This window comes from Copadichromis virginalis, linkage group LG20, assembly GCF_057382275.1.
Source record: "Copadichromis virginalis isolate Kocher_CV1m ecotype Utaka linkage group LG20, C_Virginalis_male_GT1.1, whole genome shotgun sequence".
Lineage (NCBI taxonomy): Eukaryota > Metazoa > Chordata > Actinopteri > Cichliformes > Cichlidae > Copadichromis > Copadichromis virginalis.
In genome coordinates this window covers 5,544,585-5,598,493 of record NC_140637.1, presented here as the reverse complement: position 1 = coordinate 5,598,493, position 53,909 = coordinate 5,544,585, and the positions used below count along the sequence as shown (strand labels likewise).

At 40.4% G+C, this 53,909-nt stretch overlaps 2 protein-coding genes across 2 annotated transcripts in view; one reads left to right on the top strand and one right to left on the bottom strand.

Moving 5' to 3' along the window:
• dffa (DNA fragmentation factor, alpha polypeptide) overlaps nt 1–6,163 on the bottom strand; it is a 7,747-nt gene extending 1,584 nt beyond the window's left edge. The window contains exons 1-6 of the mRNA XM_085444449.1: nt 5,963–6,163; nt 4,553–4,711; nt 4,291–4,445; nt 3,983–4,187; nt 748–875; nt 1–225 (exon numbers count right to left, since the gene is read on the bottom strand). The exon at nt 1–225 is cut by the window's left edge and continues 1,584 nt beyond it. Of these exons, the coding sequence (XP_085300575.1) occupies nt 1–225; nt 748–875; nt 3,983–4,187; nt 4,291–4,445; nt 4,553–4,711; nt 5,963–6,053 (963 nt within the window). The 5' untranslated portion in view covers nt 6,054–6,163. The remainder of the gene's footprint in view (nt 226–747; nt 876–3,982; nt 4,188–4,290; nt 4,446–4,552; nt 4,712–5,962) is intronic.
• Nucleotides 6,164–7,989: 1,826 nt separating this feature from the next.
• On the top strand, nt 7,990–53,309 carry pex14 (peroxisomal biogenesis factor 14). The gene is made up of 9 exons (XM_085443342.1): nt 7,990–8,087; nt 10,028–10,078; nt 26,777–26,861; nt 33,261–33,383; nt 36,234–36,319; nt 38,086–38,188; nt 41,903–42,000; nt 47,401–47,492; nt 51,165–53,309. Exons 1-9 carry the CDS (start codon nt 8,052–8,054, stop codon nt 51,661–51,663), a joined length of 1,173 nt encoding a protein of 390 aa, XP_085299468.1. The 5' UTR covers nt 7,990–8,051; the 3' UTR covers nt 51,664–53,309.
• Nucleotides 53,310–53,909: the final 600 nt, after the last annotated feature.

Sequence of the window (53,909 nt, the reverse complement as noted above, 5' to 3'; positions counted from 1 at the left end):
CTAGTTGCCGCCTTGGGCTTGCTTTTCGACGCCCTCCTCCTTCCTCTTCTCGCTGGACTGCTGGCTGCCGCGCAGCTGTGTGTTGCTCCTGATGGACTGCACTGCCTGAATCTGCCGGAGACGTGAGGTCAGCTCAGCTTCGCAGGCCTGCAGCAGCGTGGACGTCCTCACTCTGTCCCAGCCCAGCACCTGCTCCATAGCTTCCATCCCTCTGGCCACTACCATCTAAAGACACACAGACGGGAGCTCCATATAGTGGATATGGGAACATATGAGGCGATACACTGGCTTGCCCTACTAACATAAGTTTATGAATGCAAATGGAGATGGCTGACAAAGTCTTGTGCTTACACTGTACCTAAAGTAAATGGGATTATATCAGAACTGATGACGCAGGGGTGTGTTTTAAGTGTGTCAGGATGGGCAGTTTCACATGCTTGCTTTGATCATTTTGCAGCAGACTCACTGGGGTGTGTTACGACAAAAGCCTTACAGCAGAAGGAGTGACGTGGGAATATGATGACGTAGGATCATTGAAGGGAGTTGCCCCACATTGCTGCGATATGTAAATGCACCTCATTTGCTGGTGCCTGTCTAAATTTGCAGTTTGAACTTCTTGGTAGTTCTCAGAAAGAGTGGATTCTCTGCGACATTTACAATACAACAGATGTAAAAGTACACATTTGGGGTGTTTTTATTTGCTGATGCTTTGAGGCAGACTTAATCAGAGTTGTGTGAATAGGCTACCTGCAGATCCTCAGTGGAAAGCCTGGTCTCTGGCGATGTTTTGCCTTTCAGGACCATCAAAGTCCTGGACATAAATCCAGAAGCAGAATCCACCTCCATTCCATCTGGCACATCCACATCCCCGGCACCTGAGATATTGAAACAGGTTTCGATACATTTCAAAACATTTTAAACATAGTAAATGATTATTTCAGGTGGGGTTATTAAACAACAACAACAGGTCCACCTAGTGACCAAAAGATAGAAGTGCAGCTCTTCCCTCATGAGAAATTAAGAGAATGAACCGATAACAAATTCAGAAAGAAAAATAATACATGTTAACTAATAACATCTGCAGTTGTTTGAACCTCCTTCACTTAGAAATAAAAATACATATTTTAAGATAGAAGGGCAGCAAAATAAATAAACTGTGTGTTAATGTTCGATTGAAACAGGCATCGAAATAAAAAAGCTGCTTGTATGAATGGGTGAATGAGGCATGTTGTATAAAGCGCTTTGAGTGCTTAGGTTGAGTACAAAAGTGCTACATAAGAACCAGTCCATTTATGTCTCTTGTTCTTAAATATAGAGAAAGTTTATGTATGATTTTCACATTTATTGTTTTCTCAAATTTTCTGATTTGACCACCCCTCCTCGCTGGCTAAAGTTATGTCAGTGATGTCCCCGACTCTCATCTAAAGAACTACATCTGGGGCCATTACCTATCTTGAGGGCTTCATAGTCACGGGACTATATTGATTATTTTGCTGGGTGTATTCATGCATATTGATCACATCTATTGATTACATGTTTGTTACGCAGAGGGAACTGTATAAGCACCCTTTTCAAATTAATGGTTTTTTGTTTGTTAAGCCACATAACACTGACCTATGAATCATTCAGTCATAAAAAGGTACCTCACTCAAGGGATGAATCTTGAGTTACACGTGTTGTGTCTACACATAACAGACATCTTAGATGAGCATCAATTTTAAATTGTATCTTTGGACACTTTGTTACCACAGCCTGTCTCAAAAACACTGCATTTCTGTTTATGCTTGCACATTTCAATAAATTGCTGTTCCTTTTTCCATGTTCATAGTGAAATATGAAGAATTGACTTTGACCACCTTTGCTCTTCAACACAACCTGAGCTCTGTTAGGCAGGGATCACTGTCATGCTGAAAAATGAATACAATCAGATCAAGGATTGATTGTGGACTTTAAGAGGACCAGGAAAACCTTGTCCCCTGTTTCAATCCAGGGGGTCAATGTGGACATTGTGGAGGACTATAAATACCTCGAGTATACATGGACAATAAACTGAACAAAACATTGTTGCACTCTACAGGAAGGGCCAGAGTCATCTCTATTTTCTGAGGCGGCTGAGGTCTTTCAACATCTGTTGGATAATGGTCAGGATTTTCTATGAGTCTGTTATGGCCAGTGCCATCCTCTATGCTATTGCTATTGGGGCAGCAGGTTGAGGGTCACAGATGCTAACAGACTCAATAAAGTGATCCGCAAGGCCATTAATGTTGTGGGGATGGAGCTGGACTCCCTTAGGGTGGTGTCTGAGAGGAGGATGTTGTCTAAGATAAGGACAATGCTGGATAATAATTCCCACCCACTCCCTGACTAGCCACAGAAGCATGTTCAGTGAGAAACTGAGATTACCAAAAAGCACCACTGAACGACACAGGAAATCATTCCTGCCCATGGCCATCTCCCATCTCCCTCAACTCCTCCGCCTAATACACTGTAAACACTGCAATAGTTACACACAACAGTTAAATGTCAATCATATATACTTCACCTGTGTAATATTCTTGATATTTGTAATTGAATGATTTGTATTTGTTAGTACTATTTCTTAAGTTTGTAAACTTTGTAACATATTGTATTATTTAATTAGTTTAGTCCGTTACTGTTACTGTCTTCGAGCAACTGTAACCCACATAATTTTTAAAGTACTCTGATTCTGATTCTTTCCAGACAGTATTACATGGTGGATCAAAAACTAACTTTTGTGTGTTCATAATTCTATCATTTTTGACACGATCCCCAACACCACGGGCTAAAATGCAGCACCAAACCACGACAGAGCCTCCAGTGTGTTTTATAGACACTCGGTTTTGGACCCCTCTCCTGATGCCCTCTGTGGACACTGATGACAATATGAACCAAAAATCTCAAATTCAGATTCACTCCATAGGATCTGCTGCCTGTTGATTTTCAGTCCAGTTCTTGAATAATTTGGAATATCTCACCCATTTCTCCCCTTTCCCTTCCATAAGAATGGCTTCTTGACTGCCACCCTTCCACTGAGACCATGTCTGATGAGGCTTCTGTGAACAGTAGATGGAACAACTGATGCACCACAGAAGCATCTCTTACACCCTGTGTCAGCTCTCTGATTTGTTCTTCTATTTCTTCATGACATGACTTACATAGACTGTTCATCTGCTGTAGATACTTTGCCACTTTTTTTGTCCGCCAACTGTCCAGTTTACTCAAATGTTTTAAGGACATACTGCACACCATGCTAAGAAAAGCCAAAGCTTTGGCAAGTTTTTGGCAGTCACCATGTTGGCACATTTTTACCTTTGGCATTTTCATTGATTCAACTAAAAAAATTGAAACAAATGATGTGTTTTTGCCTCACACTGCTAGTAACAAAGCGCCCAAAGATTCAATTTAACATTGGTACTTTGCTATGGTGTCTGTTATGTGTAGACAAAACGCTGGTTCATCCCTCGAGTTAGGCACCTTTTAAAGCTTGTCTCATAGGTCAGCTTTAAGTGGCTTAACAAACCTCTCAGAGGAAAACCTTCCCTAAAAAAGGTCAGGTACAAGGACTGAAAATGAGTAAAAACAAAAGCAGCCAATGCACAAAGAAAAATGTCAAAAAAGCTTCAGAAAAGCTGAAGCTCAAGGCTTCAGCGTTGGAAAAGCTGTTGCTCAAGGCAACCTAGAAGAATTATAAAAAAGTCAGGCTCATTGGAAGCAAAATATAAAGAAATAAAAGGTGGCTCCAGACTTTTGCACAGTACTGCAGTTCACGGAGTTTCTGTATCCCAGTTTGAATAATGACACAGAAACAGCTTTCTATGCAAGACTTAACTTGTTACAGAGTTTATATTGTGTATCCGTGTCACACTACAATAATCAGGAAATCTGATTTTCATATCTTTATCTCAACAAACTATTTCCACACGGTAAACATGGCAACCACCTCAAAATGACACAGCCGTACCTCCCTGAGAAGGCGGACTTGTTTCTTCCTGTTGTCTGTTCTCCAGCTCCACAGTTTTCAGGTAAAGCTGGAGCAATTCCTTGGATTGCCGCTCCTGCTCTCTTCGATCCAAAACCCTCTGCAGCGTCTCCTGGAGCTCTTGGGCCTTTTTCTCTTGGAAGCCCAAAGCAGAGGCTAGTTCAGGGCATGGGGCATCCACTAAGGTCTGAAAAAGCAAAGCAAAACAATAAAATACAATTTGCGGCTCCTATTTTTAGATTGATTAACACACTTATCGCTTTCTTATACTTGACATATAATGTTGGTACCTGTAGGTCCGCCTCAGACATGAGAATAATGGTAGTCAGGTCCTGCTTCAGCTGCTGAGCCAGTTCATACCAAGGTGCTACAGTACTGGAGCTGTCCACAGTATCAGTCTCCAGCATCACAGAATCCCTAGCCATCCAAGCTGTGCCACCATCAACTAAAAAGTAAATATCAAATCAACACAAGGTGGTGCATTCCCGGGATATTAATGATTGATGATAAAAAGGATGCAGAAAAATGTCAGATAAAAGTAAACCTGCTTACTCCTGCAAGGTGGAGACCACCTCTCTTTGTCATTCAATAGCATGAATTTTGTGTTTGAGGGTAAACACAAAAAGTAAGCCTGATCTTCTACTACTGTCCCATCATTCTCTAGGACCACTGTGACTGAGTCACTGGAGTTGAACCCAAGACACTGTCGACCTGTTAAAAGAACAGAGAAACTACAAATATTATAGAGTGTCCCAGATTATTTTTATACTTCAAAGTGTTTAGCCATATGGTTGTATCCATCCAGCCGATTCAATATCCCAGCTGACTGTTGTGGAAAGAGGTGGCCGCAAGTCCAGTTTAGCATAACAAATTAACCTCACATGCGTGTCTGTGGACTGTGGGGGGGAACCAGCAAATCCAACACAGATCCTTCTCTCTGTGAGGCGACAGTGCCGCCCATATTTCAGAGGAAAACAATCAGTATTAGTGTATCCCATAAGCCAAATATTCAAAGCAGTAATACCTCAGACACCACCTGTTCATCAGGTGATTCAGCATACTTCCACATGTCAAACAAGTCAGTCCATTTAAAGAGTCACCAGCCCTTTCATCAAAGCTGCTCCTATTTGCAATACAAAACATGTCTTACTTCCACTCGCTTTTAAAATTGTACAGCTATAAATCAGCACCTCTAGTTTAATAGTGCCCCAGCTCAATATTTCATATACAAGTATTTATTTATGTATATTGAATAGGAATAAAGGCAATTTATAACTTTAAGCTAGCTTTAAAACCAAGAGGGGGGTTTTCAGATAGCATCCTAGTTTTGTCACTGGCAGTTACAGGAGACTTTATCAGAATCAGAAATACACTTCTAGTATCTTCATGTAGGTGGCTTCAAAATCAAGGACCCAGCCTGACCTCCTCCAAACTCTGCTGACACATAACAATCAAAGACGTAGAAACACTTTTATTAAAAACCTTTTTTTTTAATTAAAAAGAGAAAAATGGAGAAAAAAAAAGTCTGGGGGTAACGCCTGGTGACTAGCCTTCTAGGAATGAGCAGGAAGAGCAATGACTTTTCATGTTTAGCTTCTGCAAGTTTAAACACGATGGATAAAAATGGTGATGCTGCTTCTGCTGCCACACACGACTAGATAAGTAAGCTTGTCGACAGCAATAGCAATAATCACCTCAGTTGTAATGTTAGTGCCTCCCAACACTCTCACAAATCACTGAACATATGAAGTTCTTTCACTTTCGCAATATGAGACCCCGCTTTTAGCGCTCAGCACCAGTGCAAACTAAACATTTAAATACTGCACCCACAACGTTTGACTGCGTGAGACGGTACTTCACGTAACTGTCACACACCCGTTCAACATTAATGAATACATCGCTTTTATTAAAAAGAAACTCTAGCATGATAAAGTTCAGGAATGTAAAGTCATGACAACTTACCTTTTTTCTTAAGCTCATCTATGGAAAGAGCTACTAGCCCATGCGTTTGTTGTCGTGTGAAATTGCACACCTTACACGGTTTATCCGTCATTGTAGTCTGCGTTTAGAGAAGCAGATTTTGTGCTTTCTTATACCTTAATACTGACAGTTATCGTCAGCAGCTATCAACTGCTACCACTATCCCCGAATACGGAACTGCCGCCGTGCCGCTATGGCATCTGGGATATGTAGTTTAGCACATACATAGAAAGAACTGCCTTTGTGTTTACAGTTTGAATATAACGCTATAACCTCTATAGCGGTAATTTGAGTGTATTTTAAAAACATCTTTTATTAACTATTTTCAAGCTCTAGACATAAGAAATATGAGAATAATAACATGTCCTTCCGAGTAGCTCCTGTTAAAAAGCTCAAAGGTGGACTACCGCAAATGACCGCTAGATGGCGACCAAAGAAAGTCTGGCCTGACAGTGGAGTTCAGTTCTTTTTTTTTTGTTTTTCTTTCTTAAAGACATTTGGTTGGTTAATTGCGTGGTGAGAATAAATAGCTAGGGAGTAGGTGGAAGAGAGCCTGGAGAGGTGGAGGTATGGTCTGGAGAGAAGGGGAATGAAAGTCAGTAGAATCAAAGAATGCGTATTTGTGTAACAGTGAAACCAGGAGTACAGATACTGAAAAGTGGGTGGGTTTAAATAGTTTAAATACCTAGGTTCAGCCATCCAAAGCAGACAGTACAGGCTGAGTGGAGCGGGTGGAGATGATTATCAGGGGTGATTTGTGACAGATGGATAGCAACAGTGGTGAAAGTAATGGTTTATAAGATGGTACTGAGACCTGTATGGTTTGGAGACTGTGGCACTGACACACACACACACACACACACACACACACACACACACACACACACACACACAAAGGAGGCTGAGCTGAAGGTAGCAAAATGTTGATGAAGATGAAGATGTTAAAATTTTCATTACGATTGACCAGAAATTAAAAATCAGAAACTAGAAGTTAGAAATGAGTAGATCATAGGGACAGCTCAAGTTGAGCAGTTTGAAGACAAAGTTAGAGAGGCAAGGCTGAGATGGTTTGGACATGTGCAGAGGAGGGGAAGTGGATATACTGGACAAAGGATGCTGAATATGGAGCTGCCAGGCAAGAGGAAAAGAAGAGAATCAGAGAGGAGGTTCTTGGATGTAGTGAAAGAGGACATGCAGAGGGTTGTGTGACAGAAGTGATGCTAAGGATGGGATGAAATGGAGGCAGATGATCCGCTGTGGCAACCCCTAAAGAGAGTATTTGAGAGAGAAAAGAAGACTGCTTTATATGGTTCAAAAATGCACCACTTACATCACAATGTCACCTGAAACAATCATTTTAATACTGTAAGTCTAGCATTTAGGGGTCTAACCTTTAGGGGGTTGCTGTAGCAAATGACTTTATAGTTTTATTTATTTATTTTTATTATTTATGAACTACTGTAAATAAATAGTATCTTCTTGCTGTGAATCCATTAAGTATTATGGTTTCTGAAGGGGCCCTGGGCAAAGACATATTAAGCTATTATCTGGTGGCTGAATGCAAATCTGTTTCAACAAGTAGGGACTTACCACACCTCGTGACTAAGCTGTTGGCTTTGTTGTATAGATTTTTTTCTTGTTCTTTAGGCACAAGGGTGTGTTCAGCTGAGGAAATGATGAAGCTGACATTAAGTCTAAAAGTAGAACAGGCTCTAATATGACAAAAACAAAACAAACAGACAAATAAAAACAATTTACAAAAGAGAAGTTTTCTTGGCAATGAAAGAAAGACAGTCATCAACATTGACCATGGAGAGGTCTCAGTATAAGATCTACTGAAGGTGTGTGAGCATGAGAATGTGCTATGGGGAAGCTAAAACCTAACTTGGTGTGCTTTTAAATTGTAGCGTTTTAATAACAGACAGTAAGAATAGTGAGTGATACTTTGGAGTTAGACTTATCCTGCAGTGTCCCTTACTCACCTGCAGGAGGCAGTAGTGCATCCTAAAACATGTTGCGTGGTAGAAATATACCAGAATAAGAAGAGTGGCAGAAGGAACAGAAGAAGAAGATGGCATCCAACGACCAAGCTGAGGCAATAACACAGGTCTCTATATGCATTAAAAGCGGTTTCTTTTTAATGTCCATTTGCGGTAGTGAACTGTTTTAGATATTTCGGGGCCTTAGATGTCTTAACGTTGGCATCACGTGCCTGGAAATGCTCATCAAGTTAGAGATTAGCATGCCTGCTAGTTAGCATGCTAGCTAGGTTTCGAGGCAAAAGTTGTCACTGAGACATGAGTGTGTTTACAAGTGGGCAGGAAGGGGCGTCATTTAGAGTTGCCATATTGTGTCGAAAATAATATGGCATAGTTACTATATTTGCCATTGTCATCAAACGGTACAGCTGTACAATTGCATCTGAGCGTGTAGCCTCGTCTTACTGTGTGCAGATAACTGTAGGTGCAACTCAAAGGTCAGTGTAGGCAAATAAACCTGATGGTCTCTGTTGGGTTGCAGTCACAGTGTTATCTTTGAACTCACCAGCCCCCCAAAACAAATGTCATCGAACGTTTTTATTCATGTATGTCACCAGTGACACCTTTACTTTTTGCATATACGTTTATATATGCTGTAGAGAAATGCAAAATATTTTTATGTACATATGTGAGAGATGCTTAGTTACACCTTAAACACCTTAAATACATTTTTATTGTTTTTAAAATTCTCTAAACAGTAACTGTAGCTCAGGAGGTAGAGAGGGTCATCTACTAATTGTAGGCATACAGACTGTTGCTCAATTGTGCTTGCCCAAGTATCCTTAAGCAATTTCCTAACCCAAGTTGCTTTCTAATGTGTTCATCAGAATGTGTGTGAATGTTCCATAGAAAGTGCTAAGGCCTAGAAAAAAAAAGTGTTTGTATGAATGGGCAAATGAAGTGCTTTGAGTGCTCACATAGAAAATGGTAAATGGCCTGTATTTGTATAGCGCTTTACTTAGTCCCTAAGGACCCCAAAGTGCTTTACACTACATTCAGTCATCCAGCCATTCACAAACACATTCACACACTGGTGATGGCAAGCTACAAAAGCACTAAATAAGAACCAGTCCATTTATGTCATTAATGTTTTCTTACCCAATCTTGTGGAAATGAAAAATAGCCTTTTTTAAATTTATTTATTTTCCTGCCGATAGAACAAAATCTGTCCACATTCTACCACAAGCACTGCTCCATAAACATCACAGTGAAATGGATACCCTTCAGTTTCCACAATCAATTTATTTGTGTTGTGAATTTTCCCTTGTTCACAATTTCTACAGTTTCCCATCTGTTACTGTACATAGGGAAATGTTTATGGAGTACAGCATGAAGCTAAACTCTTCACCATGATGAGAACAGGTTAAAAAAACTTCTGAGTTATGACAGTAGTTAACTTTTGACAAAAGCTAACAAGAAGTTAGGTAGGTAGGTAGTTGCTTGCAGCTGTTTCTAGAACTCTTTCTTCTCTGTTTATTACATACCTGCAGAATCATACAGCAGCACAATTCATCCAAAAGCTTTTCAAATGCACGAGAGTTGCTCACATTTATGTACCTGACACCACAGAAGTAACTTCAGTCACAGTAAATTATCCCCAAAATTCAGGCAGTTTTGATCAGGATCTAGCAGCAGATAACACTGTGTTCTGTACTTCACACAGGCTCTGACAGGGTTCAGTCTCTAGCTAATGGGGATCCTAATAAACTGAGCAATTTTTAAGTGTAAGAGTTGCCTGATCAGTTTGCAGAAATGTGCCAAGCGTGAAAGAGTGCTCAAGCACTTTGTATAAATGTTGTTGATATGCCTGAATGAAGCCTTGAGGCCTAGTATTGTAAAAGTGTCCCATACCTGAATAACCGAATACTGTCACTTCAACAGATAAAGCCAGCAATGTTACATACCCTGTGCTTGTAAAGGGCGACCATAGTTACCAAGCTTCAAAGCGACATTACTTCTGTTTTCCACTAGATGGCACTCTAATACAAATGTTTGTTTATGTTCTCAGCCTGGCCTTCTGCCTGGAAAAGAGGGAGCACGTAGCCCCAGAGAAGAACTGGTAAGAATTTATTCCTTAATCTCAATTACATGAATTATTGGTAAGGAAACATTGACTGTAACCACAAAAACATTAAATGAAGCTAATGTAAGTGAGAGCTGGAAAGAAATAGCATCTTGGATCAAACGATGCAAATATTAAATTACATTTCCTGTAAAGAAAACAAAAAGCAATGAATAAGGTATCATAATGGCTGGAAATAATATTTCAGATATTCTCACATGGCACACGCTGTGATTCTTAATACTAGTGCTCAGAAGTGTGGATTTTTCAAAAACTCAAGTATTCGTGGGATTTTGAAAGAATGAAAATCTTCTAATTTCTTGGCTTGATCTGGTGATGCATAGTTGAGGAAGATTATGATGGTTTTTCTCTTCCCCCCACCTTAAGATCTGATAATTTAAAGACTTTTATTTGGCTGTATTACACATTCCCCAGGGAGATCCAGTATTAAAGGCTTCCAATTAGCAGACAGTCACTTTATACATCACAATGATGTCCCCAAGCTGTAATGAGAGTATACTTTATGTTCTTGGTCTTTAGAGAGGAAAATGGTCTATTTTAACAGCAGCAATGGGTTCCACAGTTTCTTTAATCGTGCATAGCATAAAACTTTGACTGCACATCTTTGTTGTTCTTTGTTTATCCTTTTAGTCTGTGTCAGAAATGGTTCGAGAAAGTTGCTCATTTGGAGTTTCTTCACCATGTAGACTCCTATGCAAACACAAAGGGCACTTGAAGGTGTTGTTCCCTCAAAAGGGTGTTATAAGGTGGTGTTTAACAAGAATAAATGTCAGTTTTTCTCTTCAGTAATGTGCAGAGTGTTTATAAGGCATGCTTGGCCCAAGCGATGACTATAACCAGGAATGTTTGGTAATTGCTAAGTGGGATGGAATCCATCCCAGGTACACTCACTGTCCTTGTATAGGCACAGCATGCAGGTTATAGACGTGCTGTATTGTTCAGCCTACATGTCTCAATGTCATTCACCACCATTCACTCTTCATCTTCCCCCCATCATCCCTTCATGCCAAGGCTAATTTAATCCTGGGGTTATTGATTGTGGGAGCATTCTCCCAGGCTTTCTTTCAATTTACTTCAATTTCATCATCCCAGTGCGCTTCAAGACTGTCTCCTCAAAAAAGGGAAGAAATTCTTGTTATGAGGAATTTGAGACCAGTTGACAAGTCCCACCACCACCCTCACTTCCAACCCCTTTTCTCCTTTCTCTTTTTGATGAGCTGCTCTTTCCCAGTTAAGTGGATTATTACAGTAGGGATAATTCTTGTCACATGGCATTATTTGGATGAGGTGAATAATTGAAATTTGTGTCTGAAAGGATTTTATCTGGATGAGAGGAAAGGGAGTGCTGGCAGGGTTGGAAGGGCAGGAAAGAAGAAAAAGCAGTCTCTCTCTCTCTCACTCACACACACACACACACACACACACATTTGCATAACATCTATGTGCACATGTGCATGTCAGACTGGGGACACCAGTCATGTTAACAGGTTCTGACTCACCTCGCCCAGATCAGCCGGCCCTGGCACACTGCACGGCATGGACCCTCCTCAGTGGCAGGAGGGTCCAGCTCAGGGGTCGGTGCCACAGCCTCTGCCACTATACCAGGCCAGACAGGGATATCTGGACCTGCAGGTTAGAGCGAGAAGAAGGGGTGGGAGAGCCCGCGTGAGTGTGTGTTTCATGGTTGACTGGTATACCAGTCGCTGCCAGCCGCTGCTATTGCCTCTGGCACTGCTGTTTGCTCACTCTTACCCCGACTACCTCCATCTCAAATCCCCACCCCCTCCCACTCATCCCTGCCATGACCATTACCCCAGCCAGTCTATTACTAGTCTTTCCCCAGTCTCTGTGCTCTCTCTCCCTGTAGTGACACCCTGCGCTTACCACACATGACGATGCTATTAATGAGCAAAGATTCCACTGACCAAATGAAAATACAGGAAGGAATTGGCAAATATATTGACTTAATATAGATATTTTGACAGGTTAACCAGATCTATTGGAATAAAATTAAAAGTCACTTCACCAAAATAAGCTGCATTATAGTTTTTATGCATTTATATTTTAAAATGTTTACATTTCTTTTCTCCTGTTAGAAACTATATGATATGAAAGAACAGTTAGGATGAATTTGGCTTTGTACTTGTGTACTTTAAAGGTACATTTCTTTTTTTAAGTTTTTAATTATTGTCCTGAATAATAAAGTTAAAGTTGTATATTTCTTATTAGAACTCCTGCTCCTTAATTTCCTTTGAGCCGATTAACTCGGAACTCTTTGGAAATACTCTCACTACCTCGGATCACAAACTAAAGGGTCATGTGTCATCGCTAAATGCAATTCTTACAGATTTAGGTTACCGTTTACCCCGTTCTTTACTCTTTGCACTGAAAAAAAAAATCCAACCTCAGTTTAAGAAGTGCATATTTGTTTGTGGGTATGAAAGCGTGTGGTTTTTTGTTTGCAGTAGGTGCTTCTGTACCCTTTGCACATGTAGACACAGATAGTGTGAACTGGGCGTGTTTTATGTGTTTAGGTTTGGGGATTTTAGTACAGCAGAGGGAGGGGGAAAAGAACGGTAAGAAGAACATCCCCGGTCTCACAGCAACTTCAAAAGCTCTCCTTCCCCAGGATATTAAGCGACTGTGATGAAAAATTTAGCAAGCGTTAAATAAGCCGCTTTGAAGTGATCTGTTTTGGCTCAGCAGTCTCCAAATTTCCGTAGCCCCTCTGCAATAGCCATCTCGCTACAGAGAGGGAATAAAAGGAACAGTGTGTTAAGTGCAGAAGTTGTGGGGGACCTGGCTGGCTGGCAGAGGACCTGCCAACAGTAATTGGTGTGGCCAAAGACATGAAGGAACCACTGCTGTCGCTGTCCCCTTTTGTTGTTCTCTGGATCGTTCTCTCCTCATTTCACCTCTCCCTTCCCTGATGGGTCTTTTGCTGAGTCCCGTGAGTTGCAGGCAGACAGATGTTGCTCATATGTTTGAGGGTTTTTTTTCCTCGCATGTGCGTGGGTGTAGCACAAATGTAACACAGTGGTGATACCAGGAAGTCAGAGGTTACTCTCGGGTCTTGACTCAGTTATTTTTTGCCCTCAATGACTTTTCCCATGGAACATGTGTTTAAAGGAGATGTCTCCTTTTAATATCAGTTTACCCTAAATATGCATGTATGTGAGTGAGTGTAGAAATCTTTTGAAGATTTCTACAAATTAACCTAAAACTGTACATACAGTAGATTTTTTTTTTTTTTTTTTTTTTTACACTTCAGCCACCATAAAGCAAAGAATAACAAGAAGAGAATCTCTAATTTGACAATCATATTTCAATTCATTTCACATCCATCACTCTTAAAGCTATTATTTAAATTTTTTTTCCACAACTCCAGGTTTCAACATGCTCCAAATTAATTATTGGGGCAGAATAAGAAATGGGAGCCAGTAATGAGCCTGCTATAGTAACTCCATTCTGTCAAGGAACTAGGCTACCATTTAGTTAGTCAAGGGATCCTTCTTTGAGATTTTCCTTTTTTCCTCTTTGCTCATTACTTTAATTGTAATTGTAATCCTTTATTGGAGCTGTCTGCAGTAAAGGAGAGTTATGGTCCGAGTGGGGGCGCGAGCCATAGAGATATTTCATGATTATTGGGGAAGACGGTCACTAGGTGGCAGCCACTAGTTCGGCCTTGGTGTAATTACTGAGTGGGAAGTGATGGCAAGATATTCTGTGGGTGTGTGTGTGTGGATTTGTGTGGATTTGTGCGCCAAAGGTGGGGGAAAAGAGATTTCTTAAAAAAGTAGTGCACTCCTTGAAAGAGAAAGGTCCGATCAACCCGATCAACTGCTATCTCATAGTCAATAGTCTCTGTATCCTGTCATGCTTACTGTAAACATGCGACACACTCTGCAAAAAGCACAGATCAAAGAGGTGTCGAAAGCGCCCGCCTTCGTGTTTTTGTGGTGATTCTAAATAAGTTCGTTTAAGATGTAATCTGCAAGCTGTATTCACACTGCAAGGTAGTGCAAGGTGATGTAATATAATGCGTAGTGGGGGTGGGGATTAAGTGGTACGGCACTGTGTCTGTGTCTGTCTCTGTGCCCGCACTTTTACAAAAGGAACATCTGCACGGCACAGTCGAGTTTAGTGGTCGCGGGGAAGTTTTCCCTTTGAAAAGCATCAAGGCTCAATTCTCTGTTTCACAGCGCTCATTGTGCATCATGCGCTGTTTGTTTCAGTGGTTAATGACACAGGAAGGGCCCTCCATTTTATTGTTGCTGTGTTGCACTTTTTCCCCCTCCTCGCCCAACCCGGCAGCCAGCCTCCTTAGAGGACTCTGTATGAATTCTCACTGTCATGTCCAAGGACGAGTGGCGCAGGGTCAGCTAATTGCTTTTATGATTATGATTTCACGTCAGATTTATCGTGCATGCTCGGAGCACATCTTCCAGGTCCTGCCGACGTTGCTGGCTTGGATGGGGGGAAAATGAGTTTACAGCTTCTGGCTGTGACTTCTTGTTTAAGTGCAGGTCACACTTTTTGACTCATTAGAGTTGAACGCAGGGGGTGAATCACGGTGGCTTTTCCTGTAAAAGCCTCTGTTTTCTATGTCAGTAAATGTACTTGTTTTTCTCATATCTGGCCACAAAAGAGCATTTTCTTACTTGGCCTTCAACATGTGCTGAAGTTTGGAGGTCATGAGCGAGGAATGACACAGACAAAGATTTTGGTTTTTCTGTTGTTTGAACTTTTTATGAGCCATAAATCCCTCATCTTCGTTTCTGTTCGCAAATGAAATCATTACGCTTATTCCCCTGCAGAATGCCAGAATTATCAGTTGACTCCTTTTTGATGTTGGTGATGGTTCCACCCACCTCTTTGAAAGGGATGAGCACAGATGAGTCCAACCCATTTTATAAATTATTTTTATTTTGTGGCTTCTGCCTTGTGTGCTGAGCCGGACTAGATCCCAATTGCCAGCCCCAGACAATAGCGTTTTCAGTCTTTTGACGAAAGCGACGCAAGGCCTTCAATTCACTCTAAAGTTCCCAGTAAATGAAGAAGCAGCTGTTGCCACTGTATGTCAAAAATAAGCACCTTTTTTTTGTAGATGGAGTTTAATGTCATAACCGTGGCTCTTGATTTGTTGCTGTAATTTGACCTCGCTCTGACCTTCCTGGCTGGGCCGCAGTGTGACTAGTGACAGATGCAGCCTGGGAATATGGTTTGGATAGTTTTCCAATGCGCAGAAGAATGTTGAAGTTAGTTTTACGCAAAGTTCATTTTGGAGACATATGTAAAGTCTGTGATTAAGCTGAATTCAATAAACTTTAATGAATACTTAGAACTTTATTTGTAGGGTTTTTTGTCTCTGCGAGTATATTAATGTAAACAGCATGGTAACAGAGCTGTAATTTCCTATTCTCCCACAATTTAGTGAACTGTCACAATATGTTTACTTAAGAAATGACAGAAATACGACACCAGTTTAATTACAGCGTAGTCATTTTGCCTCAATATACTTGGGAAAGTGGTCTTATTGAGCTGAGCTTCCTTTATACTCTCTATTCTGCTTTGTAATTACTTCGGCTTGATTTATCATCTTTTCTTTGTGTTTATGGTTGTAAACTGCTCGAGTGAGTAACTTGGTCTGAGAGTGGCTTGTCTCCTTGCAGCGAGGCTGGAAATCTCCTGATGAATCTGAGATGTCTCTGCTGTCAAGACTGCTCACATCGCTCTCAGCCTCCAATGTCACTTTCAAGGCATAATTACACAAGTTGTGTTGATTAGTATGAGAAGCAATTACAGTGGCTTTCCGCTGCAAATGGAGAATGTGATGGCTCTTGATTGACACGAAGCATCCTGGCTTTAATAAGTAAATGACTATGGTAATTCAGGTACTGAGACCCTTTGATTTGTCAGCATCTTTCTCATTTTTGTGATGTCCTCGGATTTTAATGAACATGAATTTGATTGAATCCTCCTTCATTTCCCATGTCCCTGCACCTGTCTGTCTCTCCTATCAGTCCACTAAATGCTCTCAGATGGGAGTCGTATGCTTTCGGAGCCATCCTAAACAGTCCTGCTGCCGATGCTGAATTATCTTTCTTAATAAATTCAGAGCGTTTAAAAAAAAAAGAAATGGATATCCTGAAATTTTGGCACACTATTAAAAATGCCTTTTAGCATATCGTGCTTTCACAAGTGTAGAAATCAGAGGAAAAATTATTTGTAATTGACACTTTGGGGAACATTTTTTTTTTCTCTTTTTATCTTGCTTCCCAGTAAGTTATTAGCTGTTAATTTGTCGGCAAGCTCCCCTACAGCGCTAGATATTTGTTCAAATGCTGGGATCCCCTCAGTGCATTTGTAACTACACTTCTGAAAATGCTGCCCTGTCTAATTATGTAATATAATACTGCCTTTTAGGCAAGTTTCTTTTAATTGAATAATATTAGTGCTAACTAAGGATAAGCTATTGGAACGGCAATATTTAAAAGAGCTGTTTCTACCCTGTATGAAATGCACAGTAGTGCAGTGTAGTACCACGGCAATACAGCAGTCTGTGTGTTTTAGGTATTTGAATAAGAGCCAAACATTTATGCTAAAATTTCATTGGCCTAACCCTCAGTCTCATATTTCTTTCTTTGTAAACCACGGTTGGCCTAATCAAGTAATTCCCTGTTTGTCTTAGTAACCCCCTATAGAGTCATACATGCATACATATAATAAAATAATTTGCTCTTGCACTCCCTATCCCAGCTGTAATTTATATGGATTGAATGAGTGCTGCATTGTGGAAAAGCACGAGTGGACCAAATGCTCGTTTGTCACCTCTAATAAATGTTAGAATGTAAATTATGAACTTATGCTTCAGATGTAAATGCACTTTATTCCAGTCCTTAATGTAAACAGACCACTCCAATACATTAAGGGGTATGGGGGAGGGCAGAGGGATATTAGATTTGGAGTTTTTGACTGTTTTCACAATCAATAATAAGCACAAAAGAGGCTCGATGGGGAACATTATAACATATCTGAAGTCGCCTTCATAAATTATTGCATGAAAGCAGGCTTGTACACCAAAAATGTAAATACATTAATGTTATTAATAATGTAGTGACTAATAGTTCTATCAAGACTGTAATAGCAGTTTAATGGAATATGACAGCAAGAATGTATTACACTTCTTACATTTAGATGGGACCTCACATGACATTTATCAGAGATTTCTGTAACAATTTTTTTGATTATTTTGTTAAGTTAATTGCTTCTTTTTTCCCCCCCGAACGTCTTCTCTGGGAGAGGGGGCAAAAAAACTGGTAATGGATATTAATTAATATGTGTCAGTTTTCAGGGTTTGATTAAAAATAATGAAAGCAAAATGCTAATGGGATTTCAGAGTTTCTCTGTGTGTGGCGCCCTGAGATTGTGGCTTTATCTGAGAAATCTGGAAAAAAAAAGATAGTATGCTACTCTGTAGGCTAAAATGAAAGTGACAGAATATAGAAACTAAGATAAAATGGAGCACTTGAACGAAAATATTACGCTCCAATTAGACTTTAGAGGTGTGGCTAAGAAGTGTAATGCCAGTAAAAACTGTAATGTTTCTGGTTGGAAAATGAAACTGGATCCTTGCACCTGCAGTTAAAGAGATTAAACAGATTTTTTTCTTTTAATAAAAGGGCCAAGTGAATAAATCTGACAAGTTGCTGTGTGTTGGTAAGTTTTTGTTTTTTTTCTAAAACATTTTCTTGCCTCAAAGTCACCAAATATGATTTTATTATTTTCTTAATTTCTAGAATAGTCAAGGAGCTTGTGTGTGTTTTCATGTTATTTTATTTTGGGCCTCCCTTGTTAACCTTTAAAATTAAGCACTTCATCAGGCACTGGTAATAGGTAGACTCCTTCGCCTTCATCCAGAGTCTTCTTGTTTCTGTCTGTATTTAAAGGTAGAGAGCAACTGGAAACCAGGAGTCAAACAGACATTGACACAGTAGTTAAAAAATAAATAAATAAAATAAATAAATAAATAGCCAATGGCACAACTGACAATTACCCAACACCTGGAGTGGCTCCCCTCCCCAGCATGTGCTTCAAGACTGTCAACTTCTTGTTAATGCAGTGATTAACAGGAAGATCGCATTTGTTTTCCTGTGCAGCTCTCCTGGCAGCAGCACTTTGCTTTCTCTTTGATTAAAATAGTAGATGGATGGATGCATTGTAGCTCTGTCATGAATTTCGAAAGAAAGGGTGACAAGGAGACGTTAGAAATGGAATAAATAGAGGCGAGGCTGAGGCCTTTCCGTCCTTTCCAGATTGTGTTTACTGTGGACTGTGGGATTTTAAGCGAGGTATTGGCGGCATGCAATCCTGTGGAAAGAGTCAGCCAACTCTGACAGTCGCCCAGCGGCCTTCGGTTGTCTCCAAATTTCACTCACTCACAGATTTTTTTTATTTATTTATTTTTTCCGCCTGTCTCTCCTTGTAGATTTTCTCCATTCTTTTAATGGCACTGCTACCTGTCTGTTCCCCCTCACATCTGTACGTGCTGCGTCATGGTTCCAAAAGTGTGTGGAAAGTGGTTTTGGGTATCATGGGGATGAGAAAAGGGGAAGTGAAGGGGCTTCGTCAAACAGCCTGTACTTTTAAAATACTGAGAGTGGCATTGTCGTGCGTTTTCTGTGTCAAGGTCGACAGAAAATGTCAGAACAGGTGTGCGTCTGCTGCTGAGCTGCTTGCCAACTCAGCCCCTTTTGCTGTAACACGCCACCTCGTGTGACATTATAGTGGTTCACTGTGGGTTGTCTCCTCTCTCTCTTTCTTTTGGAGGCGCATGGTAAAACATGTATTTTCTCCTGTCACCGCGTGACTCGATGTTCAGCTAAGATGGGTGTCGACGCCTAAACTTTGACCACTGCCTCTGATTGTCACGTAGTCATAAAGTGTTAAGATGTTGATTTGAGATCAAAAGGAGGAACATAAATCGTATAAATTTATGTGCTGTATGAGAGTCTCTTAAGTTTAGATCACCAGGCAGCCATGTTGCAAAACCTGAAAATTCTGTGTGCACTTCTCAAAAGAGAAGGATAACGTTTAGGCGGGGCATGTATAAACCAGATGTTGCACATTTTATCGCTTTATCACGGTGACTTTTTATAACTCGCTCATCGTCTATCGTTATCTGGTTTACAAAGGTTAAACTAAATTGCTTTTTTTTTTATGAGCTGTCTTTTTTCCCCTCATAGTTAAAAAAGAAATACAAGTGGTACTTCTTCTTCTTCTCTTCTCTGGCCCTGGTGATTGCTGCTTTTTGTTTGTTTGTTTGTTTTGTTCTGTTTTTTGCTGTCAGCACCCCACTCTTTATGGTTTTCCTACTCTCGAGGTTAGACTCTTAGCGGTGGTTGGATGCCTCTGGAAAAAAAGAGAATTAGCCAACACATTTCTTTGTCACTTAGTGTGATCAGGAGCAGACTCTTGCCGCTGCTCTCTTTCTCCAAAACCAAACGAAGGCCTGCTGGCTTAAGTTTCCTCCCTGGTTCGATGTTTATTTCAGCCTGACTTGTCTGCTACGGTAGATGTGTGGCCCATTGTCTTGGCAAGTGTGTCTAAATGTTTCTGACAGGTCTCAGTGAAAGACAGGCCGCAAGGGTAAACTGCCAACCCCACCCCTCGTATGCCACTTCTGCCAGCCCTGGCCAGTAGATGGCGATGTTCATCTTTCCTGGCTCTGTGCCTTCCTTGGCGCGTCTCCCTTTACACCATCCTTCCCCTCTCCTCTCTGTGGAACTCACTGAGGAAAGAGGGGTCTAACCCTGTATGCAGGGTCATGCCACCAATTCCTGGTCCCCTTTGAAGACCATGAAATTGCTGATCCAAGACACATGATTAGTGCATTCAGCCTATTGACTGGAAAAGGGTTGACACACAATTACAATGTCACTGGAATGTCACAATCTGTCTAGTTGTCTTTCTGAGCATAGGCTCATCCAGTGGCACAGTGTACCCAAGAAGGAATAATTTGATCAATAAAAGGATACCTCTCTCTCTCTGTTGTCACTGGTCTCTCTATTTTAGTTTTATTAGTCAATTTGGCAGGCGAGCAGGACTGCACACAAAACTGATGCCAACTCGCTGCATCTTCGCCGCAGCTCTCGGCTTTATTTGCCTATTGTAGTGCTTCAGTTGTATGCATTGCAGGATGCGTGTGTATGAGTTTGTGTCCATGGGTGGGTGCTTCCTCAGTGAGCAGAGCAGTTTTGGATGAACAGAGGAGGATAGGCTTGTCACTGTAAGTTGCTTGTGACGGAAGCAGCTCTTCTCCTGACACCACAACACAACTTCTGTGGTGTGTCGCTTGGACACAAGCTTCACGTTGTTTGCTGCTGGTGCCGCTTGCATTTTGCCTCAATCAACTAATTGAATGTGAAAGGCCGGCAGGCCCTGATGATGTGAAGGACAACACACAGAGCAGTGGCAGGTTTAAGAAAAGACCCTGTGCTTCTTTATGTTACCGTAGCAAATTGCGTCTCTCATTTCTCTTTACCGAAGAACTGAACTTATATATATGCCATATAAATATGGCATAATATAACTGTTTAGCCATTTTGTGTTAACCTCAGTGTAGATTTTGTTATGAAATTTGCTATTTTAAAACGTTCCATAAAAACACTACAGAGTGTTTGTGTTTTTATAACAGCCAAACCACTTTCTATTGCTTCCCATTCATCTAAGTTTTCATTGTAAACTCTACTGTTTATTGTTGTTAAACCATACATGAAACTCTTGCTGCTTTTGTTTATTTTGTTTGTTTATCTTTTTGATTTTTCAAAAACATTTTAATGATACATTTTAAATCGGCAAGAAATGATCAGAAAGTTTCTGACAGTTTAGTGTCTTTTATTCTATTTCAAACGTTTTTCTCGTATATTTGACCGGAGTCATTTCTAAACAGAACATTTTTCATACTCGACGCATTTACAGACCACATTATGACCACATTTTCTTTTTGCTACGCTGTGCGTAGATAAAGTTGCGTTGTGAGCATTTTCATGTTTTGAAAACGGTCACTGAAAAGCACACTGAGCTGCTTGTCACACAATGTCATCACTGACTGCGTAAGAAAGAAAAAAGAAAAAGCTTCGAATTACAGGAAAGAGCCACTGCATTAAAGAACAAAGGAGATCGATGGCAGTACATTAAATTTTATGCGAATGAAAAAAAAAATCAACTAATTAAAATTGATTACTCCTGCTTTGTAAATGTGTTTCTGAATTAAATTATTGTATGAAAACATTTTGACCAATCGAGGAGCTGAGGAAGTATCCATTACTGGATTGCAGCTGAGAAGGGGCTGGAATGTTTTGTGGTAGCTAAGTAGTTTGTTGTGCTTCGCTGCGACTCGCTTCTTGCACCCCCACTGCTAAAGTGCCATGGGTTAATCTCTGATGACCCTCATCTCTGAGAGCAGCTTCAAACTCATGGTTTGGGCCTTTTACCTGAATTAAAAGGAATGTATAGGGCTAGGCAGTATTTTTGCCCAAAGTAAGTGAAAGTGAGGTGTCACTCACAGAGTCGCACGTCTTTAGTCATCAGGGCTCTCGGGGCTCTCGGAGCCCCACTGGGGATGTCCTTATCTAAACAGTCATCTGTCTCACTAGTTTAGCAAAGGCAACCCCAGGCAGCACGACTGACAGTTGCACATTAAGAAATGTCAGATTCGGCTTTATAGCGTATCTGTCAGGCTAGTTTTGAATTGGCCGAGTGCCACCTGTTTGTCTTCATGTTTAGATCTCGCAAGAATAAACAAAGCGCATGACTTTGTTGTTGCTTCATGTTCCGTTAAAACACGTGGCAGCTTCAGCTACTTTCTTATTCTGCTCGTTCTGCAGAATGAGGATATTTTTTTTACCCTGTACAACCGGCTCTTGAAAGAAGTTCAATTATTTTGCAAGTCAGTAAAAAAAGAAGCCAATAAAACATTTTTTCTCTCTTTTTTTTTGGGGGGGGGGACGACAATTCTGAACTTAAAGTTTAAAGGAAGCGAAACATTTCCAGCAAATTAAACACAGTTTTGAAAGTTTTACACTTTTCTAAAAATTGCTTGTATTTCGAAAATAACAATGCAGCTTCCTCCCCCCCCCCCCCCCCCCCCCCTTTCTTTCTCTTTGACAAGCGTAGCGTTATTCACAATATCATATTAAGTGCGTTTTTACCTTTTTGTCAGTGGCCTTGTCGAATACAGTCTACTACGGCCCTCGGTTTTTCTCACCACTAAACCACTCAACTTTTCCATGTTTGTGATGTCAGAACTTTGATAGGGAAATGCTGCTGAATGGAAAGTTTGTTCTCTATATGCAGTGGTCTTGAAAAAAAAAAAAAAAAAAAAAAGCTCAATTTCCGTCCACCAACCCCCCCTTTTACAAAAATTGCATAATATGCTTTTGATGTCATGATCGTAGCCTTGCCCATGGCTCTGACACTGATACAGCGCATGTTATTTTTAAACCTTTGCATCGCAAATGTCAATGAAGTTTTCCATGACCCTTTTTCATCTGCTGAAATGTTGACTCTGACCTTTAAATTTCAAAAGTTAGGATAATTCAATAAAGATTGACCACATTTCAGAGTGTAACACACAAAACGCCAACCCGGCAACGTGTGAACAGATGCAAAGTAGTTTAGAAATGCCCACGTTTAACCAGTAACCCTTTATCAGATTTTGCTTATGCTGAAGACAAGTTTCGGTAATTGCTTCTCATTTCATTTTGTAACGTTCTAACTTCTTTGAAAAAGCACTGCACATGAAGGGACAAGCAACAATGAGTGAGAAATGAAGGGTTCTTTTTGTACAGTCATTGTTAGAAAGATTCGTCTCCAGCAGGGCCCTTGAAGCTCCTGGAGTGTCTGAAATACTGTGGATGTTAGCTAAATGGCCAGCTCTGCACCTCACTTCCTGATGTCTCTCAGGGTCAGTAATTCCCTATAGCTGTTCCCAAGTGGCCTTGCTTTCTCCACTAAAGGTCACATTAAGGCAAGAAGGTTGTCACAATTAGAAGGGCATTTAAAGCTGCTCTTTTAAAAAGATTAAAAAGCACTGTTGGCCACATCAAGCAGTCAGGCAACTAAAGGAAATACAATAATTGCATTAAAAGTTAATTCCTTTCTGGCAGGGCTCTAATATCAGAAAGGTATTGGGTTAAGTCATTTAAGACAGCTGCCCCTGATAGCAGATCATCCATGAAAGCACCAAATTAATATAGAGCTTCATTTTTCGCCGTCTCTCACTTTCTCCTGCTTTTGGTCCTCCAAACGTGTGTTTGGGGGGGAAATTTGAGACTAGCTTAACACAATTTTTGTTCATGTCTATCAGTCTGTTATTATATCAGGGGCACTTCTCCACAAATGTACAGGCCAGGGCAATTTGGAATGAATTGATTCACACTGAGCCCGAATTCTATACTTGCTAATGATTTCCTTTTAGACCCTCAATTGCACCCCCACCCAGCTTCTAGTTCCATCAAGTCCTGCAAATCTTTTCAATGTTGCAGACAAATTGTGTACATATTTTTGCAGAACAGATAAGGAGCAAAGAGTTGCTCAGTACATGCCAGTCATTTCCTGTTCAAAAATATAAAAAGTTGATGTTGCACTCTCTCTTTTTTTTTTTTTCCGTCTATTTCTTTTCTTTCTTTTTTTTTTTTGAATTGTTTGAAGTGTTTTAGATAAGAATATGTGATACCACGAGACTGTGGATGGAAAATCTTGAGTTTTGGTTTTTTTTTAACTCTGGTATGGTATCTTTTATCAGTGTTCTTGTTTATTCCAAGAATGTTTGCAACCCTAAAACTGCATTTTTACCGTATTGCACAGTAATTACTCGATAAGTAGTGGTTTGCGTTGGCCTAAATAATTCAGACTGAAAACACAAATCTTTTCTCTCTTCTCAGATTTCTTTTTAATTTCTCGTGGTTAAAATTCTGGTTACTTTAAAACTGAAACTAGCTACAAATACAGAAACCAGCCCAAATGATCAATTGTAAGATATACCACAAACTGGTGTCTGATGATCGAAAGTCTGAATTTCCCAGATGCTCACACCTGCTCTTGAATTCCTGTAAAATATCCATAGGTGGGTCTTACGGTATATTATGGTTAAGTGCCGTTACTAGTTGGGGCAAAAATATACAACTGGTTACATGGATTCCCTCAGGCGTCTATCCATGCAGTTCGAACATAATTGGATTGCAGCCTCATTTCTCACAATTCAAGGTATTGCAGTTGTAATTTTCAGACAAGTGCAGTGCAAATTCTTGTCCAATTCAAACTCAATAACATTTCTGTAATCTTGTCCGTTCATCAAGTTCACTCTCTTTAAGTGTGTTGGTTAATGTTATCTCTTTCTGTGATTGAGTTTTCACCTCTTTTTCGGCTTTACCTGACACTTTATTGGTTATCTGGTTTGCAAAGATTATCGCTCTTAACATGGAGCACTCTGGTGCATTAGGAGTCGAACCTTTACAAGAGGTATTACAAAGAAGCCTAATTGTTCTTCGCACCAAAAATCATTTACCAGTTTCCTGCAAGGAAGGAAATTCACCTAATTTCAGTTTTAGTTATTTATGCTGTCTACTCAAATGCGCCTTGTACTGTTATCCATCTTACCCCCGCCCTCCTAAAAGCCCCAGTTGTGTGCTACCCAACACTATAACTGGGGTGATCCATAAGTCAATAACAAGACTGAAATCTGTGCAATGTGGTTATAATTGATTGAGATGTCTGGATGGAACTTGTGCAAAGCATCTATGTCATCTGCTAAGAAGTGCATTTTTCCTCTCCCTGAAGATCTACCACAACAGTTTTAACCAAATGGACATTTGCCTCATTAGTTTGCCGCTGAGCTAGCTGCGGTCCTTACTAAGATGTCACACTTACGCCTGTTAACGCTGATACAATTTTCTTGTCAATATTGTGCTACTGAAATTTTAAGCGAATGTAAACAAGGACTGCTCATTCAGCATATTCTTTCCCTGTTAGGTCATTACCTCTCAGCGGGCCTCCTGTATATAACTCTGTTATTTACCGTAATAAATATTGGAGTATTAGATTTTAGTGTGTTTATTATCTCTAGTTTCCGCCATTACCACATGCTGTGACTTGTGGTAATGGCTCACTGACTTGGACAGTGAGCGCCTTGCAAGCACTAGAGTGATTTTTGTCTTTTTTATCAAAGGGATATTTTCTCTGTGTTTTGACTGTATCTTTTGGCCCAGAACATCAGTTACGGGGTCACCATGCAAATGGTTTAATCTGGTTGTCACAATGAAGGTTCCGGGTGACTGGCTTTAATAAAGCTCTCAGCATATATAGAGATCCAGGAAATTCCGCACCTCTTGCGTAACCCTTGTGTACATCAAGGTCACCGTGTTGTCCCAGTGAAAATGTAGATTAGTGTGTACATCAGTTGTGGCAGCGATCTCATGAAGTCAAAATGGTGCATTTTAATGAAAGGTTCACTGGGTTGTATAAAGAAGAAATGTTATTATTATTCAGATGTTCATTTTAGGTTTGTAATCCGCGTTTGCTAAGTTTCTTAAAGATGCCTGCGCTATAATTCTCTACTGTACTGTGTGCTTGTGACAGAAATCTCACTTTTTAAACAGCTTCACTGCCACTTGGACAAGTTTAAACTGCAATTCTTTTGGATTGAAACAGGTTCTTAGTATATGCAATGCATTACCCAAAATGAATTACCACTGGCAGGGCGCTCAATCACTTTGTATCTTTCAACACTAAGAGAAAAGAAGAGTAATCAAAACCTTTCAACCTATTAGAGGGATGACTTTTACAATTGAATCACGGGGACCACAGGTGCGATAATAAGTCATCGAAACCTCCTCTCTAGTGTGTTTCCCCTTTCTCTGTGTTCTTACATATTTATCTATTTTAGGAGGCGCCACTTCATGGCGCCCACTTCAAATTTATGTTTTAATGCCATTTGAGGAAGATTTTTTTTCCCCTCCCTCCAATTCTTGGAAATGCATACTGGGGTGGAAAATTAAGGTGCATCTCGAAGGAAAACATAATAGAATCGATGAACGCAATGCACTTAAAACTACTGGTGTTCTGATGCTATTTAACGTTCTAGTGCATTAACGTTTCAAGTCATTACAACATTCAGGCTGGGTGATTTGATCATGGCAGGTTTTTAACTGGAAGAATTACAGAAGTTTTCAGCCTAGGATTCTCAAGTTATTAGATACAAATGATCACCTCTGCATTAAGTATAGATTTTCTTCCACTCCGCACTTAAGAATGGAAGTTTGTCTTTAAGAGGGTAATAGCAAATTAAGCTCCATACTCCATTTGTCCAGCACTCTTGATGGGCTAATTTTATAACTGCTGATTTGGTCATTCCCCACATTTAGCTGGAAAGTGGTCAGGTGGTCTTTTTCCTCACTGCTGGGTGTGGGGGGAGCGTAAAAGCAACTATCAAATGGAATCCATTTAAGGTTTTTCTTTTTTTCCTGTGGGGTTGGACTGATAATGAACCTTTTTCTTAAAGAAGGTCTAGACTGTTGTTTGTGCTGTGAAAAGCATCAGTTTGCTGCAAAGCTTATCTTCTTCCTCTCATGTTATATCATTACGAGGGATTAAATCACATTTGTCTCTCCCCAGATTACCACTGCTGTACAATTTCTACAGAACCCAAAAGTACATCAGAGTCCCTTGGCCCTCAGAAAAACCTTCTTGAAGAAAAAAGGTGAGAGACTTCTCATTTGCTTGATTTATGCTGAAAGCTGAAAGCTGTGAACAGTATACATAATTTGGGGGAAAATGGCTGTGGTATTACAATCCACAAAATGCGGTTGGCAAAGATACATATGCTATTTTTTGTAAGATCATTCTGTTGGGGTCAAAGGTTGTGGCCATGGATCTTTGCCTTCAGGGGGGCCTAATAGGGGTCGATTTAGCTTCAGAGAGCATGATTCAGGCTCTGTGAATAAATGACACACCAGTCTGGATGCTCCTTTGGGTTCAGGAAAATTAATATTGACAAACTCCCTCTGCATTTTCAATGGAATTATCAATATTGCCTTCCAGCATTTTAACCCTTTTACTTAATTTAACAGTTATCGTAAATTTGAGGCACGGCACGAGGAGGTTTTCTAAGCAGGGGAGGTTGGAATGTTTGCTGGCTCTTCACTTTCTTTGCAATTCATTGAGATATTTCTAACACACAGTAGAATATTGTTTGTGCAATAAAAGTTGCAAAAAGCTTTATTACTCTGAACTCATTTAAGTCAGTTCAATATAATGCAGCAGTAGAGCTGCAGTGTTATGCCATGTATTTATAACAGTCAGCCTATGGCTGAGCTGTAATAGTATGTACAGTGTGTGTGTGTCTTTTACCTTGGATAAACACTTTGTGGGGAGTGTTTTTATTTAAATTTGCAGTGAGACAGTTCAGTGTGTGGGGACTGTACTTGTACAGCGCTTAGGGACTTTGCATTCAGCCAAACAGTGAAAAGTGAGCCTAAAAGCTCTGTGACTAGGAAAGGTAACCCGAAACCAAATCCATGGTTGCCGGCTGCTACTACACTCATCTCATATGGCTCTCTTGATATCATTTGAAATGTATTTTTTTTGTCTTTTTCTTTCATTATTAACAACTAAGGCATGTTATCAGTCTGCTGTTGGTTAATTGAAATGTAACAAGGCCTCATTATTGTCAAAGGATGCCATGCTGCACCTTATTTTCTTCTTACTTTCAGCCTTGATGCAAACTCCACGGAGCTCCACTATCCAAATCGGTTTGCTCTTACTGCACTTTAAGTCCATGAAATATGTATGATGCTTTAATGCAGATTTATTTTGGAAAATCGGTTCCGCTGTAGATCTAAACAAGAACTCTGGATTTGCATAAGGACATCGATCTTACACAGAGAGAGATGGGAGATATGGGCAATGAAACACTAAGCACAAAGTATGTTTGCACTCTGCAGTATTCTTAGGATAACTCTTGACTTGTACAGTCATACAGCAGTAAACCTGGAAGTTGTTTAAATCCAATACTCAAGCTTTAAGATTTCTCCTGTTTCAGGAAAAAAGCTCTACTGTTACTATCGTGCTTTATTAAATCAGTTGCTTTGTGTTTTTGTGATTTTATTTAAGTACAGTAATTTTTTTTGTCTTAGAAATCGACGTTGATCATATTACAGGAAATTATATCAGGAAAAGGCTTTTTTTAAGCTGCGCATCAAACCCAGATATTGCACCGCAATGCCGCTTAGTAAGGAACTAATCTTAGCTGACTGCTAAAAATAAAAGTAAAGTGTACTTTAAGTGATGAATCACCTGTCAGACCTTTTTCATCAGTATACCACATTTCCTGATTGAAATATTTCTTTGTGGGAATTTAAACAAAATAACTTTATCGTGCCGGTGTTTGTGTTAATTCATAAATTATTGTATGAATTGCACTTCTGGGTTACATTCATAGTAACAAAATAAAATGAAGTATCAGTACAAAATATCTTTTAGCCTTTGTTCATCTTCTCAGAAGCATCGACATCAATACTGACAAGAATTTGATTTTGAAACTTTCCATTTTCCTCCCATAAAACTCGTTGGTAAACTGAATCAGATTAGTAATCTTGTTCATTGGTGACTGCTTGCTGAGCCACAATAAGCTTTTATACAGGCGGCAGCAGGCCAGTGCTCAGACTTTTGCATGCTCCTGTACCCAGCATGTATTGTCCTTTCAACCTTTTGACAAAGAAACTCAATCATCATCCTCCTTCTCCCACAGTCACCACAGCAAATGTGTCAGTCTTAATTTCTAATACAGTTTAATGTCATATTTATGTAAATACTTCTGGATTTTACTCTATATTAACAGCCAGAAATGTCAAAGCACACATAAAATGAAACAATACCATCTCCTGGTAGAGTGGAATTTAAATTGGTTTCCTCTTGCTGCCAGTACTTACGCTGGACAGCTGATGAAGGGGAAAATAGGGCCCACTTTGATTGCATGTTGCAGAATCTTTACACAATAATCTCAGTCGTGCATATTATTTCCCAGCGCATTTGTGCCCTAATCTGCACTGAAGGATGCCTCTCTGGTTACATGTCTGTTTTTTCCAAAGAGAGCCTAATAGTGTGGTTTATTTCAATATTCATTGAAAAATATAATTTTCTGTTTTCCTTCAACTGTCAATTTCAGGGTATGAATTGGCAATTATGCAGTCCAATATTTCAAGCTGCCCTTCTAGAGTCCTTGAAGTTGAATAAGCTGGCTGAAATATTGAAACTTTGTCACTTTGATGTAATATAAATCAAGATTTAAACCCAGAGATGCTTTTTTTCCCTGTCTTTTACAGAGGAGTGAGGAAATGAATTGCATTTTAAACTGTCATACCGCAATCTTGAAGCAATTTTGCCTTAGTCGTTGACTGCCAAGATCAAGTAAATTTTATTGTGTTTGAGTGAAATATAATGCGCTAGACTCTCATCTAGTGAATTGTGCCATCTATGTCTTCTTCAATTAACAGATGCAGCAACTAAAGAGCATTGGGCCTCCACTTTGGCACCACCATTTAACCCAGACAATTAGCAGTTACACACATAATTACCAAAAAAAATCAAATTCTCAGGACAAAGTCAACAACATTTTCCAGTTCTCAGTGTGTCACTTTGACCGTGGGACCTAAGGTGACATCACCCAGCCGCTCCTAGTTTGACAAACCGAAGGTAATTTGTTTTGGAAAGTAAACACAGGGAGTGTACATACTTGCTGCAGTACAGGTAATTTCAGCATGTGAAACGGGTACAGGGCATTCGGAGTTGGTGAGATATAAATGATGGCGTGACTGTTTTTATTTATTTATTTATTTTTTAATAACGTCTCAGTTGTTATTAAGTTGAATAAATAACCCTAAGAGATTTCACCCTGAGAAGTGGGCCACTGATGGAGGGTCAGGGGAAATCTCTTAGGGTTGGCTTTTGGTCTATTACCATACCTGCTATGGAGGTAAGAGTAAGGTTCATCATCCCAGATATTAATAGGATGCTGTTTGTAAGTGGGGTTATGTGACTCACCTCTCGGACAAAAATGACAATGACCAAGGCCTGCATGGAAGGTAAAGGGATTGATGTGGTTATAAATTACTCCACGGCGCCACCTAGCCTAGGCCTTGCCCACTTTGTCATCACTACAAGGCGATAAAGCAGGGAAATGAGAGCAGAGTCCCCTTTTTTAATACATAAATGAATACTCTATGAGAATGGTCATTATTTAGGGGCAATGTTCAAGCTGTTGAACAGAACCAAATGACATGTAGAATCTCCCTCGGCAGTATAGCTTGGGAAACAGTTTGAACCTCTCCTTAATAACCCATTGACCTCCATCTATTTATGACCCCTGGCTTGCATTTTTTTCCCCATAATATTCAAAATGTAAGTAATTTTCACTCAAGGGCAACTTCATAGTTCAGGCCTTGGAGGACAGCGAAAAAGGCATTCACCTTTTACCACACAAAATATTTTAGTAAGCAATTCTTATAATTGGCTGTCCAGGCTAGGTCTTGACCCATAAAGTCCAGAAGTGCCAGAATTGGAGAAATAGATTTAATGCTAGCGCCCTGCTGCCTCTTTGCCCTTAAAAAATACCCAGAGAATATGAGCCAGTGAAAATAGAGCTGTAAATAACCTGACGAGCAATGGGTTTTCCTTTAAATAAATACCGATCAGGTTTATGTTGAAAGACAATAGAAAACGTAGCCCAGATATGCAGTTTACAGTATTTATAGCTGTAATATCGAGGTGCCAGCACCGTAATTTCATGCCCCAATGAGAATGGCAAGGTCAAAGCAAATGCTTTGGCAGAGCATCTGCTAATACGGTGACTCATAAACAGGCACTGCGTGTATCAGGTGCACCAAATAATACAGTATAATGAAATACAGAATAGCTTTCCATTATTGTTGTTTTTTATGGTGTCGTCATTAGGTGTAATTTATGTCTTAAAAAATTCATCTCCCCACAGGTCGATCTGAAATGGGGGTCCAGGGGTCATTCCACAGGTTTTGGAACCCATAATAAATTTCACAATCCCTTTTTTGTCTTTTCCTTTTATATGTAAAACTCACTTTCACCTTGTTCCTTTTTCTTTGGGATCTGAGGGCTCTTTTGTTTGCTGTTGTCTTCCCCCACGGCAATAAACAGATCAGAGCCTCAAACACAACTTAGCAAGCTGTAATTTCACAGGAAATCAGCTTTTGGAATTTCCAGGTATTTTATTTTGATGTTGGGTAAAAAACAAAAACCTTTCATTTGCTGCGTAAACAACATCAAAGATGTGAAGAGCTATTAACATGTACATATATTGGTCTCAACAGCAGCCTAAATGTAGTTTTTTGTTTCCTTTTTAAAGACCTTAAATTTCAAGGTGAAGGGAAATTTCCTTTTTTTTTTTGTCTCTTTTCTTTTGTTTTAATATATCTTGTCTTATTTGGTGAAACTGAGATCATCGCATGTCTCACTCAATAGTCTGTCACCATGTAGTCTGCTGCGGTCAGATGAAACAGGAGTCCAGGGACACATTATTGCTTATTTGACAGTGCAGTCTGACTGCACAAACTCAGCGCATGGCGCTCACCACTTCCTGGCACTCAGGACCTGCTCTGCTACAGGCTGGCCAATATTTGCCTTCAATTATTCAACAATTTTCATGGCCATTCCTTTGAGCATTTAAATAGGTGACTGGAGGGACCTCTCTTGGCATAAGCTTTCTGCTAGATTATCACAGGATTTGTTATTCTTTTGGCCTGCGGGTACATGCTCAAGTGTGAATTCAGATTTGCTTCACAGTTAAACACTTAAACAGGTATTCAAATGGGAGGACTTGTTTCTCTTTTCCTTTTTGTTTGTTTTAAATCACATCTTGTCCACCTTCAGAACTGAAACTTTCTGCTTTACATTTGACTTCTCATAAAACTTTCAATCCACATGGAGGTTATTGTATGCTGTCTCGTATAGGCCACTCTGGAGGTCAGTAGAAGAACTGTTATATCTCTGTGCAGATACTGTTCTGTTAATGAAAACGTGAAGCAGTCACTTGAAATACTGCATACGAACACTTTCCGTTCTCTCAATATCTCTGAAAAGATGGAGGAAGCATTAGGCAGCGCGTGTGAGAAACTAAATCCTGAGGGAATAGTTTAAGTAAAAGACTCTTTTACAAATCTGATTATCTATCATTAAGTAAGTGAAATTACAGAAGGAAGTAATGGCTAAAATCTTGGAGAAGTATAAAATATTCTAATGTAAATTGTGTTGCGTCTTCATTATAAGGTGCTTTTCTCCATCTAAGAACTACAATATGTTCCAGTTTTGGTTTTTTGTCTTCAGCTTTCTCTTACTTGTTCTGCTATAAATGTGGTTTTTTTTTTTTGGTTTTTTCCCCAGCATGTTTCATCAAAAGTTATAATTATTTTCTTTGTTTAGAGTAAGATGCTCATTAAAAGATGAGACCCACAGCAATGGCAGCATATGGTGGCTGAAATAAAATCCTTTCTTGCCACAAAAGGAGATGTTCATATTAGATTTTTTTTCCTCCTCCCCTCTGATTCTCCATCGGGGAGCCCTTTGCAATTTAATCATCACTAAAATCATTAAAAAGATCTGAAGATTAAATTATATTGGCATTTGCAAAATTATGTAATACATTTACATTACAATGAAGAAATTAAAATAATGCATTTTCACTGTCTGGGGTGTATGAAATCTCCACATGGGAAATATAACTGGAGAAGTGGACAGACTCTTATTTTCTTTGCCTTTGGTGGCAGTTAATAGGCTAGCAGAGTTTCAGATTTCACTGTGTGAACCTTTCCGCACTCTCTTCCTTTGATGGATGTCCCTGAATCAAAAACTCTCGCTGGAATTTCCGAATTATGAAATGAAAATACATTTTTGAGAAAGAGTCTTTGTGAAATTGAATGAGATTTGACATACTTTCTCTAAATTCTACTTGAAAGATTTGTGGGGGGCTTGGGAAGTATTTAAGCATACATTATGATAGCCAAAGAGCCATTTGGTTTTTCCCATTAAGGGAACATTTTTGCGAATGCCTTATAAGTGTGTGTCTTCATTACAGGCCTGACAGATGAAGAGGTAGAGTTGGCCATCCAGCGTTCTGGCTCCACAGAAGCACTGCCTCTGGTCCCTGCAGGGCCCGCACATCCACTCCATGCAGCTCAGCTCCCTCCTGCACCGCTCAGTGAGTACATATATCATTTTCTCAACTTTTTTAGCACCTGCAAATGCATGCATGCCCTACAGAAATAGTTTGAGACTTAAAGATTTGAGACTGAACAGAGATTCTTGTGCTTTGCAGATGTGTTGTTAGAGAGCTTCCCTCTTGCTTTTGTTAACCCTGTTTAGTTTAAATTATCTGTAGCTCCTCATATACCTCGCTCTTTACAAGTATTACGGTTATACGTAGCATACGACATATATTTCCTGCACTGTGGATTTAGACACAGGAAATATGAGCACAAGCTTATGAAGTCTCTTACCATTCTGTTTCAAGGGGTTCCTCCTGGCGAGACCCCACACCACAACCTGTATCTTTATTACCTCAGGAGGTTATGAGTGCTGTCCACTGATTTACCAATGCAGAATGAAGTCCGCGTAATGCTTAACCCATATGACAATGATTCCAGATGTATTCCACCCTCATTTATTACCACACTGTCCTTGACTCCCCCAGCATCTCATGTTTTGTAATGAATGTGATGTTGATGGGATGGCCATGTAGTTAGGAAGACTCGCAGCTCTCTGTCCATAGTGGAGGGTTTTATATCAAAACGGCTATAAGGGAACTGCATAATGAGGTGAGAGCGCGGAGTCTTGTATGGGGGGTCATGCCGAAAAGAGGGGGCTACCTCCCTGTGATGTCCTTCTTATGGGGACGGTGCACAGGGACCCGCATCCATCTCTGTCGAAGTAATGGATACTCTGATCTCTATTTCCACACGGTAGAAGGACAGGAAGGCCTCCACTGAACCCAATAAATTTGAGAGGAGATTGGAAAAACGGGGGATGGAGACCACAGTTCCACAGCTTAAGTGACCAAATAAAAAAAAAAAAGGACAAGTAGAAGTGGTATAGAAAAAAGGAGAGATGGGGAAAGAATGAAAGGTCCTAAAAGAGGAGAAAAGAGAAAGTGAAGACCCCTGGTGATGCAGTGAGGCTTGTTCAGGGTCAAACACCTATCCCAAGGACTTCCAGGCCTTTCAGATGCGCCGTATTCTGGGATAGGTGACAAGTCTATCTCAGCTATGTTGACGAAGACCTAAATTTATGTGGTTACCATATGGATGTTGGAGATTGATTCAAAATTTTCGATAGGAAAGGTTACAGGATCATTGCAGTGTGCTGCAAAAGCAATGAAATGTGCCCTTGAGATGGAGAATAAAGTAGCATTCACCTTGGAAATATACCATGTAGTCCTGTATGACAGCGGGTCTCTCATTTTATTTGCATGTAAAAATCACACAAGTGCTAAGGCACAAAATCAATCTGGTTTACTTACTTCAAGCCAGTAAACATGTACCACATAACCCATTAGGTGAAATCAGACCTGTAATAGAATATCAATGGTGTGCTTCAGTGGCCTAGCCTCTAATAATTTCCTATTCATTTTGGCCCCACCAGAGTAAATAAAGAAAAACTCATATATTTCCTCAAGACTTGTTTGTTGTTTAGTGACATTTTCAGTTGAATGCTTCTCCTCTTAAGAGGGGAATTTCCACTTTGACAGACAGTTGGCCTACCCAGATGACAGCTTGCACAATGACACACTTTCACATTATCTGTCATTCAGCAAGACAGCGACTTCTAAAAGCACAAATACACTCTCTCTTACCTTTCTGTTTAGTTTTGAAGGTTTATATATAAACACTGTATCTGCCCCTGTCACCCCCACCTGAAAGGCTACCATTGGAAGACAATGGTAGCCTTTAATAGAAAAGCACAATAAAGAGTGCATGTTTATTTCTGTAGGCTTAACCCTTATGGTTCAGATGTTCTGCTTAAACAGGGTTCATTATTATGTCATACACACAAGAGAGGTGAGTACAGTCCTGTTCAATATCAATTAAATGTCAACTGTTTTACCAAAACCAAAATATTTTGCAAAATACAAAGCTTTAAGCAAAAATGAAATGCAACAAAAGTGAACACACTTGTGATTACCAATACACAACTTGCGTAATCTTTGATTACTGAACAAAAAGTGTTTTTCATTTGACCTAATTGTGTTAGCATGGTCATAAAATGACCTGTGAATGCCACGACTTTCTTAGTTTTGCACTTCTGGGCTGTTTCTCCTGTATATGCGTGTCTTCATGAGGGCGCTACATGGAAAAGAACTGGAAAATGGGATTCTGAGAAAAGGATACTGGAAGGTCAATGACCCTTTTAAAATCAGTGGCACTACAGTCTCAGCTGTAATCAGGAGCTATAGAATAAGCTGTAGTACCACTAATCAGAGCTGCTGTGGCTGTCCCGCTAAAACAACGCCAAGGACAATGTGTTATTTGCAATGACAGGCAAGTGCTCTAGACTTACCACAGGGGTTGTTAATGGAAATAAGTGCTAGTTGAGTTATATTAAATGTTTAATCGTGCAAAGGTCAGTCAGCATTCTTAAAAGAAATTATGCAATACTTTTAATGCTGCATTTCAAGTTTTAGTGCAGCTCGAGTTACACAAAGAGTCTTGTCTTGTATCCCGACTTCCTCCCCTCACTCCCAGCCAGTCACGGCGGGTGGCTGCCACTCCCTGAGTCTGGCTTTGCCCGAGGTTTCTTCCTGCTAAAAGGGAGTTTTTCTTTCCCACTGTCACCAAGAGTGCTTGCTCATAGGGGGTCGTTTGGGGTTTTCTCTGTATTATTATTATTATTATTATTATAGGATCTTTACCTTACAACAGTATAAAGCACCTTGAGGACACTGTTGCTGTGATTTGGGGCTATATAAATAAGTTGAACTAGCACTCTCATGCAAAGTAGTGCATATGCATATTAATGTCAAAAGCTTAATGTTTAATCTTTCTTCTATGTCCAGGTCCAACGGGCTGCAGGTGGAGGGACTATGGTGCCCTTGCCATCATTATGGGGGGTATCACATTCTGTTTTTATCAGCTTTACAAGGCAAGTTACACGACCTCATTTTGTCTGTTTCATCACTGATTTATTTGTTTTAATGTGACCAATTGTTGTGCTGTTAATATGCCACATCCTGACATCTGTCTGCACTGCCTCTCCCTTATATCACATTAAAATTGGTTAGCGTTAGTTTATGATGAACTACGGTGCTAGAATAGAAGACGCCTCTGCACTATGTAACAGCACTTTGGTCTTGTTATTAAAGCTACCCTGCTTTACGTCAAAGCATGATGTCATCTGAGCACATTTTCTCCTCCCCTCAAATAGATATTTTTTTGCTTTAAAAACATCTGCTGACACCACACACAACTACTTTTTTCATTTATTTTTTTGACATTCTACAGTCTAAAAGTATTCACCGTTCTTTTTATTTTATTTTATTTTTTATCAGGCTTAGCAGCCCTTGAACAAGAGCTCAGGAGGCCCCTTGTCCCTGCTGACATTAATCCCATAGTAGTTGTTAGTAGTAGTCTGAGTGGCATGTGGAAGCCATTACTCTTGTTTTAAAGGAGGACAGGAGCTTTAGCAGTAGCTCTTGGACTAGGTGACAGCCCATTCTCCTTTGTGTATGGAGGAGAGAGAAGGGGAGCAGGTATCATGTATGTACATATTGCCCTGCTGACCATGTCAGATGCACTTGCTTTCCTTTAGTGCTGTTATGTCCTATTATTTCCTTTTTCATTACAGAGCTTTTCATAAAGCTGCACATGCACATTCGCAGACTGTACCAGTCCACTGTTTCCCACATGCTGCAGTGTTGGCCAGCCACCGATCACCTGGGAGGTGGGATTCCCTGGTGGGACGGCACAGGTTGCTGTCATGTCACTAGTGTAGCGCCAGTCGCACCATATGTCCAGGCTTGTGCCCATACTTTATTTATGTTATGGTGCACCTTGTAAACACCACACTCTCAGCAACCCACTTATTAATTACCTCGTGTTGACACCCATTTAATCTTTTTCTCTAAAAAGTGTTTATTACTTGCACTGGTGTGGCTGCCTGCCACCTGAGCTGGAGAGAAAACCCGGCAGAGAGCTGGAAACTGGCAGTTACTCAGCCTTAAGAGCAAATAAACAAACACAGATATACAGATAATTTTAAGGCAGTTCAGTGGTTCCCTAAATGTATGTGCGGACATTAGCTTTATATGAAACATACATGAAAAGGACTGAGCGAGATGCTCACAAACTGCTCGTCTGGGTAACCCTCTCACTGGGCAGCAAACATCCTCATTTGGCTGTCAGATATACATATCATTTGGTAGAGTTTTGTTTATTTAGTGGCAGAGATGATAAACAGAGTGACATTGTTTTTGGTTTTGGAAGACTATTTTCAGTGTTCACCACCATGTTTTTCCCTGTAGGCTGGTCTCTTGCTTTTACTGTCCTTTTCACAGTTTCATTCTTTTTATAATGTTGAAAATATGCTTTTGGGTTTGCAGCTTTTTGCTTAGAAAAGCAGCAGGTTTTTGACTTTTCTGCTCTATATTTAAAATGACTAATCTGTTATCACAGTTGTTGATTTTCTTACCCACTAATGGTTTCAATACGAACGTGTGTACACACCTATTTTATCATCCGCTCTAGAAATCTTTTCACCTAATCATGCACTTTAGACAGTGACGCACAAGTCCAATAAAACAATGCCATTGACCCTGGACTGCCACGTCTAGGTGGCCCTGTCTTTTCCTCATCTTTCTCCCCCTATCCACTAGAGAGAAGTGTAATATTGTGCCATGCTTTTAATTGCAGAAATACATCCTTCCCCTCATTATGGGAAGCCGAGAGGACAAGGAGCATCTGCAGAGGATGGAAAGCAACATTGCGGCAATGAGTGGCACGCTGACACAGACAGGTGAAGATTAATATCTTCATCACTTTCTCCCTCCTTAACATTTTCCCTCATTTATCTGTCGCCAAAATCGGGGGCCCTGCGCGTTTTTAACAAATGACGCCGCTGTCATTTCGCTTTAATTTGAAATTGCTTGTTTACTGTCAGGCTCGGGCTCAATTAATTACGTTTCGCTGAAAAGCTCTTAACCTCGGAATATTAATGAGGAGTTGGGAAATGACAACTTTTCTTCCACCCCACCCATCCCGTCTCACTCCCCCCTTCCATCCATCTCTCCCCCACCCTTCCGCCCTGCACCAACCTCACCCCCATCCAAACCTCCATCGCCACCATCATCATCATCCACCCTCTTCCCCATAGGTGGGCATAAAGTTCATTTTAATTTTGTGCGCGCGTGTATGTGTCTGTTTGTGTTTGTGTGCATGATGTGCACGAGTCGCAGTGGCACTGTGTGGCGTCTGGGCTCAGCGCTGGGCCTGGTGTGATTAAGTGCATGGTGACAGGTGCGGCTCCCATGTTGGACAGGTGAGGAATCTCAACCTGGCTGTCAGACGTGGAGGGAGAGAAAGAAGCGGGGAGAGAGATGCTTTCCGTGCTCTTCGTCAGTATAATTAAAAATCCAGGGAGGCGTAAATGAGAGAGGCACTCTGAGAAACTTTGGTCTCGTTAGCAGTAGTGTTAAACTAGAGTGTGTTTTTCACCGGAAAGCTACCAATCCCCATTTCAGACAGGTGGCTCTGGCACACCGTATTGTTTGTTTTGTGTTAATGATAATAATTAAAAGGCATTTTATTTCCAAGGTGCCTTTTCAGATTCTTTAAATTAAACCAAATGTTCCGGAGTTCTAAAACATGCAAGGTTATAGGGTATTAAATGAAACATTAATGCCACTTCTTAAAAGAAAGTCGCACTGTTTAGGTAAGCTTTGTCTCAAATGTTATTTGGTAGGCCTTAATGAATTTTTTAAAATTCATATTTCATTTGTAAAACAGGTGTAAACCTTATATTATTAATCTATTAGTAAATTGTTTACGTCTCTCACTTGTTTTTCAGGCTCTATAGTGAGAGACCTGTGTTTATGTAGATTTTTTTTTTTTTAGCCTGAGAGACAAAGAGGGGCTGAACTTGATTATAAATACGATCTGATTATTTTAAATACAGACATCCTTTGTTTGATTTTCCCGTCATCTCCAAATGAAAACAAATCGAGAATCTGAGTTTATGGCTTCTGTCACGGACCAACGTAGTGCAGATGAAAATATGGCTGTTATCATTTTATCCAGTCACACCCATGCTATTGTTTTCTGGCTGGCAAAGGTAGGTGGAGGGCTGCAATTGTGTAGGATCGCGTGCAAGGTGTGCCGCCCTGAATCTGATTAACAAATATATGTTCTTTTATGGTCATTTTCTCCCAACTATGCAAACACATTTCCTCTGGCTACTTCACTGCCCATTCTTGCTCTACTTATCACTGATTGGAGATTTGCCAACTTGCAAACCCTGTTTTGTTTGCTACCAAAGACAGGATTTCTCAGTAGAAGTTTTTTTTTTTCCCCTCTCCCAGTGTGAAGGTGAGACTCTAAAGGGAGAGAAAAAAAACACAGGTCTTTTCTTCAGTCAATAGAGGGAACTAATTTGCTATGACTGCAGTAGCCACACTGCTATTGTAGTTAATGACTGTTGTAGTTAACAGTTGGGGAGAGGGGTTGCAATTACACTGAGAGTTTTCTCCCCCTGCTTTCTCTTTGTCTTCCTCTCCCTCTCGCTCCTCTCTGCACTGAGTAATAGCGACCGACTGCCTCGCCGCTGCCAATTGCTCGAACCCCCTTTTGTTAAAGTTCATGTGTTTCTCTAGTGCCAGGCGCAATGAGGTGATGTATCCTTTTGAATGGGGACTACATTAGTCTCTCTCGCCAGCCTCAGCTCAAGAGTAAGGGCCTTGACTCCCATTATGATTTGCCTACAACTTCACACAGACAATTAATGAATGGATCTTGGAACTACTTCAGCGCGCCCAGGCTGTAATGGAATTGTGCGGCTGTTTGGGCACTCTTTGTTGGTGGGAGCCATATTGGTGACCAGCTGGCCATTAAAGACAGAGACAGGCCTGGACATATGTAGTGTACATTATATTGAGGTATTTACTGAATAATTTACTGAATGCACAATGTGCATCCCTCTCACAGCAGCTGCAAGCACCACACATCATCTTGCCTCTGATTCTCTCTAACACAAATGCATGCACACACGCACACATCGCAGCTACAGCCTCCTTCTGATTCATGCCTGGCCAAAGTCATTGACTTTATTAATATTCCTGGCTTCATATCTGTGATAACTGGGAATACGAGTCTAAGCCGTACAAAAGAGTCAACTTTCTGGAGAGACATTAAAAAGAGTTTAGCTGCGGACGGCTGAAAATGCAGTGGCGTTGGTAATTCGGGAGGCGCAGCATTACAGGCTGGCAGAGTGACCCACACATCTGGATAAGCTGTTTTGTGGTAAGGTGGAATCGCAGACTAATAGGGCAGCTCTCGGTTTAAAGTGCACACCCCGTCATAGTAACACCTTTTTAAGCACGGGTTGCCATACCATTTAATTTTATTGCCGTCTTTAGAAAGGTTGGTCGCACTCTGGATTACAAAACTCACTAAAAAACTGAAACTGTTTGCACAAAAGTCTCCAGCCCCAACCGGCAGTCCTGCTCGAACTCGTATTCTGTAGAAAGCTTGAAAAGATCAAACGTTTAAGCACCCCACCTATATTGATACAACTCCACCCATTTAAACACAGGTGTCACTGCAAGATATTAGTGTCTTTGAAAGATCAAATATTTTGTCTGTGCTGGTTTTTCAAAAGAAGCCCAGCTCCAAAGCTAGGCGCTCTGTCTTTTGTCCTGGCCTGGGTTAATGTGAGAGCAGGGGTTCTTTACATCCCGTCCAGCCGGCTGCAGCACAGGCTTTTAACCATTGGCCTGACAACCTCAGCAGTGGACCGCCACAATATCTGTTGATGTTAATCCTATTAGGCTTGATTTAACACTTTACACGCCCATGATTTATATGAATGTTTATTGGTTTTCTGTAATATAATCAGCTCGGGGAAACTTAATGCATTGTTTGGTAATACACGCGTGACTGGAAGCAGGGGCAACAAACTGTGCCTGGTGTTATTTGAAATCATACACCTTCCTCCAACACCAACACTTGAACTAATTCAATCTTCAAAGTCAATGGAAAAAGAACAATATTTATTAGGATTAGGGGGGACATTTTGTCTGGCAGCCTCCTCCCAAATGAGAGCCTTGTTTTTTTCCTTTGTTGATCGTTTGAGGATTTAAAGATGCATTAGAAGGCAGTGTCTGGGTGGATAATGGAAGGTTAGAGACTGTTATTTGATTTAAGTTCAGACACTAGAGATTAATACCTCCATCCTATGTGCCCCCTCCTTCCCACTATCTACCCCCGACGCCTCGGACCAAAAAGCTGCGACTAAAGTTACCCGGTATTAGCTTTGATTACAATTCTCAGAGGGCCGCTTTGATCAGTGACTCGAGTCTCATCGGTTCTGTCATTGTGGAAAGAAAACAGTTGTTTTGTATCAATTAAATAACTTCATCATAAAACATAAAGCTGCGTGTCTTTTTTTTCTTTCTTTCTTTTTTAAAAGACTAACTTGAATCACTTTGTCATCTCTTACTCTGCTTGTTCTTCACAGTCAGCCAGCTGCAGCAGACCCTGCTCTCTATCCAGGAGGTGCTGGTCCAGCAGCAGCAGAAAATCCAGGACCTCTCCCAGGAACTAGCTGCATCACAGGTGGGTAGCAGTTTATCAGGAACTCTGTATCCTTCACTTGACAGCCCCAGCAATTTGTTAGAAGACCACCAATACTGAGGTAGAAATCTGGCGTTGTACCTGATAGCGTCGTGTTCCTCTTTTGCCGGTTTTACTGGTCAGCTTTTAGAACACGTACTACATAAAGCTGTGGCCAGTTTAGAATTAAACTAAGTTAAATCTTAATCTGTCCATTCATTAAAGCATGAAAGTTTTTATTCATTACATGTTTATTGTGGACTAACATCGGTGTAATGAAACAACTTTGCGGTGCTGACAGTAAGCGAGGCCACGCTGCAGTTTGGACACCTTTTTAAAGGTCCGTTATTTTGTGATTGATGTTTTTGAGGAAAGCTAGACGGGCAGTAACTTTGGAATTGCAGAAGAGCTCGGTAAACGTGAGGTTGCAGCTCAAAATCTCCAGATTGATGAGGAGAGGGAGGAGGTTTTCTCGAGGCCTCTGTGTACTAAAATCTTTGAGTCATAACTACCCAAGACAGACAGCCTTATTATACTGTATATCATCAGAACACAAGCTACAAAAAAATAAGGTGCAGCTCATCATGGGACCATAATCTTTAACCATATCGTTCCTCTTTGCCTTGATTTTTATAGTCGCTGTCCATAATCTCCTCAGAATTATAAGTGTTTAGGAGAATCGGACTGAGTGATTGTTCTAAAACTTATGTGCAGGGATGAAATGTTGCTTGCTTTTTATAACGGCGCTCATAAATTGCTTTATGATCTCTGGGCTCTAAAAATTGCCTTGGAAGAGACAATCTTAGACAATGTTTTATGTCCACAGCTTGTTAAGCACATGGGTGTGTAACTGAAGCATCTGGATATGGCAGGAAAACATATGTGGACACATCTGCTTCGGCACAAACAAGGAGGAAAAATATGGATAACTTCCCTGGACGGGGTTCATCAAAAACTGAAGACTCAGAGCTCTTTTTTGTTCTTTCAGGATCTGAGCTGCACATTGTCTCTGTGTAGCGTAGAACGAACACATTGATGGACTAAATCAGCATGTATGATGGGACCTGTGATCTGATTTGATCCCACGCTGAGCTGAAACAGAACTATCTAAGATAGCGTACAGGAGGCCCCGTTTAAACAATGAGTTTCTTCCGGCACAAAGCAGTGTTATTTATTTTATTTATCTCTAAATCACAGATTGGATTAAAAAGTGTCCCCTTCATTTGCTATGAGTGCCTTGTTGGACAGCAGTAGTGTATAAAAAGTATATTTCCCATCAAAACACCCATTAAACAAATCATAAACTCTGCTTTATAGTTATAGTGTTGATCTTAAATTTTCCCTGCGAGTCGGCACGAGGCCCCTCTGTTGTCTCAGGCCGCGGGGGGAAATTGGAAAATTGTTTTCAGGTCCGGCATTTTTGATGAGAAACACATGTTGGAGCTGGGGAGCTACTTATCATTCACCGTTTGTGGCTTTCAGGGTTTGCTTCACCACACTGCTCAAAGCGCGCCACGCTTAGCAATTATACCTCTCAACGCGGAAATGTGCCTTTAACCCAAAACACATGGAGACTTCTGTTTCCTCAGCTGCTAAGTAAACATTTCTCGTAGTCTGAAACCGCTCAATTGCGGAGCGCGTCTACTGTCCCTAAACTGGGGACCTCATTATGGAAGTGAGTTTAAATACTCTCACACACACACACACAACACAGGCTGATTCTGCACATTTCCAGGCTTGAAAGCCTGGGACAGTTTCCCTCTTTTTCACTTTTCTCTCCGTTAAAATGATCCTGTAAAGACATGCTGTTCTATTCTACTTCTGCTGTTAAGCATAGATTTGCCTCAGGATGATTCATCCCTGATGTTAAACAGCCAAGTCTATTTCTGCTCTATTATCATTACAAATCTGCCTGTTAACTGTGTTTGCCCTGCTGTCTCAACTCACTGATGGCTCTCTTTATTAGTGGATACTACATAGAAGATTAGAAACCGTCTCTTTGGCTTGCGTAAGACGAACTGCCAGTAGGAAAGTGCATAAATAGAGTGAAATCAATTGCACTGTACCAGTGTTTCCACTCAAAAACACTCCTCTGGGGAGTTCCTTTTGAAGCTAATTCCATCATAAATATACATGTGTTACAAGAAAACACACTGTCTGCCGGCGGAATAACTGTGAATTAATTTGCCTTCAGACACTCTTAAACAAGGCTTGTTAAAGATCTTATCTTGTTGCTAATGGTCCACAGGCATTTATCTTCATTTAGCCAGATGCGCTGCCATCCTTGGGTGCTGCTAGATTTGGTCTTTTTTTTTTTCTTTGCTTGTAATATATATTTTTCTTTTTTCCCCCTCTTTTTCCTGAAGCACTTAGTTAACCAGCAGACCCCATCACACGCACGCATCCACCCGAGACACATTAGTTACACGGCTTTTAAACCAGTTAGAGGAAATCTTTACTTTGAGCAGTATTTACACAGTAAAAGAAACCGCATCCATCCAGCACAGAGGCGGTTGATAATTTAATAGGTGGCACCTCCCTGCTAGATTGACTTTGCGTTATTTGGGTTTTGGTTGCTGGGTTTATTTGTTTTTTGGTTGTTTGTTTTTATGCATAATGCTCTTTGCGATTTAAAGAGCCAAGTGGAGAATTATGTTCTCCAGTCCTTAGGCCACACAGAGCCCTGCACCTGTACACCAGGAAGTGCAGTAAAAGTCAAACATGAGGGGGGAGGGGATGCACAGGCATAGCTCTGAAGATTTGTTTTAGCATACAAAGCAAAACTCTAGAAATGGAGCTCTGAATACAAGGCTATGGTAGTAGTTTAGCAAATCATGTATTTGTGTTGATGAAGTGAACTGAAAAAAAATTAAAAATATGAATTATTTACCTAGAGGTATCCAATCCATGTCCCCATACTAGGAACCAAAATCTAATTTTGGATGCATCTCTTTATAGTGACAGAGGAGTCAGTATCCGAATCTCAAAATATATATGTAAATATGGTATATAAGTGTATACAGTTCAAAACAAAACACAAGGACGCATGCATTTGCATAAGAAAAGCATTTCAACAAAAGCAACATATATCAAAGTACATTTAAAAATGAATAACATAGGCAAAAAAAACCCACGGCTGCCGTGGTGTATAATAGCGCACAGGTCGGATTCTGCACTGTAATGGCTGGAAAGAGCTGGAAGTGTCTCTTAAAAGATGCTTTTGTAATCAAAGCTGCTGAGAAATTGCAGCGGTTAAATATTTTGATCAGCAGTTTGTTAAAACATCACAACTGACACAGTCGTGCGGTCTATTGGACATGTGTCAGCACTTCAGGTGGGGCTTTTAAAGCGAGGCGTACTTCAATTCTCTGCAGTCACTGATACCCCCACCACTCAGCCTCCATCCAAACACCCAGTGCACTTAACACACGATTCTTACACAATGTGTGTGTGTATATATATATATACTGACATAATGTATCTCAGAGCTGAAATCCAGCCCTGGCCCAACATTTAATTAGGTTTCTTCAGACTTAATAAGACATATGTCAGAGTTAGTGTTGTGTGACAAGCCTTGATGTGAGATATTATATGGCGCTGCTCTGTAGATAATGCATATTATGTATGTAGCTGGTGGTTAACAAGTCTGCTCTAAAGCCTTCTTTTCTAATGTTATGTGACATAAGTATATAGAAATCATTACAATTCACTTATTCGGAGTAATCGGCCCTTTTTCTTCAGTTGATTCTGCGCCTTGGAAATCTTTTAGCTCAGCCTACACAGCAATTAATTTTTTTCCCATCATAAAATGAGAGAGAAGCAGAATTCAGCCTTATTATACGGGTGCCTTGGGGAGGCGAGGGATTAAGATGGTTCTAATGAGGTGACGGCTGTAATAAGAGTGTCTTCAGCAGGCCTCCAATGCACCACCTCTAAAACACGACTCCTTATCAGCAAGGTTTAGGAGCGATAAGAGCCCCCCCCCCCAAAAAAAACCCCTCTTTCCCACTCGCCTCCTTTTCTGTCTCCCTTCACTTCTCCTCCTCTGCCTCCTTCCATCCACTGTAAATGAGTCTGATCCCTTTCAGATGTGATTCAATTAATTTCTCTTAGATTTAATTACAAGCGAAAGAGTCCAAGTTATCCCTCTCCCCTCGATAGGGGGTCCACGCTTCCTAACAAGCTTCCTCTGGTGAGTCAGGAGAGTCTTAATTACAGTTTTTACTTTTCTTTTATCCCACTTTTTCCCTTGTCTGCTCCTTCTACTCCCTCTGGTCTTGCCAGTTTATCCTCACGCATGTTTGTATTTTGTGTGCAGGACTAGACTAAGAATGGTTAGCAGTTATCTACTTAACACCTTGCAAAACATTTTCATGGTTAGATAATCGAGTCTCGCCGCAGGCTACGTACATCTGTGCGCAGTTCTTCCAAAGAATGACATTTCCTTTTCAGGTAGCTTTATTTGAATAGTTTTGAAGGGCAGTGTAAAAATTTATGGACTTCTGTGTAACAAATGTCTTTTGTTTTGTTTTCCTGCTCCTGCCTTGTAAATCATTATTTGATGCCTTCTGAAGACTCACTTTTTTTCCTTTTTTCTTTTTTTTAACATGCATAACCCACTGAAAACATCGGTTTCAGGTGCAAGCAGGCAGGGCCTGCAGGTTCTTCCTCATTTCCATGTTTGTTGTTCAGTTAGTAGTTTTATCATTCCAGGCCTTTATCAAAACTCCCTATTTTACAGCTGTCTCAGTCAAAGTCCAGCTTGTTCCTTAAAAAAAATTGCTGCAGAGACAGATTTTCAGCAGCAATTTGCCATTCAAATACTTTTCCATTATACCCTTTAACATTTCATGCTGCACCAATGCCCGTGTATGGCTACACACGCCTTTGATAAAAGACAAAAAGGACAAAACAAACTGCTAAGCTTTGGTCTGCCTCCATGAATGTGGCTATTGTTCAAGATAGTCATTATCCAAAACACAACACACTGGCCTAATCTTTTCTAGATAGTATGGAAAATTATGTAAAAACAGCATGATTCACACTCACTGGACTTTCTGACGCCATAAAGGTGGATACAGTGAGATTGTTTGTCCTTTTTTGTCATCGCCGGCAGTAGGCAGTTGTGAGGTTGTTATGGTGACGGATGACCTGACTACACACAAACATGTGGCTTTTAGCATTTGCATCTACCATGTTTGTTTACCAGCCGGCCTTTTTTTTTTTTTTTTTTTTTTTTTTTTTTTTTTTAAAGAACCTTTTTTATTAACTCATATCGTTGAAATCAATCATAGAGGAGCTGTTGAAAGTCCTACAGAAAGCTCAATTGTGCTGAAACCCTGAACAGTGCTCGTGTGTGTGTTTTTGACAGTTGTGCGTGTTTCACTTGTATTTTTCCTACAGGCCTCGTCCTCAACGAGCCGCATCCTGGACAGCCAAACAGTAGGAGAGCTGAAGGCTGAGATCATCTCTTTGAAGGGCTTACTGCTCAGCAGGTAACAAAGTTATCCTGACCCCTGTCACATGAAACAGGCCAGGTGTGTGTGTGTGTGTGTGTGTGTGTGTGTGTGTGTGTGTGTGTGTGTGTGTGTGTGTGTGTGTGTGTGTGTGTGTGTGTGTGCATTGAAAGGCTTAGGACTTGGTGTTTTTTTTGCACATTTGAGTTCCTTAATGCAGTCCATTTGAACTGTGTGACAGTGTAAAACTGGGACAAAGCACCATCAGCATGATATGCAATTTGATTCATAAAACAACTCATTTGTTAGCATGTGGTAGCTCTTATTCAGATGTGATTTTTGACAGCACTAGGGGTGGGTTTTGATGATCGATTTATCGATTAAAATCGATTCTGGCTCAGATAACGTGATATCGATTCATTAAAATCCTGAATCGATTTTTTAATATAAATTTATTTTTCCCTAAATGCCAGAATCTCAGGTGAAACCTCACAAAATTTCAACAACCACCAAACAGCTAAAACAGTGAATAAGAGCAGGAACACGGATTCTGCACATAAATGTAAACACAAAGCTCGGACCCACCGACGGATCAGAATCAGTGAGATGTCGCCTTTCTCACGGTTGGGGCTGAAAGCCGACAGCTCGCTGATTCTGATGTTTCGGCGGGTCCGCGCTTTGTGTTTACGCCCTTTTTGCGCTGATTCTAAAGCTGTTAGTTTGATCTCTCTCCAAACAATATTGACCGAACCAGCAGCAAAAGAAGATCCAAACTACGCTTCACATAAACATCGTCATGGATTCCCTCTGACTTTTGCTGTTTTGCTTCCAACATGATAAAATCACACGTCATGCACAGCTCTCTCTCTCTTGCTCTCTCTGTACTTCAAGAACAGTTTCCTGTCTAAAAATCTGTTTTCTGTATTATTCGCTTGCTTGTTACGCTCAAATCTATCGTTATTTGCAGCGCTGTCGGCCGCTGTTTTTTTTCCCTTTTACTTACTTCCAAAAAGAAAACCTAATTTCTGCTGTTCAATGGGCTACTGAACAAATTGAAACTTTTTAAAATTATGCAAAATGCAAAACGCCGTGTCTCTACTAAAACCGCTGTAACTTCAGAGGTAATGTTCATATGTTGATTAATGGTTTTCTTTCGTTTTTGATGTACTGCAGAGTATTTTTATAAAATCCCAGGCCAGGAAAATCACCTTCATGTTTTTCTGTGTTTTATCTTCAGCTACTTTGACACAAAGGCTTCTGCTGTGATGCTCACACCTTTTATAAAGTCTTGCGAGTGTCAGCTTCCTTTTTATAGATACAAAAAAATGTAAATGTACTGATCTTAATTAGAATATTTCTGACTGTCTGAGGCAAAATTTCCCAGATACAAATCGAATTGAATCGAATCGTTTCGGGACCTTGTGAATCGGAATCGAATCGATTCTAGAAATCAGTGACGATACCCAGCCCTAGATGGCGTCTTTTACACCACACATTAAATCAAATTTAAACTGCCTATCCAACACCTTAAGTTTACACCTGCACCTGGTTATTTCATTTCATTGAAACTTGTTTTGGTTTGTGTAGAGTTAATAGAAGCTACTGACACATTATAATATATATTTTTAAATGTGTATTTCTAATGCAACACCTAGCAGCAATTGTATCATATTTGCAGATGTTGTACATTAACTTTGAGCGTGACAGTTATTTGGTGACTATTAAACATACCTTGACAAATTTACATTCAGTGAACAGTGATCTGTTGTCATCACATCACTAAAGCCTGTTTGCTGAGTAAGGCTGTGAGATACGGTTGTTAATGTTAGTGGACCGAAACTCAAAGTCCATATTTTGTCCCTGGAGGTCTGAGTTTACACTCTCAGAAAGCGTGCAACTATAAAGCTCTTTTGCAATCATTGCACACTCATCAAAAGCTCTTACCAAAACTAAAATTTTAACACCTTTTTAATTTTAAAACCTGCCTGGTGTAAATTTAGCTGATATCTACTACAAGTTTGTCACGTTGAGCAGCAGTTGACTGCTCCCAAACGCTGCTGCACATTTGGGATACATGCAAGATCTGTGTTTCTATGCCAGAACAACACGCCAGGCGTGCTCCCCCAGACACTTCATGACCTTGTATTAGACCCCTGACAGACTGACCCTAGGGGATGATTTCACAGTTCAGTGACAGAAAAACTGGAGAGCCTGCTTCAAGGTGGCATTCTAACCTGATGGGCTTGTGCAGTATTTTTTTTGTTTGTTTTCTTTAAGACAAAAAATTGGAACTCACACCTTTGTTCTAAACTACTTTAGATTACCTGAAGGTTTGTGTACTAATACATAAGAAAACAAGAGAACACACGATAATCACATCAGTCTTTATTATAACATTTCGTGACTTGGGTGGGCCAGTTAACATACATCAGGCATCAACTGGTGTTAGTAACAAAGGTGACCATTAATATACTCCAGTTGATCTGCTGCAGCTTCATAAAAAAAATCATATTCATTTTTTACAAAGTAAATAAGATTGTAAAAACTGAGAAAATCTCCTAATCCAGATGGAACCCGACTTTTTAGGCCAACATTTATACTGATACAGAGTAAAACCATTCTGATAATATCGATACGATGGCTCATATTGCTTTTTTGTGAAAAGAGTTGATGATTATAATGCTTTAGCAAGGTCATTTGAAAACTAGTCGGCTACCAGTACTGAGAGGCTGTTGCTTCACTCTGCAGCGCAGTCTTGTCAGCTGTGATGTCACTCTGCTGCATTCAGCACTGACAGCATTATAAACAATAGACTTGGAGCTACTCTGTTGGACAGACTGTGCAATGCTATAAACTTTGAAAATTACTTAACTGCAAAGTCTAGATGTACCTATAGTGTGATGGTTAATAATAAAAAAATGTGCAAGGCCTATTCTGTGAGCGTGGTGATAGACGTCCCCTCTTTCTTTTCAGCTTTGTTCCGCAATCTAGTCAGCCGCAGCCCAGCTCAGTCAGGCCCATTAGCATGCATGATTATGTATTAGTGTCTATAATGAAGCCTGAAGTAAGAGTGTACATCAGAAAACCTGCGAGGACGAAAATTGCCTCAGTACTGTGTAGTTGAGCTTGTTTTCTTCCCCTCATACATTCTAATCAGTAATAATCCCTTTGTCATTTGCTTTCTTGACTTCATCCTGACTGTCACAATGAGTTTTCTGGCAAAGGATTGAATTACAAAATAAAGGCTCCGTATCACCATCTGTCTCCAAACTTGTTCCTTTCCTGTTCAAATGATCCAAAACGTCTCCAAACTGTTTTTTTAAGCACCAAGAAGTGCTGAAACCCATTCAACATTGTCTTTTTGATCTTAAAAGCTGCAGTGGGTGTAATTAAAAAATCTTAGAGCATCTTTACCAGGTGTGATGAACATCTGGCTGTTTCGGGGGGAAGAGAAAAAAACATTTTCTCTGTTGTAATTATGAGAATTACATAGGGTGGTTAGTGTGCGGCTGCATGCTAAAATGCAAAAAAGTGTTGAGACGTGAGCTTGGTTGGAAAGTTATACATGGTTTTGTGGTCATATTATGTCCAAATATGGTTGTTTACATCGTGGGAAAGCTCTTTTCATGTCTTTTGATCACAGCGAGGTTTGTGATGAAGTTGCAATCAGGCCTAATTCTGTTCAACACTGTTGTCTGTCACCCTTTACAGGAAACAGTTCCCCTCCACTCCCTCTGTTCCTAAGATCCCCTCATGGCAGATCCCCCTGAAGCCACCTGCAGCATCTAGCACACCGTCCATTAACCACACCAACAGCAGCAGTGACATCTCCCCTCTCAGCAACGAGTCCACCACCTCCTCCCCCGTCAAAAATGGACTCCACAGCCCCCAGGATGCACTGGGAGGGCCCGATGGAGCCCATGGTATCAATGGAGATATTTGCACCGTGGGCCTGGGCACAGCGCTGCCCCTCGACCAGGTTCGCATGGAGGTGCAGGGAGAGGAGGAGAGGAAAGATGAAGATGAAGATGATGTCAGCCATGTAGAAGAAGAAGAAGAAGAAGAAGAAGAAGAAGAAGAAGAAGAGGAGGAGGAGGGTGGTCTAAGCATGCAGACAGAGGACCGGCGAGGTGGGGACGGACAGATTAATGAACAGGTAGACAAACTGAGGCGGCCCGAAGGTGCCAGCAACGAGAGCGAAGTCGATTAGACCAACATAAGAGTACAAAAACACTTCAGAAGACCACCTCTCATCCCTGCTGATAGCTTTGTTTCTCGCTGCTCTCACATACAGGTTTTTCTTGCTTTCTTTCTTTTTTTTGTGAGTTTCCACTTGCTTTTGTCACATCATAACGTTGAGCAGAAGGAGGAGTAGGAGTGCAAGTATAAGAAGAGCCAGACCTGTGTGATGACACACAGGTTACCACATTTTACTTTTCTTCAAACTAAATGACTGTATCCCGAGCCAAGCACTATGTTGTGATGTTTCTTTGAAAGGACAAGTGACAAGCAGCAGTCAAATCAGAATGACTTTTATCAGCCTTTGTGCAGTACTAACCATGTGTGACTTACTGCCTTTAATTTCCATGATTTGATCAGATAATCCTCAGCTTTGCCTCGGTGTCCTTGTGATTGTACTAAGACTCAGACCAAAGAGGCAGCGCCGCACACAATATGTCTGCTGTACAGCGCATCTGCGGGTCAGGAATCATAAGGTGATGCTTGAGTCTCGGTGTTACCGTGAGGTTCCAGTGGAGCATTAGCAGAGTTTGTCTCACTGTTGATGGGAATAGGAGAGGACAAGCTCTTCCAGGGCCGGAGCTTTTAGCCTCTTTTATGTGTCCTTTCGCATTGGTGTCAGTCTGTCAATAATTTACAAGGCCAGCAGGGTGGCATTTGGGTGAAATAAAACCCCTGAAATTCGAGATTAGAATGTGATGACGGGCTTTGTTCCATGCCGGTGTCAGAGTGCTCATACGCTCAAAGGAGGGGAAGATAAATGTTTTTTTTCTCTCTCCCTCTCTCTCTCTCCCCCCACTTTCGTTTTTCACTGTGGGCTGAATTGTGCATCTTTGCGAGCCGTGTTTGCGGGAGAAAAACCGAAGGCTGTCTGCTGAGCTGTATCTGTGTCTCCAGCAGGGCAGCTGATTTGGTTTGTGAAGTATGTTAATAATCAAATGATCAACAAATAACAGATGTATTAGTTCATGCAGCTTGAAATGTCAAGGAGGCTAAAAGCGGAAATCTAATACAGAAAGCCCAGTTGCATTGTATTATTTTCTGTGACAAACCCTCCGGTCCAAATTATGTAGGGCCTCCTACAGTGAGTAATCTTTACAGAAAACGGCACCAATATTTTGTAATTAAGCTGCAGTAAGACAACGAGCGCTGCCACAGATGGAAGTTGCAGAACTCGTATCACTTTTTCTTTCTCAGTGTGGAGGTGGATGGGGGAAGTAAAAGAAAATTGCCCCATGATTGAAAAGGAAAGTAATAAATGAATACTTGACTTATTGAATTACTCACTCCGTCTCTAGCTAACAAGAAGAGTCCATGAGTGAGAAGAAGGGATATCAGCTTGTGCCATTTCCACTTCCAACACATGGCCTCCATTGGGACACAGAAAAGGTGGAGGGGACACTGCACATTTCTGAGATCCTGTCCTGGCCTGCAGATTGTATGTTTAGTGATTTGAATTGACATTAAGCTTAACCTTAACAGGAAACATTGCAGTTAAGGTTGTTTTGTTTTGTTTCCTTTTGTGTGTACGTGTACTCAGTATGCCTCAGAACCACTGTAGTTTCAGTGACGGGTCCTTTCCCTGTAACTTACTGAATAAACACTGTCTTCACTGCAGTTCTAACTGTAATAAATTTGATTTATCTCAACAAGAATCTCCTATATTTATTTTAAAACCATCAGTGCACGCAGAACACACTTCGCTGCACTTTAGTATTAAAAAGCAACTGTACAATTATAGATTATACTTATTGCAAAATTGTTATCAAGCTCAAGTTACACAGAACTTGCCCTTTAGGTCTTCAATTTTTGCTGCTTTTAATAGTCTGGGAGATTAAATGGATTAATATGTTCAGTTGCAGATCAGGTAGCAATTATTTTTGTATGTTTTTCTTATATCCATGATTTTTTTTCTGTTTGATTTGAAATATTTTGAGACTTTTAGCCACACCAGAATCTCTGTATATCAGTTTTTTAGACTTTCTTTTTTTCTTTTGGGGTGTGGTTTCCTTTCATAACCAGCTGTAATCTGTTTGTAACTCCAGCACCAGTCAAGCATGTATACTGTAAGTACATATTCCTCTACTCTAGTTAATTTTCAGAAAGCATGACATAGCAGGGACTTTTTTTTTCAGCTTTCTCTCCAGAAATGAGTGGACGCGGCTATACATTAAATAGGTGAAGGTTTGTTTATTTCTACAGATGAGTCATTAGTGC

Coding starts and splice junctions, on each gene's coding strand:
- pex14 (XM_085443342.1), top strand. CDS start 8,052: ATGGCATCCAACGACCAAGCTGAGGCAATAACACAG. Junction 8,088..10,027: donor AAGCTGAGGCAATAACACAG/GTCTCTATATGC, acceptor TTATGTTCTCAG/CCTGGCCTTCTGCCTGGAAA. Junction 36,320..38,085: donor GTTTTTATCAGCTTTACAAG/GCAAGTTACACG, acceptor TTTTAATTGCAG/AAATACATCCTTCCCCTCAT.